This window comes from Sinohyriopsis cumingii, chromosome 7 (genome assembly GCF_028554795.1).
Source record: "Sinohyriopsis cumingii isolate HCF-2022 chromosome 7, ASM2855479v2, whole genome shotgun sequence".
Taxonomy (NCBI): Eukaryota; Metazoa; Mollusca; class Bivalvia; order Unionida; family Unionidae; genus Sinohyriopsis; species Sinohyriopsis cumingii.
Window position 1 is genome coordinate 129,238,087 of NC_142967.1, and position 72,089 is coordinate 129,310,175.

Below are 72,089 nucleotides of genomic sequence, written 5' to 3' on the forward strand. Positions count from 1 at the left end.
TAGTTATGTAGATCCGAATTACATGAGCCATGTCATGGGTTCTCAAGCTTGATTACGCATTTCGAAATTGTGCTCTAATTTCGACTATATTCCAAGTGCAATTACATCCTACTTACTGCACTCGAAATGAAATAAACATTATATTCCATATCGTCTTTTGATCATGGCAATTTAAAATCTTCATATGTTTACCACATTATGATTTTAAAACATAAAATGGCAGAACAGAAAAACACTTGCAGATATCAACAGTACACTGCTCCGTCGCTGCTGAAATCCGGTTTTTTAAAATGCAAAATTGGCTTATAAATCCAGAAAATAATCATGAAATTTCGTAGAAACGACAAAAAAGCCGAAATCTATTAATTCCAGATCAAATGGAAAAGTTGTTGCAATGCGCATTCATTCACAATATGACTCCAAATTTCAATTTAAATAGATCAAAATGATATTTTCTTTTGAAAGTTATGTTTAGCGCGCGACCAAGTTCAGATTTATCTAGGCGGAGCTATGTGTGCATTAACTCTGTTGTTATTGTATAATGATGAACCTGCGTTTTTGTATTTAGTTCAGAATACGGCATACATTGAGTTACTTTGTTGCGTGTAGTGTATTTTTTATATACATAATTAACCCTTAGGTAGAATACAAAAATGAGCATATAATAATAAAAGGTTACTGCATTTGAATGGGAAAATATGAACTCGTTTTGTCGGATTCATATACTGCACTCCCAAGGTCGAAAAAACTCATTCATATTTTCCCATACAAATGCAGTAACCTAAAACTATTGTATAAAATGTTCTTGATGGAGTAAATACTCAAAATAATTATATTTTCTTATAGATCACCCACTTTTATTTCGTAAAATGAGTGTACGCCGATGACGGTACCGAATGTACAAATCAGAAACGACTGAATATAAGCAGGTTTTGTTTTGTTTTGTTTAATCTCGAGATAGCTTCAGTTCATCAAATTTGACTTATTCAACAATTGCTACGAATATTTTTTTGCATACCAATGGAATCGATATAAGCTCTTCTTGCGTGGTATTTATAGCTCTCAGAAAGAGTCAAATTCAACTCTAGAAAACGTATTATTTTATTTCTGTTTGATAGGTTGAATGCAAGATACAAACAACTAAAGTATTATAATTGTCTAAAAGAGTCTGTATATATCAGTATTATGCTTGTCAGCTTCCACAAATTTACTGCGATAGATTCAGGACTGTACAAGAGAATAGCACAGTGAATGGAAAAAGTACTATGCTACCGGAATCAGATATAAATGTACGTGAGGCTATTAACAAAAGGTATCCAGACCGCATTGGAAGTGGTTTCATTTTGTACCAGAATACCCCCACGTTAAGAATCCAAATGACACCCAGCACACAGATACAGGTTTAATATAATAAATTCGATTTTTCTGTGCATCGCTTATTTACTTTCAGTTGATATCAACTCTAAATTTCTAAGATGAGCCACGACGCTAGAAAACATTCACAGATAGTAAAATTCTCATTTTAAGATTTTGCAGAAGCTGCAAATAATGTTTTCATAAAATGCGGCTTATTTCGGATATATATATATATATATATATATATATATATATATATATATATATATATATATATATATATATATATATATATACACACATAGGCATAGAGATAGTCTTCAAAATCATAATTTTTGAGTACTGTTATGAGTATATACTCTTAAAACAAAGAAACAGAAAAGAGTGGAAGAAACAGGCTTTGTAAAAATTAGCAAATAATTTATTTCCCTAGAATACAAAGTGAAAAATGATAAAATGAACTTACGGTATTGCGAATTAAATCAAGTAATAATGCAAGAATTAAAGACACAAGACCTAGTAATAAAATGTCCTGAATAAAATTCAGTTCATGTTCTAAAGAGATTTAAAATTGAAGGCGATGGCGTGTCTGTTATAGTCCGCGTCGTACTGATGTGTCAATAGTCTGTTGTTGAATCACATAAATATTATTCCAGGTTTGAATTCAGTATAAATTCCAGTGAATGTCTTTATCCAAGAATTTTGTTGGAACACTTTTGTATTTCCAGAAAAAATAATCACTTGAATTCAATAATTTGAAGAAAATAAAAATTCAGTCCAAACTGGTCACAACATAACACACCTAATAGTTCTAGATGTTAGTGCATAACTGGCAATATTTTGACAGTCGCAAGATAATATAGTTCTCTGTTTGACAGCAGGTCACAAATTAGTATTATCTAAAAACAACATTACATAATGGAAAATAACTTTCTAGCTTGATTTAATCAGCCTTGTTCATTTAAAACACAATATCCTATAAAATTCTCTTTGGATTCTCCAAAAGCCTGACCCAAATAAACATGTTTGCCTAAATAATAATTTGGTCAATGAACTCATACCCATAGAGGATAATAAAGCTATTTTGGGTCGTTTACATCAATGAAATAAATAAAAAATATAAAAAAGTCAATCAGGTAAAAAAGAACTGATCTCAGGTTTGGACAAGGTCAAGTCCAGTAAACAATGTTACATTACAATAACATGTAATGAAATAAAAATGAAATTAAAACTAACAAACAATTAAATTAAATATACATAGCAGAACAGTATTTATATTACATATAAAAGAATTGCAACTATGTTTGGAGTCGAAAATCAAATTACCAACAGCCCAAAGGAAAAACGTTTTAGCGGTTAAGTTGCCCGCTGTTCTACAGATGCGACCTAGACATATACGTTTTTGCTTTTCTATGCGAACTTCCATTGAAATCACCCCCATGCATTCTGTACTAGATCCAATAGGAGATCTTTTGAAAGGAAACACTTTGTAATTTTTCCAATGTTTTAATGACCACTCCGGTGGCCTAGTGGTTAGAGCGTCTGCCTCGGATGTGGGAGGTCGCGGGTTCGAACTCGGGCCGAGTCATACCAAAGACTTATAAAAATGGAACTTGCAGCTGCCTCGCTTGGTGTTCAGCATTTAGAGGTTAGTATTATGACTGCTCGGCCTGGTGTCAAGATAATGTGACTGGGTGGGACATTCACTGTAAACTGTCACGCTGTAGACATGGTAGCGGTATGAAAACATCGTTAAAGGTACGTTAAAATCCCCCCCCCACCACCACCACATACACACTGTTTCAATGCCATGATATGTCATATTGAACTAGAGTTTTGAGCTATAAAAAGCAGACGGCAATATAACTCTTTCACAGACTTCCACAGATAGTACACTTAATATAAATTAGGTTTAGGTGGATTTATTTATACATACTTCCAAGAAATTCGAGGGGCCACGAGTGGCCGAGTGGTCTAAAGCGCTCTCCGTTACAGATCAGTGCCATCTCACCTGTCTGCGTGGGTTCGAGTCTAGGATCCGGCCAATGTGGGTATGTGAGAAAGCTTGCAAGTAGCTTCTCGTGGGTCGGTGGTTCTTCCCGAGATTTCCCTGGGTTCTTCCTCCACCATTAATACAGGCCGCCATGCATAGCCTATCGTGTGCTGAAAAATGGCCTTAAACCCCACAACAACAACAACAACAGATAGTACAGGATTCATTCCATGTGCATTTAATCCAATTGAGAATAGTGAGTATATTACACCTTACCTTTATAGCAAGAATAGTATACACGGTCATTAATTTTGCATTAAGTGGGAAAGAGTAACTCCTGCATATTTAACTTTATTTTGCTCGAGGGAATATATTGTAATCCCAAAGTAATTTCATTTGTTGAGTACACTTAGTTTTTTTCTACAGAATATCATCCAAATACTCTTGTTAGGATTACATCTCGATTTCCATTTCAGTGCATACTAATAAACATTATTCGCATGCATCTGTAAACCTATCAGCCTAGAATGTATTAGAATAGTGTCGTCTGCTAAACACATGCCTGGTATGTTCATCTGATTCATTGTTAACCCGCAATTAATTATCAATTCAGTCAATGGATCATTTATGCACACGAGAAAAATAAAATCGGACATTACACGCTGCTGACCCACGCCCCTCGTGACGGGAATGTGTTCGATATATGTCCTCCACATGTTACATTAGCTCTTGACTGTATGTAGGATTAATCTCCATATTTTTGCATTAATTCCAAAATATTTTAATTTTGTCAACAGACCACAATACCGCCGTCTATCGAATGCCTTTTATTATGCAGAAAAACAGCATATACATTAGAGTTATGACTAGTATAGTATATCAGACATTCTTGAAGGGTAAATGCGCAGAGATAGCTCCAGCCTCTTTACGAAATCCAGACTGATAAGGATGTGGAAAGTGGTCATCAATACTTTTTCAAACAATTATTCCAGACCAGATGTCAATGATATACCACGATAATTCACGGATCCTTGTGATCGTTACTATTTTGTTTCTATATCGGTAGAATCATTCCAAATCTAGGTAAATACTCAGACTGGAACATGTAATTAGAAATGGCAGTTATATGTCTGGTTAGATATTTTCCAACATATTTAAATGCTTATTAGATACGCAATCAATATCTGGTGATTTTTTTATTTTTAGAGACTTGATATGATGCATTACTTCTTCCTCTATAATAAGATTACATTTTATGCTATCAATCTCTAGTTTGCTTTCCTCATACATATCCTTCATTTTGAAACTATCGCTATAGTCCTTGTCTATTGCAACACTTAATTCAGAAAATATAATTTCCGTAAATTTGCACACTCATCCAAATTATTTGATTCTACTCATTGGAATACAATAATACCATGATCTGATTTATCTTTTCTACATTCCCGTTCGACTGCGTAGAATGGGCCTATTCCTATTTCTTCACTCTTACCTATTGGTTCAAATAAGCACGTTTTATATATTTTTTCTCTAGCCTGTGGTACGTCCTTGTATTTTCTGATTTTGCACACAAGATCTTCAATCGTGATCCCATAATCATGTATATATCTTCAAAACGAATAAATATCATGCACATAAAAAAACATTTTCACGACGTATGTTATATGCATCGTCAGTTTTGCTTGTCGAGGGAAAGTAAGTCGCAATCAATATTATTGGTTTCAATTCTCTCAATATAATTTTCACCGCCACAACATTTGGTAAATCAATTTGGGAGGTCCTTACTTTGCATAGTGATGATTTACCAAATAAGGTCACCCCGCAACTTTCTCGATATCATTGTGGTATGTGTTCAGTAGGAAGCGCTACTATTTTAAAATCGTCATGTAATTTATCTAAACAAGTTAGATTATCTGAACAAAGCCAATGTTCCATGATATTTAACAGAACTGTGTCTGGCAACAATTCAATTAATTTCTGCGTGCTATGCATTACACCACATGCATTCCATGTTGAGACGATGAGCATAATTACAATTATGACGCTTGCAGGTAACTTCTCGTGGGTCGGTGGTTCGCTTTGGGGTTTTAACGGATGATTCCTCCACCATTTATAGTGGCCGCTATGTATAGCCAATCTTGTGCTAAAAAATGGTGTTAAACTCTATAACAACAGCAAAAACAACAATTATGACGCAATTACCAATCATATGACTATGTTAATTATGACTAGGTGTTCTATTTCTCATACGATTCATCAGATGGGTAGTCCTCTCGCCACTTTCTGTTTGATATCCATTCTCTACATTTTATTCCAGAACTCCAAAGTGAAATACTGCTCATCATCAATTCAAAATCTTCATCCAGTACATTTAGTCAAAATGTATATATGAGGCGGACGAACGTGTAAGCTGTCCTTGACATTGGACAGCAGAATGCGTCTTATTTTCGTTCTTACGACTGGTTCAGAAATATCCGAGTCTAGATCAGTTTGATTGGGTCTGGTAATTATAGTCTCAGTATGTCTATACAATGTATTCTTCTTTTTCGGGGGCCCCGAGTGGCCGAGTGGTCTAAAGCGCTCTCCGTTACGGATCACTGCCATCTCACCTCTGTCTGCGCCGGTTCGGTTTCAGCCAATGTGGGTATGTGAGAAAGCTTGCCAGTAGCTTCTCGCGGGTCGGTGGTTCTTTCCGGGTCTTCCCGGGTTCTTTCTCCACCATTAATACTGGCCGCCATGTATAGCCTACCGTGTGCTGAAAAATGGTGTTAAACCCCACAACAACAACAAGAACAAGAAAAATCTTCTTTTTCCGTTTCTCCACGTCATTCGGAAGCATATTTTGATCTTCTGGTGAATTGATACGCACTTCTTATGCTTTATTCATGCTGTTTTGATTTATTTTTATGTTAGTTCTTTCTTCACATTTTAACTTCATTTGCCAATTCTCAGTTGCTTTATTCTCTCTTGCGTTCTTAAATAATACTTCCGTTTGCTAGTTATGAACTCACATTTGTTGTTATGTTAGATCATTCCGTGAACGTGGCGCGAAATCCGTCAATGTAAACATGGCGGGATCATTTCCAGATGAATCTACTGCAAGAGCGTTAGCAGGCTGTTTGTGTATCTTTTTCTGAACAGAAACTACATTCCCTTGATCTATAGTTGGAGAGGTACCATATCTACCCTCCCTGCATGCTGATAATTCATAACTTTTTTTTCAGCTGCAAGTTTACGTTTCTTCCATTTTCTTTATCATATTGTATAAAAGCATGTGTCATCTACAAATTGCGTCTAACTTTTTCAGGACCATATCTGGATGCTGATGTTCATGTGTAGTGATTCCTTTGATCTAGTTTTCCCGGGTGGCCGTTGTTGACATCTGGATATACAATCATCTGTCATTATTTATTAGTTTTTTGATCATTTAGTTTCAGTTGTTCAGTTGGAGCGTTAGCTTCTTGAGGTTTCTTCGTTTTTTCCCCCGATGAAATATGTCTTTAGTCTTTGAATCTCATTCTCTCTGTGTGGTGATATCACCTAGCTGGTTTTCCAAAACAGGACAATTTTTCTGTGTGGTGATATCACCTAGCTGGTTTTCCAATCAGGGCATTTTCTTTGTGTGGTGATGTCATCTAGCTGGTTTTCCAGTCGGGACAATTTTTCTGTGTGGTGATATCACCATGTTGGTTTTCCAATCCGGACAATTTTCTGTGTAGTTATATCACATAGCTGGTTTTCCAATCAGGACAATTTTTCTGTCTGGTGATATCATCTAGCTGGTTTTCCAGTCGGAATATTTTCTTTGTGTGGTGATATCACCATGTTGGTTTTCCAATCAGGACATTTACTTTGTGTGGTGATATCACGATGTTGGTTTTCCAATCGGGACAGTTTCTTTGTGTGATGATATCACCTAGCTGGTTTTCCAATCGAGACAATTTTTCATCATACTTTTCATTCAACGCAGCTATCTGTGCAAATATTGTGCTTGTTTTATCAGCATCTTCGTCTGTTCTTTTTAAAGCGTCATCATTGATTGAAGCTTTAGGAATTTGGTGTATGAAATCGCTGCGAACAGAAATCGAACGCTAGCACTGTTTGTTCGAGGTAACGTTCTACTAATCGACCATCAGGACAATACTATCTTCCTTTTTGCTAGATCAAACAGAGCGTGCATAGTATCTTTGAAACCTTTGACATCAAGTGTTGATTTCATTTTTCTTATGAAGGCACGTTTATTAATAGTTCCTAATTTGGCTTTGATTTGCCTGCGACGTCTGCGAAACGAATAGCTCATCATCATTGCCGTTATCTTCAATGACGGCCTCAGTGACATTTTCAGTTTTTCTCTCATTTCCCTTCGGATTATCCATTTTGTGAATTTAAATCTGGACTTGATATTGTCATCAGCTTCATTATCTAATATGTCTTTAACAACATCGAAGCTATTTTGAAACTTTCTCTCAATGTCCACACCATCCATATAATGAAGTTGAGAGAGCATATTTGTTGTTTTCTCAAGAATCTCTTTAAATACATTCAAATATTTTTTTTTGTTTTGATTTTGTTAGAAGAGTATTTTCATTTCAGTCACATTGACAACTTTTGTCTAACTTATTAACTGTACTATAGATTTCTAATAAGCTCACACTCCTTGGATGAACATGAGGTAACAATTACATGAGGGCAGTTACACTTCCTAAATAGATAAAGTAGTTCCAAAAGTGATATTGCTGCTGTGCCGATCAAAGTGGTATTGCCACTGTGGCGATATACCTTTTCTCCCACTGATATATTTCAATATCTCATCATGATGCATACACTATATATATATATATATATATATATATATATATATATATATATATATATATATATATATATATATATATATATATCTGTGTGTGTGTGTGTGTGTGTGTGTGTGTACTTGCAGATACCATTTTCCATTTGGTGAGGAAGAAGACTAGTGTTTCCAGAGTCACAATGAATCCAGCTTTGATCCGTTTAGGAATACTACTCACGTTTTTTGCACCAGGAACATATTCAGGTATTTATCTGACTTTCTAAAACGTAAACTTAATTCTAAGATTTGATGGGTGCCTTAAAATTTTGGTTTTTAGTTTGTTGTTGAATTGTTCTTCTTTTAAAATTCGTCTGAATATTAACTTAAAACCACGTTTCATGTGTCATGTGTCAGTTTCACCTTCTGGCTCCATCCATTACATAGGCTAAATGACCTTACTCGTCTATAAGGAAGTTATGAACAACGTTATACTGAATCACATATTGAAAGAATGACAACTATTATACTCTTCATCGGGGTGAATTATAAACGACATTATTCCATGATGTAATATTGAATCACATATTGAAAGAATGACAACTATTATAATCTTCATCGGGGAGAATTATAAACGACGTTATTCCAGGATGTAATGCTGAATCACATATTGAAAGAATGAAAACTATTATACTCTACTTCGGGGATAATTGATTATGTGAGAAGCTAAGTGTATATCATTTTCAAGTGATTTCTTTCAGGATGGATACTCTTTAATTCACTTCTTCTGCTCAGGTACCGGAAGGCATGACAATACTGCCTTAACGCCGATGTTTAACTTTCACCATGAATATTAGTCTCTCCCTCCCTCCCCCCCCCCTCTCTCTCTCTCTGTGTGATTTGGACTTTTAAGGTAGCTTTAAAAAAATTCCTGTCATATCGCTACGATATCTGCAGTGTGGAAGTTTATAGTGATGACTAGAACTGGGGCACCATGACGCAGGCATTTAGCATGATGTCCCACCCAGTCACATTACCTTGACAAAAGGACAACCAATCCTAATACTAACCTCTTAATGCTGAGCGCCTAGCGAGGCAATTGCTAGTAAGTCTTTAGTATGACTCGGCCAGGGATCAAACTCTTGACGCCCCGCATCCGAGGCGGACGCTCTAACCACTTAGGCCACCGGAGCTGTCTATGAAGATTAGTAACTTAGTTATTAGAGTTAATAAACTTAGACACTGTACTTAAATTAAGGGATAAATCTTACAAAATATTTTTAGAATAAACATTGATCAAACCGAATATAACACTGTTAGAAGCTTCTGTCTCTGAATAATGTTATTTTCAATGTCAGTTATTTATTGTACAATAACATCCCTTTGAATAGACAGTGTAGAACTTCAAAACCAAAGCAAAAAGTACAAGAACAGTGTGGGCTTATTAACATTATGCACTTACATATTGATAAATAAGCATGTCACGTACGTGATAATAAATCAATAGTATTTCATGAATAATTAAAAAGCAACTTATATCTGTAGAAAGGACTGCATAGCTTTATTTCTGATTTTAGGGCAATCGTATGTGCATTTGCAATTATGTACACCAGGGATGAATATGATTGCTATATCAGTACCTTTTCGTGATTTCCTTTTTATATTTAACATTTTAGTTATGTCTAACAGGTATGGTGCGTCCATTGACTCTGATATGTTCGACATGATAATATAAATGGCACTTCTTTGTTTACGGCATTATTGCATATCTACCTATCTCAGTATCTTACATCATCGACCAAGCCGGCGGTTGCAAATAAGAAACTGGTACGAGTAAACATTTCGTGCATGAAGGCATCTCCATTTCAAATAGCAAGTCACAAATAGATTTGATCTTGACGGCAAAACCATAAATAAATACAGGAAAATGTATTAGCAGGCTATTTGATGCCGAGAGAATTTGAAAAAAAAGCATATTCCCCAAGGACGCAAAACTGGATCCGAACCCTGCTGATTCATTATTCAAATTCAACCCGCACCTCTTTCAGTCACGAGTCCTGAAGTCTAAGAATTTAGGAACCGCAAATCCTAACTCAGTTTGTCTCCTCTTTCGACATGGCGGGCCTATTCTACACCCCTGAACCGACACTAGCAGTATGTATGCATAAACAAATGACGCGTCGTGGTACTTTACTGTACGACGCATGACGCACACGCCGACGGAGATAACTAGTCAAATAACTTTTAGAGGGTAATCGTGGTATTTCTTAAATTGAATATTGCAACTCCTTTATTCCAGGCGCATCTCCTGTAGCGACAATCTCCACCAACAAATCAGTTTATTTTACCGAAGGCGGATCTTTAGAGCTGATTTGTGAGTTAAATCAGGATGTAGGATCTTCGAGTGCCTGGTTTAAAAAAGATGGGCTAAACTGGATTTTGATAACAAACTCATCAACATGCGAGTTCCACAAAGCAGTTCAGTGGGATCCTTACACATACAATATCACATGTATCAGTTCGAGGAGATTCGTGTTGGTAATAGATGGGATGAATGCCAGAGACCACAAGACAACATGGATGTGTGAAATCACATCCTATAATGATGGTCCATGTTTGGGTGCCAGCAATCCATGTATCAGCAAAGGCCTATCTGTCTTTCAAAGAGGTAAGTAATAATCAAACTAAATATATATATATATATATATATATATATATATATATATATATATATATATATATATATATATATATATATATATATATATATATATATAGTATGTACGCTGTATCAATAATATACCATGAGATGAGTACTGACGGAATGAATGAATTCCTCACATCCCTGCGAGTGTGTCCGCTGTTTTTCGTTCGTTGAGTCGACGAGGACCAATCTAGTCATCCGAGGGTTGGAGGGGCTGGTTCTGTTTTGTGCGTGCGCAGGTGGGTGATGAGGCCGACCCTTGCATGTTCGTCTTCGTAAGGGACAATGGATGAGCGGGACATCTCCAGGAGGGTTGATGGCACGCGCTTGTCTGGCTTACCTCTTTAGCTCTGCAGCTGCTGTCCAGCTAGATTCGTACAACTTTGAGCCTTTGTGCACGGAGGAAAGCCAAGTGACTCGATCGCTTGCTATTAGCTTCCAGCAATCAGGGTTTGTGTTGAACGCTTTTGATGCAGCTTTCAGCTTGTCTTTGAAGCGTTTCTTCTGACCTCAGTAGGATCTTTGTCCTTGCTGTAGCTCACCATAGAAGAGTCTCTCAGGTAGCCGTTGGTCTGGCATGCATTCAACATGTCCCGCTCAGCGTAGCTGGGACAGCATCAGGATGACGTGGATGCTGGGGAGATCTGCTGTGTGTCCGCTACAAAATGCAGTTGTACGATTTTCTTGTTGTTTACAATCACAATCACATATGCAAAATTGATAAGTTGGTTGTCTTCTTTTTGAGTTTCTATTTTTATTCACATTTATTAAGTCAATACAAGACACCCTCATGATTTAAATATGAAATATGTTTTTTATGAAGAACGTAGTGCACTACAAACATGGTTAGCTTCTTGTACACTGAACCTTTGCTGTCAGGCATTCACGTACTGGCGTATGGAAATTGGCGTGGAATAGAAACTAAGTGAATTGACGAACCAACAAGAGGTAATTGAATTATATTAATATCTTGACAGTTCATCTAAATCATTATTCTGCTTTATATATATATATATATATATATATATATATATATATATATATATATATATATATATATATATATATATATATATATATATATATATCTGTGTGTGTGTGTGTGTGTGAAGATATTATTCTGGAAGATTTATTTAAATTATTTAGTTGAATCACAAAGTGCTCATTGATATTTTGGACTGAAACTCTACTTTGGGATTATTGAGAATTCGTTCAAAGACATTATTGATATTGATTGTATCATTGTGGTACACATGACACTTAAGACTCGTGGTACATCACTTCATTCAAGACTATCGGTACCCCATGACATTCAATACTATAGGAATTCATTCAGAACATTAGATACTTTTGGACTTGTGATAGAACATTTAATATTTGTTGGGATTTAATTCACAACGCTGTAATTATCTCTTACTATTCCACTTTGGAACTTAAAGAAATAGATTATTTGTTGTGTTTACTAAATTTGTCAGCTTGGCTTTTTTATGTTCCCTTGCTTAAGACATAGAGACATAACAAGTGAAATAAACCTCTTGCATGAAAATGCTCATATAAATCTTAAACCGAACTTCCTTTCAATTTGACAAAATATTTTGCATTAAAATGTCTAGATAAGCTATTAATATTAACATTATTATTATTATTATTATTATTATTATTATTATTATTATAGATATATAAAAGAATCATCATATCGAGTGTTCTAAAGATTGGTGTTCATGCAATCTGTTTAAAATCACAAATATCTTATACTTTGGAAAATCTAAAAATGTAATTTCTGCAGTCCCATAAAGACTACTAAAGCACAATATCTTTGAAATTACAAGTCTTGCACGTTTAAAGCTAATGCCTGTTGATCATATCTTCAGGCTTTTCTTCTTTTCTTTTATTTGGGAAGTTATAAAGTTGTTATCTGGTATCCATCACTACTGGTACTAAGAATAAAAGAGTAGCTCAGATTATGCCTCTAGAAATGATGACCTAGATTTTGTAAAACTTAAAATGAACTTACTGAAGGAGAGTGACGCGAAAGGATTGGGTCAGCTTACATCATAACAAATTGATCTTGAGAAGCAGCCAACCAAGTTTAACAACACTATAGGGCTGCATGGATGTTCTTATCTATGTTTAAATCTATGTTTTACTTCAAGTCAGCAATAATATTGGACACAGCTGGGAGAAGATGAACTACACTTTGTCATATTCAACTCATTAAGACACTAAATGTCATGCATCGAGTTGGATTTTCTTCAAGATATTTTCTTTAGATACGTGTGTTACCCTGGCAACTACATATTAGAGCATCTGAAAATGAAAGTTTGAAATTAAATGGTATAAGGTCATCTTATTATGCATCTCTAATAATCATTTTAACTGAGCCGCTAGATGTTCACGTAAACCAGTCTGCTTTTCCTCTGTGTACGTGGATCACCATAGTATTGTCGAGCTGTAGTATGATGACCTTGAATTCTTAACTTGAAGTGGATCTAAACTCCCAAAATCTGTCAAGATATCAATGTTAGCTTATACATTTTGACAAATACATATGCTGTTTAATTTAGTGAGGTAAACGTAGTTTGTCTTTCCTCCAAGTCCTTATACTCATTTTTAGGAATAATAATGCCATTGTCGATGAAGGCAGATCAAACAGACAAGTAACGCCTTTGTGTTGTAAATGTTTGTATATAGGACGAAATTTAGCCAACATATTTCATAATCTTAGAAGAAAGGAAAATGAAAAAGTGAAATGTACTGACAATATCAAGTATTTTAGGAACATCTGTTTTTTTGTCTTATTGAAGGGAACATTTATTCACAGTAATCAGCGTATTTCAGGCCTACGAACAGAGAATCTCTCCTCGATCGTTCCAGTCTGTGTGAAGTATTGAAAATGTGTGGAACACTTACATTCAAAGTGCTATTGCTGTCGATGACAATAATGAATGCAAAGAGACAATAATAAAAACAAGCGGCTTGTATGTTTCTTACAGTGACTCAAATAATTTATATCTAAATATTTGACATTAACAAAATATGTTATATTTAATTATAATAGGCATCATTTAATCTCGTATTGACACGTGTTAGGTACACATAACAAATTGTGATATAAGTATCTTATGACTCAAATCAGATTAAAATCGATAAGACAGTCTTGAGATTAACATGTTTGACGGTTTGGAATTTGAAGAAGCGAGAGTTAAAGTTGTTAGATGATTGACAGTACTTCCACTTACTCGGACAGTCTCGATCACATAAAAACTTTGTAGGGCGAGTTGTAAAAAGTAGTAGCTGAATAGTTTCTTATATTTAGTAAAAGAGGCCACATTTTATGCTGTTCAGTGTCACTTGCACAAATTTTGAGGTCTTGCGCATAATTTGAGCAAAAAATAGGTAACGTGTGACATGTGTTAGTCAATTGACATTCTTTGCACAGACTAAAAGATACAAAAGTCAAATTCCTTCGATTTAATTTGATTAAAAGAGGTTTAAATTTTTTTGCACAGAAGTAGAGTAAGAAATTTGATATTTTAAAAAAAAGATGGCCATATTTGGCACTTTGTGAAAATATTAGGTTGTCTTAATTCGGTAACGCTCTCTCACAAATTGGCTTCCAGTGGGGTGAAAAATACCGGCCATGATGAATTAGGAAATGCTTATTTAGGAGTAGAAAACACGATGCTTTATAGACTGAAAACCACACAAAATGGATGCACGGCAATATCGAAAGCCAACTTTGCCGAGCAGTCACTAGAACCAAACAAGAATCCTTCACAGAGAATGATGCTCTGGAGGCCGAAAAAATCTATACAAATTCACTAGAAGTCCTAGGGTCAGACCTGCACCATTTTCAGTCGGGACAAAATTACGTACTGTAAGAGGCAATTGATTAAAAGCCTGTGTCGATGTAACCGTATTATTTAGGAGGAATAGTGAAAACAAGACTATTTAGATGGGTACATTTATTGCGATACTTGAGATCAGTTCAGCACAATTTACATTCGACACCTGCTACATAGTGATATTGTGCTTAAGTGAAAAGCCCATGTTGATACAATAATATATTCAGGATAACTAATATATTAGAAGATTTTCAAGATGGCCGGCAAGTTAGTTATTTTTTAGGCTAATCAGCGCAATTGTAATAAAAGACCAGCTACGTATTGCAAAAGTTCTATTAAAACCACATGTCGATGCAATTTTTCTTTTAGGAGTAGTAGTCATAACAAGATCTTGTAAACTCATTAATATATTCATTTACGACCATCTACATGTCATAGAACTCTTTAAAAAAATTGATATACCTTTACGGCTGTTCGTCCAGGATAAGCAGTGTTAACAATATCATAGAAGTCTGAGGAGAACCATTTTCATGTAAGACCACATATTCCCTGGGATGAATGTATATGTAAAGTTTCGTTGCAAAATTCGTCTAGTAGTTTACGAGAAGTAGCATTCGCAAACTTGACATAACTAACGGATGACGGTCGACAGGCCATCAAATAAAATCCTCTTGTCCTTGATTCGCAGAGTTAAACATAGCAAATTGCATATCTTCACTCAGATCGCATGTGTTTTTTTGCGTGATTACTGTTGTAGATGTGTCTTGTCTATATGGATCACTTTACAATTATTTTTGTCATGTCTCTTTCTGTCTGCTAATGTTTGCATTTTGCAGTTCCAGTAACGACCGTCCATCTGGCAGATAATTCTGGAAAACCGTTAGGTGACACAGTAACGGTGGTCGACGGAGCTAGTAAACTTTTTACGTGTGATACGTCCCCTAATGGAAGCAGGCCCTATGCTTTATTTCGCTGGTACAGAAGGAAAGAAAACCAGACTACGATTTTGATTGAAAACCAGTCACATTCCTCTACACCAGATCCGATCCCGGTACCGAATCAACCGGAGACTGACATTTTGATATCTTACAACACTTTGAATCTGACTATCGAGAAGTCATTTCAGAAAATTAACATATTTTGCGCAGCTCAGGACAAGACAAATATCGGAAACTATGTTGAGTCAAAAGAGGTTCAGATAAATGTCGTGTGTATGTTATTCATTTGTCTCATACTATGTGTCGTAAAACTACTAATAGTTATATTTGTGACATTTAACAAAAGGACACACATTTTGAGTAATATTTGTAGTTCAACATTATCTGATTTGCAAACACGAGAAACACCATTCATCTTCCAAGAGAATCACACTATTGTTCACCTCTGTCTCAGTTTTCTTTCAATATTTGCGTTGAAGTTAGGTATTTGATGAATGGTCACATATTTATCATTCTTAATTAACAATCTTCTTGATTTCCTGAAGGTTTTCTCTTAGCATGACATAAGAGCTTTTTCTTCAGTAATTTCATATTTGTGCCACATTAAATTTAAATGTACTGTATTTAACACTGTGCATGACTGGAAGGTCATCTCTTTGCCTTTGCTAGTCGATAAAATGGTGTTATTATTATTATTACTAGTAGTAGTAATAGTAATAGTAGTAGTAGTAGTAGTAGTAGCAGCAGCAGCAGCACTGGTAGTGGTAGAAGTAGAAATTCTCAAAATGATTAAATTATACAAGGGATTTGTGCTTAACAAAACCATTGCAGGCCAATAGTTTATTCTGTAAAATAGAAGTCCCACTGATTTAATTTTCAGATCCTCCAGTAATTGTCCTTTTGCCAAACAGTTCTGTGTACACTCTCAGGGACGGAAGTCACAATTTCGGTCTAACATGTTATGATATTGACGCCAATTCCTGGCAACAACCATACGAATTTACATGGCTCTACAATGGAAAAGTAATACAGGGTCAAACTTCATCATCCTACATAATTCAAAACGTTCAGAAGTCTGATGCTGGCCAGTACCAGTGTAAAGCCAGCAATTCATACGGAACCGGGATATCTGAGATCTTGAAGCTTAATGTACAGTGTAAGTATTTTGTGACTTTCTGAAGAAAGCCATTTTGTAAGCTATATAACGTATTTTCTTCATCACAAAACACGCACAAGCATATGTAAAATAGAAACATACAAATGCGCACACACAAAATTAAAACGAATAAAAAGAATAACGTTTGCAAACATCAAGAAAAAGGAAAAAAAAATACAGCTGGAAGGAACGAGAAATTTAAAAGAAAATTTGCAGAAAGTTTTATAATGCATGTAGACTTTGTCTCGAAAATGATGTTTAATATTTGTCTTTTCCTAAAGTCTAGCGTTCCATCATCGCTTTGGCTAGCATACATTTGCTACATTATGTTTATCTTCTGGTAGTAAACTCTTGAAAGATGAAGTGTCTGTGAGTCTAAAGCAGTCATGAATGCCTGTAGTGCTGTTGCCATATCCAGTACTATATTTAATTATCCCTTATTCATTCCTTTTATTTTGCTGCCTTTTAAACCGGCCATCATCGTCATTTTAACCTTTTTTTTCTGATGTCATTAGATTTTATGTCTACCCTATCTCTGTGTTAAAATGCACCCTATAAATACATTGCGAGATTGATGAAAGATCGCAGAAGTTTCCATTTCTACTTACATTCATTCTCTCATAAAAAGCAGCGGGCAAACGCAATATTTCCAGTGAGCGATACTCTGATGCTAAGAACGCTTCCAATGCCTTTCAGATGGTGCTAAGATAACTGATCTGTCAACGGTGAAGAGTGACACTGTGGACGAGAACGGCACTACAACACTCCGCTGTTTTGTGGACAGCAACCCAGTATCTGACATTACCTGGACGAAAGAAGGATCTGAAGGTCCGTTAAAAACAGACTTTTCCGTACTTCAGAGCTATCTTGTCCTCAATTATATTCAATGCCTGGACGCAACGAATTACAAATGTAAAGCCAGCAATGGTCTGGGCATCCCTGTAGAGAGAAAGATTCCGCTTCGTGTTACATGTAAGTCAAAGTATTGATTTATTATGTAACCCAACTATGATCTTTAATCACCTTTCGTAGGGTCTTCCGTTTTGCTGTTCTTCAGTTGGTATTAATACATATCAGATACGGCAATGATATTTTGATGCAGCAAGTGTATGTATTCTACACATGCAAAAGATATTTCCGCTCTCTTGGGAAAAATGAAACGAACACAACAAAATATGGCAGCATTTCGCTTTTAACAGTAATATTTCTTAAAAGAAACTGCAGCCTATTTAATCTGCACATTCCTAAGACTTTTTCTAATTTGGCACTATATAGAAGACGAGAGGAGTCATTTTCACAGCTTTTGCGGGGTATGGACTATACTTTTTCTGGTCTTTTAAGCAATCAGATTAGCAGTGATTCGTATTATACATGTTTTATTTCGTTTTATTTTGTTTAACATTGTCCAGCAAAGAAACGTTGTATTTAAATTATTGTAAGGTTTAATTTTACTGGCACACCCTTACTGACTTTTTGCTTGAACACAACAAGTTGTTATTGGCAGAACACGATATGTAATGCTTACTTGCAGTTCTGTTCATCGTTTTTTATGCATTATTTGCCACAAGGGTTTGAAGAAGATTTATCAAAGAACATTATATATCATAGACAATACATGGTTTGCATGGCCAAATATTAAGTTCGTGGCATTATTCGTATGGTATGAAGAACGATTACCGTAGACAAAATTACAAATTTGAACTTTTATTGCATGGTTGTGTAATTACAGCAAAAAAGCTACAATGGTGACAAAACATAGAAAATAGACTTTGCTGTGTGAAACGATGATACACCCTAACCCGAATCAATGACATCATACTAAAAGTGTATTTTGCATCAAAAGAAGAGTTGCTGTTTCAGCGGAAAAACAAAATAATCATCACTAGCAGATGATAAGTGATATCAGAGCAGTAAACAGATTGCAGATATTTTGTTTGTAAACAAATGATACGCACGTGATCTTTATATTATTAAGGACTGGGATAATGCTTTATGCCTTGTATCAACTTTTATTTGTACATTATTAGTGATTTTCAGATCGTTTGTTACAGGTCACCCTAGAACCGATTTTAGATCCCCTCCAGTGAATAAGGTTTATGGTAAACGTGGGGGAGATGCAGTTTTGAGGTACGCGGTGATATCCTATCCAGACCCAACATTTGTATGGACATTTATTGGAAATGGCAGTGAAAGGAAAGTTCTACCAGATTCCTCAGTCCAAAATGACTTTGGTCGGCAGTCTACACTAACATTTACAAATCTGGATTTCGAAGACTTTGGATTTTACTCTGTCACCGCTATCAATCAATTTTCGCCATCTGCCACTGAGCTATTTGAACTAATAGTTGCAGGTAAAGTAGTTTTGTTGACGAAGACTGTTGCAAATCTTCACAGTATAAAAAGAGAAGACAAGAAAGAGAATTCTAAGATTGTCTCCTTTAACACCAATTCGTCCTTGAAGAGAACCCTTGCCAATAGAGGGGCAAAATAGAGTGGTAGATAAAACAATATTCCAATAGGTTTATATTGTAAATGTAAAATGACACACTACAACAGTAATGGATTCCTCGCATAAAAATATTTGAACACAAATGCAACCCTCAGGATTACAGCATTTGTTATTTCATGAAGTTAGATTAACTGGATTAATCATATACTTAAATAATTTCTTTTAATTATAATCATCATTGTTAAGCTCTTGTTCGTAGTTTCGTAGTTTGAAGACCACTGATATAGCTTGTACAAAGTATCATCCTGCACGGCAAACTATTCTTGCTAAAAAAAATTAGTTATTGTAAAAAATAATTTCATTCTACTTCTCTTTTCCCCACAGTTTAAATGCAAAGGCATTTTCTATGACTGAAAAAGAAAATGGCGGAGTTTTGGATGTTTCGTATATATATAAATATATTGTTTATCTATCCGCAATTGCATCGGTAGTGAATGGGTAGTTACATTTCTTGTTTCATTTTCAGCAGAGAATGGGGAACACCATTATACAGAGACACTGTTGATTGTAGGATTGGTTGTAGTAGCTGTGTTCATTGTCGTGGCAATAGCTGTTTTCCTCATCAAGAGACTGTGGTGTTCTCAGAGTACATCTCGGAAACAAGGTTAGTGAATTTTGTCGTCACAGACTTGTGTGCAATACATTCTACTGAAAATACGTTTTAAAGACCTTACCTACAACTTGTTATCTTAAAAGTGACAATGTGAATGACACGGAAATATTGGCAATGTGAATGAGACGGAAAACAGCTCAAGGCAAGATCTTTTAGTCAGTAAAACTATATCTCCTGCAACCATAATTCATGCGATGTAGATAGCAAATAATATTTTCTGCCAAACCTAAATAAATACCACGACTCACGTGGAATAGGAATATAAATGTCATTGTAGCAAATAAACGCGGATCTAATTATTGTTTTGCATAGGGTTTTATTTCTGCCGTTAATGAGAAATTTGAAAGGAAATTGTTCCAATAGCATTACTTGCATATCATTCACAATTCATAATGATATTCTTCTTTTCAGACAAACAATCAAACTACAGGAACGAGCCTAGGTAAGATTGATTATGGCAGATATGCTTTGTCTTTCTTTTCTCCATAATATCTTAAAAGAGAATCTAAAAAGTGTCGCACTAACACGACAGAGAGTTACATTATAAATAATAATAATATTAATAATGATAATAATAATGAGGACTTTGTATAGCGCATAATCTTTAGAAGCTCTAAGCGCTTTATAACATTAGACAACACCTATAAGATAAAAAAAACATATAATGATATGATTACAAAAACAAACACCATGAAATTAGAAAACATTAAAAAAACACGCTGAGAATATTTAAGGTAGGAAACATTATTAGGTCTTTAAGTCTTTTCTTACAGTCGAAATAAGTGAGTTTTGAGAGCCCTCTTGAATGTGATCACTGTGTCTTTGTGTCTAAGTTCAGTGGGTAATTCATTCCACGTTGCTGGGCCCTGGTATGCAAAAGAACGCTGTCCATATGACTTTGTTTTCATAGTGAGAATAATGAGTATAAGACCGTCAGAAGAGGAGCGTAAGTGTATTACTGGTGTATACACATGGGTGAGGTCTGATAGGTATGTTGGACTAGAGACCGACAGTGAAACTTAGCACAGAGAACAAATTTTGTGTTTGACTCTGGATCGAATGGATAGCTAGTGTAGGGTACTGAGCAGCGGAGAGGTGTGCTCTGATCGTGGTACTCTGAGTGTGATCCAAGCAGCTGCGTTTTGAACTTTTTGAAGTTTCTGGAGCAGGTATTGAGATGAACCAGACATAATTGAGTTACAATAGTCCAGTCTTGAAAGTACTAATGAACACACAAGTGTTTTAGTGGCATCAACTGAAAGATATTTGCGAATTGAGCTGATGCGTCTCAGCTCAAGATATGCAGCCTTGCATATGTTCATGACATGTTGGTGCAATGTGAGAGTACTGTCCAGAGTAACACCTAGGTTTCGTACTGATGGTGTGAATTTAATGTTGGTGTTGCTGATATTTATTGTTTGAGATAAATGATGTGAATGAGAAAGTATTTGTGTTGTGATCAGAATGGCCTCAGATTTATCATCATTCATCTGCAGCTTGTTACATGTCATCCATGATTTCACATCAGAAATGCACCTCTCTACACCTTGGATAGTAGCATCAACTTCAGTTGGGTGGCTAGATTTGTATATTTGGGTGTCATCAGCGTACAATGGGTGAGACACTGGATGATGATCTATGACAATTGAGAGCGACTGAGTGTACAGAATGAAGAGAACAGGTCCAAGAACAGACCCCTGTGGAACACCACAACATAGATCAACTGGGCTGGAGTGTATTCCATTTGCAGATACATTTTGTGTCCTGTTGACCAAGTAGGACTTGAACCACAGTAAGGTTGTATCATGAATGCCAAATACATGCTGGAGACGGTGAAGTAATATATCATGGTCTATTGTGTCAAATGCTGCAGACAAACCAAGGAGGGTGAGGACTGTAATCTTTCCGCTATCCAACACAGAGAGAATGCCATTAACTACTTTTAGAAGAGTAGTTTCAGTACTGTGGCAAGGGCGAAATGCAGATTGTACATTGCTAAAAAGACTGTTTGAATTTAGATGAGATACAAGCTGGGATAGAACAACCTTTTCTAAGATTTTAGATATGAATGGGAGATTAGAAACTGGGCGGTAGTTCTTTAAATCGTTATGGTCTAGTGTTGGTTTCTTCAGCAGAGGCTTTACAATGGCAGTTTTGAAAAATGATGGGAATTCCCCGGATGAGAGAGAGGTATTAATAACATCAGTTAGTGAAGGCAATACTGGATCTAAGCACTCAAGCAGCAGTGATGTTGGAATTGGATCAAGTTCACATGACTTTGGTGCACTCTTCATCACGATTGTACGTACGAAATCCATAGAGACAGGTTCAAATGCTGCTAATGGTTGCCGCTCAAATTCTGTATCCCAACTGTATGGTGACGACGAGTCAATTGAAATTGTGGTGTCAAGCTTATTTCTAATGGTTTGTACTTTGTCACAGAAGAAATTTGCAAACATGTCCGGAAGGTCTACTGGAGAGAAGGTAGTTGGAAGTGGTGTTGATTTGTTCCTTGACATTAGCTTGTTAGTCATCTCGAAGAGCTCTTTGCAGCTGTAACTTTCCATGATCTTAGTAGTGTAGTGGGCTGATTTCGCTGCATGGACTATATTTGTGACATTCTTCTTAGCGGCTTCATTATGACTTTGACCTGAAATTAGCCGTACCTTGTAACCTTAACACGTCGAAGTCTCCCTCAGATTTATTTTCCTTCTAAGTTTGATTAATATTCAGTTTTCGCTCTCTCATGCCTATGTTAGAGCTTGCTGATACCGCCTATAATTGCACTTTAGAACATCATTTCATTCCAAGGCAGAGACAGACCATCAAAAACAAGCGTTATATTTACAAAGCTAACGGTCCGCTGATCATGAAGCGATGGCTCTGCACAGCAGTTAATCTTTGCCGTAATCTAGAGGTCATCGTAGTAACCCACAAAACATATATGAGCTTTTATAGTGTGAAAGCGATTCCAAGGGCAAAACATTGTCTACGCAGCCGGTAGGCTGCATGACAATGTTTTATTGAAAATACAACCGAATACTGCGGGAGAGGAGGTGCCTGAAATCGCGGAAACGAAACACTTCAGTACTGACTGAACCTGTCAGAATGTGGTTGCCCAGCGCTACTTATGCGCAAAATGTCAGGATCCGCTAGGCAATGACTGAAGCATCGACATTATTGATAACGCCTGCAAGAACAACCAGGACAATTGTAAACGCCGCGAAAATGCAAGAGACCGGATTCTAGCTGAACGAACGCAACGAGGTCGGCTAAACAAGCTATAGAGACAGCGCGATTGAATTTTCCTCCCGCGCCTTTCCGGCTCTATTAAAAACCTAAACATAAACAATAAACAAACAATAAAACAAAATATAAAAAAATAAACAAAATAAAAATGTAAAAAAAAATAACCTAGGAAAAAAATAATAATAAAAAACAAAAAAAGTTTAAAAAAATTAAGATCCACTCCAAAAACGACCCCCTATCTCTGGTATCGGCTGTTTCCAACTTATTCTTCGAAGCATTCTCAAAAGCCGTGACATCCCCGGACATCAAGCATTCAGAAAGACGTGATTTATTGGCGAAATTAGTAAGTGCGACATGGCATGCAGAAAATTGCAGGCGATAGATTGAGTGAAACACGCCCAGGGAATGTTTTACACTTGGCAAACCCTATATGCATCCTTTACGCAGCGAGAATCAAGATTAGATCTGCAAGCGCATGAATAATATACAGAAACACAAAAAGCAGTCGGTTGTTAGCGTTCCACAATGCAACTTCGACACGCACGATAAAACGTGGTGAATGATGTTATAACACTCTGAGGGCGATATATCTGAGCACTGGTACGGCGGGGATCGGACTATTGTCAATAATCGTTCTTATCTCCACCGAGATCGTCCTTGACATCACAACTTTAAGCTGTCGTCTAAGTTTTATTGCTGGAAATTTTATCAACTGAGGCACTATTGATGTTTGCTGAAAAGCACGATGAAATCAGTGTCTTGGCCGACATCAAGTTCAAAACATTCGCTGACCAAATATCTTAGGCGCTGTGCGATAACGCTATCTCCAACGCTGAGTTTAAGTTTATCCTCGATGATGTCGATAAATACATAATGATGAAAAATGAAATATGGTTATTATTTCAACAGGCATACACTTCAGTTGTTATTGATAAATTGGCTAGAAACCAAATAATACATCGCGCAAGAGCCTTGCTAGGAGATAATGAACAAGCTCTCTGCGAATTTATCATAAGCTGTGTTCTACCTTACGAAACAATATATCATGCAGAACGTTTTGGACTCGATGCCTACTTCCAGAGCACCTACAGAATACGACACGCTTTTTTATTAGCAAGCCGACACAAATATGTTTCCTAAGTGGTTTATTTTTGCGTTTAAATATGTTATATAGCTTTTCATTTGTTGTACGATTCCAAATATATTTTTGAACAGATACAACGAGCTCGTACATAGTGATATCAAGGGCTCTCGTCAGGGAGAATTAGCAGTCATCCTCAGAATACTGGCCGACTTCAAGCAGCATCACGAACAACTGAATACGGCCATAGCAACTGAGCTAACTAAGCGAAGTTTCATGCTAGACAACTCTAACTAGGTTTGAATTTCTCAAACTAAGTTGTCGGTTCGTATTGTTCTTACAATACAATGCCAGAAACGAAGAACAACCAGCTGGACAAGATAAACTTGTCAATGCTCTGGTAGAGGGCCATATAGGCCACATCATATGATCTCGCCATGAGTGTGGCGGTGCAGACAATGCCATTTAGGTACAGAGTGCTAGCAGCTGATGATGACTCGGTATCCAAGCAAAACACCTTCAATAATAGGCTTCTATTTTAAGGTGCGGCAGTTTGTAAAAGGTAGTTACAGGCACAAAAGAGAGTGCGTGATCAATACAGTGCTTGGAAAAAAACTTGAATCCTGGAAACGAAAGTAATGTTTGCGACAGCCACCAACATAGAAAAAGAAAATAAAGAAACGGATAGCAATGCCTATTGTAATAATTTAAGAAAAACAATTTTTGTGCCAGTCGAAACCCGTTCGTTTCCATTTTTATTCCCTAAGTCTTCGCGAAAAACATGCGCCACAACGTAACGCTGAACATAAACCCTACTCTCAGAAATTGGATTGATGGTATAGCAACGACTTGTAACATTGATCTTATTAAAAAGGAATCAAATTACGTTTTTAATCATTATAAAATTGGTTCATATACTAGCACGCTAGATTTATGTTTTATATGAATACTCCAAGTATCAGATCGATATTTTGGAGGTTTCAAATTGCTTAGGAAATGTTGAAAATGCCAGTTTCAGTCGTAAACATATGACGCATCATAAAAAAGATACTTGAATTACAAATCAGTGCAGTATAAAAGAAACAAAACATGCCTTTTCAGATTCAGCTTGACGTGTTCATTGAAGACTGACATTGGGCGTTCCTCATACTGAAATAATTTACGTTATTCTGGCATTATTCTTAATGGCTTCCTATTGGTGGAAGGCTTTTAAAGTAACTAAAATGCAGCTATCTTGATCTAGCTAGTAAAAATATACCTAATACATTGTAGTAACTACCGTGTATGCATCCTCAATTGCGTTGCCTACATAGTTGACTGGTGTAGACTTCTTGAATGTGCAAACATCTTACGTACATACGAAGGAAAAACAATCATTCACCAAAGATAAGAAGATAATAAGTGAATGTTAAATTAATGTTAACATGCGATTGCCATATGTTTTCTATGTACAGACAATTGTTTCTTTTGTCTACAGCACAGAAATGAATCAACTCAACACAAAACCGGCTCAAGGAATTGAAGTCACTGGTGAGCAGGACAATCTCCAGGCCGATAAAACTGATGAGAACCCCTATTGCGAAGTTTGTGGTAGGTGACTGTTAACCTGCATACTTGTTCATTATTATTTCTGTTGGAAAAAATATTTAATATGTTCTGTCGATCTCCTTTGTCTGGAATATATAATTTAGAGACGTACATTTTAAAGCATGGTGCAATTTATATGTGTTATGAGCCTTTTCAAACGTTCAAGAAGTTACTTTACAAAATGAGAAGCTGGCGTCAGATTATCCCTCATATCAATATATCGGTAATTATCCAGCTTCCTAAAACTATTCATGCCAGTTTTACTCCAATGAGTTATATGTAGTTGTCGTTATGGAAACATGTTGCACATTGAAACAGAGATTATTTAATGTTTTGTAAAGCATCTGTCAAAAGTCACAAGCCAGAACAAGATCAAAGACAAAATAGCTTGTTTCATATCCCAGTATAACAACGTGTTGCTACTCATTCCAGCATATACAGAATGTTTGGTGGTTTGGCTTTCTATATTTCGATTTATTGAGCAGATTATTTCTTCATTCCTGTAGATATCGTAGAAGATTACAGTGCTAGCGAAAATATGAGGTAACTGAGTCTACAATATTGAGTTAATGTCGGCATATAAACTGATTCAATCGATATACTATGCATAATCGTCTGGTTCTAATTAAAAAGGCCACTGGTTCAATCGATATACTATGCATAATCGTCTGGTTCTAATTAAATAGGCCACTAAGAAAATGGGACAGTCCGAGTAAGATTATTTACTGTTTGTAACTTTTAATTTAACATGAATAAAACGTTTTATTTGTGTAGATTAGAAACGATACACAATATAAAAACTTATATTGCATTTTATGTTGAAACAATGACCTAAACACATGTTAATCATTAAAACATTTTGATACACTCACATACTTATGCGGCAAAAATAATCGAATCTGTCTTACATCACATATTCTGGCTGATGTTCGCAATGGCCTTATAGTAAACGACACAAATCAAGAAAAATACCTTTAGGTTTAATATGATCCGCTTTTTAAAATTTATTTCATTTGCAAGTCGTATGCGTTTATGTATTGTACAGGGCATACTTATGTGCCATTTTTGGTCAACTATGTAGCTTTATTTCCTCCGCCAGGCTTCCAGAAGGTGATGCTTATGAAAAACTACACATTAATGCAAACAGTGAAGATCAGAATTACAGCTCTGTGAAGCGCAAACAACGCTTCAGAGGTAAAGTATTTTTCCTACCAATAATACGTGTGACATAGCCAAGTCATAGAAGTCATTTATTACAGGTGTGACATAGCCAAGTCATAGAAGTCATTTATTACAGCTTGATTTTCTATCAGTTCATCCCGAGTTATTTTGATGCAAATCTATTTGCTCAAATTGTAAAAGGTCGTCCATGAGCAGAACGTTTCTTTTTAAATGTTATGACTTATTTTAAACATTTTAAATATGTTAAAGAAGGAGCATGATATTGCAAAATTACCTATGGAGTGACTGGAGATACAAGCGCATAGCGTCTAAATGAAGTGTGAAGGATATATCAACTTTTGTCTCGCATTACAATGAAAATAATGCACTAAGCATATGGATCCTAAACATTAAAAGTAGTTTGAGTTATTTTGCATATACACTGTGAGGTTATTGCGGATTATATCTTTATGATACAACACAACCATTTCGGACTATTGGCACATCAGCACAACATATTGGACTTTATTCGGAATACCACTGGAACTCATTCGGAATACTCTATGCCTTTGGACTTGGAATATAACTGTCAAGACTATGAAGGATTTCATTCATCATACTGTAATGTATTTGTAATTGGTTCACGTTGTAATTTAGGGAAATCAATAATTTTTGTTCAGTTGTACAAAACTTGATGGTTTTCGATCTTTTCAACTTTTTTCAAGACCTTAGAGTGGTTACATTATACCTATTAGATATATCATACATATGACTAAGAAAGTACCAAGTACTCAGATAACTAGTTTATGCAGTGGTTAACGAGATTAAAAATTACTTAGAGAAACCAAACGTTTTGAAGACAAAGTATCATGCAAAGTTATAAATCTGGTCGAGGCAGGTATGGCATTAGTTTCAGTTGATATATATATATATATATATATATATATATATATATATATATATATATATATATATATATATATATGTATTTTAACACTTGGTTTGGTTTAGTTGTATCATGTACATGAATAGTAGTTCCTTTGTTGCTTTATCCGATGTTAGTACATAACATGTAGGTAATCTGGCAAAATCCATTAAAAAGTGCTTTATTTATAATAAAATTATCCTAAACGATGAAAAAGTTATGTTTGCCATTAGTAGAAATGTGGATGTCGTGATAATCAAAGCGATCACTGATAATGAAATCTTCAATAAAGAGTTTATTTTGATCATCAACTAATCTAGCAGTTACCAATATATATCAATAATGCAATCTGGAATAAATAAAAATCAAAGACATTTAAGACACCCGCTCGTCAGTGAAGGTTGATAAAGGGACATAAATATTTTTTGTTTGTTGAGGAAGTGAAGAAATTGAAGGCGAAATTGATACTAGAGAAACTTAAAGGAAACGATGTGCAACGCACGATACAAATTGAAAGGAGAACTTTTATCTTTCGGTGTTTAAGGTTTCTCACGTAATTGGAGAAATATATTACAATCGCAGATTTTGCGGGAAACGAAATTATCTCAACAATACAATTGGCAACAGTAATGGTAAACTACTGATATCTTCGTTAAGAACAGGTATTCTTGTTGGAAATCGCGATATATATCATGACCTGAAACAAACTATATCGTTTATTACATTAAAAACCAGAATATAACAAGGACTGTTTTAATTCTTGATTGTTTTACAATTTTGAGGTGTACATGAGTAAAGTCAAAGTTGGAGCGCTGATAAAGGAATTATAGATATTTCATGTCGAAAACACGACACGAATGCAAATATTTTGTTGAAACAATACTACTAAGTATTTTACAAGTATAACGCTAAGAGAACTATGAAGAAGGATACTAAGTCTAATATAGCTTTTAAAGTTTTAACTCATTTTTTTATTCAAGTAAAATCTCAACATCAATATAAAATCTTGATTTCTTTAATTATAATTATTTTAATTATATTTCACTATTTTGCATTTTACTGAACTTGAAAATATCAAAGTGAACTGAATTATTTATATTTTACAGATCAGGAACTACTTTAATATATATTGATATTTTCATCTGCATGTATTGTGATCTTTATCTATTTGGTATGTTTTAAACTCGAATTATTACAATATATTCTTTCATTTTTGTGTTCAATTTAGCTGTTCATTTTTCAACATATATTTAATTACTTTAAATGCTTCAATATATATTTAAACATGTTGCGTATGGATTTAATGTAGTTAACCTTAACGTTGTTTATAACAACAACAAAAAATGGTAAACTGGCTCACCGCTGGTAACACTGGACAACAAATTTTTACAAAAGTCATGTTACTGAAATAAAATTAGTCAATTCTTATCAATTTTTATGTGCTGAACACGAATATGACAGTCAAATTGCAAAATTGGCTCTAGTTTTTTTGTAATCTGCAAGAAATTAATGTTTACATAACGAAATGCATTCCAATAGTAAAAGGTCAACTGTAATAGCCTACCTATAAAAAATCAAGTCATTGACTACATCTTAGATTTCTTCGCCTGTCTCTTGTACAGCTGTTCGGGAGCATCTCTGAGGAGTGTCCAGCAGTAGTCAGCCAGCATTGTAGTGGACCATTTTCCCTGGTATCTTTGTTCCATTGTTGCGATATATTGATGAAAACGTTCGCCGTGTTCATCACTAACAATACCACAGTTGCTAGGAAAGAAATCCAAATGGGAATGAAGGAAGTGAATCTTTAGAGACATATTGCAGCCAAGTTTCTTATACTTCATCAACATGTCTTCTACTAGTTCCTTATAGTTTTCTGCCCTAACATTTCCGAGGAAGTTTGTAGAAACTAGGCGAAAAGCATTCCATGCTTGTTTCGCGTCACCTTCCAGCAAGTTGTTGAACCGGTCATCTTTGAAAAGCTCTCGAATCTGAGGACCCACAAAAACTCCCTCTTTAATCTTTGCTTCGCTGAGTCGAGGGAATTTTTCATGCAGGTATCGGAATGCTGGCAAAGTCCGGTCAATGGCTTTCACGAAGTTCTTCATCAAACCTAGTTTGATGTGAAGGGGTGGTAGCAAGATTTTCTGAGCCTCAACCAGAGCTGGGTGTTGGATATTCTTCTCTCCAATGGCTACATTCTGCCTGTGAGTCCATTCCTTCCTCATGTAGTGCATTTCCCTTGCTCGGCTATCCCACTCGCATAAGAAACACATGTATTTTGTATATCCTTGCTGCAGTCCCATTAAAAGGGCAACTACCTTCAAATCACCACAGAGGTGCCAGCTGTACTTGTTATACTCAATGGAATTCAGTAGCTGCCTTAAGTTATCGTATGTCTCTTTCATGTGGACAGCATACGCTACTGGAATAGATGGAAGAATGTTTCCATTGTGCAAAAGCACAGCCTTGAGACTCAGTTTCGAAGAGTCCACAAATAGTCTCCATTCTTGTGGGTCATGAGTGATATTTAAAGCATTCATGAGGCCCTCAATATCGGAACAGAATATCAGATTACTTTCCTTTCTGAAGAAAGGCTCCAATTGCTGGTGGCGCTTTCGATATGCAGTAATTGTGACATCTTCTTCTAGAAGATTCCATTGTTGGAGTCTTGATCCTAGCAATTCTGCCTTGTTCTTTGATAAGTCCAAATCACGAATCAGGTCATTTAGTTCTTCCTGTGTTATTCTGTGTGGGGTTGATGATGCACCACAGTGAAAATCTGGATCACTGCATGCTGATGGACCAGGAGAAGAACAGGTCGACTCACCTTTGTCTTCGTCAGATGAATCAAGAGAATATTCTGCTGGAGGTTCTGGAATAGGAAGTCCCTCACCATGTGGAACTGGTCTCAATGCAGACGGAATGTTTGGGTAGACTATTCTCGACTTCTTTCGCTTCGTTATTCCGCCGGAAAGAGGAGGAATCAAGCAGAAGTAACAGTCATTTAGGTGGTTGCTTGGCTCTCTCCACACCATTGGGACTGCAAACGGCATTGATGACCTTTTGCAATTCAACCACTGTGAAAGCTGTGTTGTACATGTAGCACAGCATATATGCGGAGCCCAAGGCTTGTCTTGGTCACCAACCTTGCATCCGAAGTAAAGATGATATGCCTTCTTCACTTGAGAATTGATACTTTTCTTCTGGTTGGCAAATGTCACTTCCCCACAAATATAGCAAAAATTGTCCGCGGTATTAACACACTTTCGAGGCATTACTGTTCTTTATTGTACGTAAATGGATAAAATAATAAGTTTTATGTAACAGTAGCTTGAACTGTCTCGCACAACGTCTAAAATATTTTAAATGCTGAACCTATCAGATTGGGCTTTATATAGTACACTGCTTACGTCAGCTTCAGCAGCCGCCTGGCATTAGTATAATAGGCCTACACATGTATAGTACACTGCTGACGTCAACTTACTTCAGCAGCCGCATGGCATTAGTATTGCATTGCATCAGAAAATGATGCAATCAACTGTGGATGATGTGAGCATGATGGTATTATGCAATGTTACATCATTATTCCGGATGTTGCTGCAGTCCTACTGGAGAAATTTACACAGTGAAACATAGAAAATGAGGTATATGAATATCTTCAAAACGAGAGCCAATACAAATTTTTCACGGTTATATTCGTGTTCGGCACACCAAAATACTACAGATTAGGGCCTTTTCAAGTCAGTAATGATTTCACTGTTGACCAGTGTAACCAAGGTGTCTTGAGTGAACTAGGCCGCAATCACACATCCATCTCTTATTTCTGTTTTTCTACAAAATGAGAGCCTTGTTGAGTATTCATTTTCTTTTTTCCCATACCTCCGAAAATTAAAAGAATAGCTTTTTATGAATATTTCAGAACCTGTATTGTAAATCTGTGAGCTTATCAATCATATACAGACTTGATATTCAGACTTGATCCGTCGGCTAGATAGGCCAGATTTATAAATAAACATGAAGATTAAGCTACGTGGTACGCATAATATTTACAACATAAACGTGAACCTTTTCATCTTAAATGTCACTGAGACATTCATGTACTATATTGTTTGACATATAAAATGTTATTATACATAATTTAAATTTCTTATTTCTTCGCCATTCTTATGATTTTTACAGAAATAATAATTGAACAATCGCCATTTCATATAAATGCCATACTTCAACAAATGTACCCTTTAGACCAATACAACATACAACATCTATACTAATTAGATTAATACAACGTTAAATATATGTACTAATTAGACCAATACAACACACAACATATGTACCAATTAGACCAATGCAACATACAACATATGTATTAATTAGACCAATACAACACACAGCATATGTACTAATTAGACCAATACAACATACAACATATGTACTAATTAGACCAATACAACATGCAACATATACAACATACAACATATGTACTAATTAAACCAATACAATATACAACATATGTACTAATTAGACCAATACAACATACAACATATATAACATACAACATATGTACTAATTAAACCAATACAACACACAACATATGTACTAATTAGACCAATACAACATACAACATATGTACTAATTAGACCAATACAACATGCAACATATACAACATACAACATATGTACTAATTAAACCAATACAATATACAACATATGTACTAATTAGATCAGTTCAACATACAACATATACAACATACAACATATGTACTAATTAAACCAATACAACATACAACATATGTACCAATTATACCAAAACAACATGCAACATATGTACCAATTAAAACAATACAACATACAACATATGTACTAATTAAACCAATACAACATACAACATATGTACTAATTAGACCAGTTCAACATACAACATATACAACATACAACGTATGTACTAATTAAATGAATACAACATACAACATATGTACCAATTATACCAAAACAACATGCAACATATGTACCAATTAGACCAATACAACACACAACATATGTACTAATTAGACCAATACAACATACAACATATGTATTAGTTAGACCAATACAATATACAACATATGAACTAATTAAACCAGTACAACATATATATTGTACCAGTCAGACCAATGCAACATACAACATAGGTACTAATTAGACCAATACAACATGCAACATATGTACCAATTAGACCAATGCAACATAGAACATATGTACTAACTGTATCAATACAACATACAACATATGTACCAATTGTATCAATACAACTGACTGCTGTACTTCTCTTTTTACAGGTGTGAACATATTGTTTCAGAGACGAAAGGGTCAGAAAATGAACATATCACCGATTAAGAGAAAAGCCTTGCAAAACTAATATTGTTTTAATAATAATACATAATTCCATTGACACTTTTGACGTGATATGGAAATCAAATACTTTGATGATTTCACTCCGTCAGTTAAAATATACAGTAATTTTGTATTATTTCTTCGCAGGGGATGATCCATGCTATGGCATTTAAGTATTTATTACCATCTAAGCCATGAAGTTGATGTCTTGAGATAACACTGGAGAGAGAGAGAGAGAGAGAGAGAGAGAGAGAGAGAGAGGGAGAGCACTTACATTTACAAATTATAGTTGGGACACTTAACAAATTATTGTTGATTTTATTTATTTTCAAGAATGAATGCAACTAATAGTAGAGTACAAAATGGCGTGTATATTAAATTTCACATTCTTTTCCAGTTTTATAGACCGATGAAAAAATATTAACAATCGACCACTCCGGTGGCCTAAGTGGTTAGTGTCCGCCTCGGATGCAGGAGGTCGTAGGGATCGAACCCCGGCCGAGTCACACAAAATACATAAAATGTCATTAGCAGCTGCCTCGGCTGGCGCTCATCATTAGGAGTTTAGTTTACATTAACTTTAGAAGTCGATAATTTGCTGGATTCAGTTGCTGTGAGTGGAAACAAAATAACCCAGATCGCAATAACTTGCAGAAAGCTGTTCATTGTTGTGTTACCTAGCTATTTGTTTCTTTTAAAATCTTTATTACATTTGTTAATATCTATAAATTTATGTTTCATTTCTCCATTACAGATCCAAAACGATCAAAGTCGTTTACAAAAGGTATATGCCTTTGATGGCAACGTGTCAGTCATCTCAAAGGTGTCACTTTCATCGCCAGTTAATTTATATAGAAAATATAGGAAAATAAATTAGATCATTAGATTATATTGTAAAGATACTTAAACAATCTATTTGTCTCCAATTTTTGCACTTTGCCATGGTTTGGAAGCCTTGGACTCACCATTACAACGAAAAATCAACTTGTAATCCTGAATTAAGTGTTGTCGAGCATTACTATTTAAAACAGAATATATACAAATCATGCAAAAAATAAACAACATGGACAATAGCTGATTTTTCGACAATTCGTGTATGAATTTAAACAAAATAAATGGTAGAGAATAGAGAAGTTTTAAAAATATCGAACTTAGTTTGAATATATGCTTAGCAATTACTTCAGTTACATGTACGTAAATTTAAACGTTTTAAATTTATATAGGTTATAGGCATTAGTTTCACTATTTTCATTTCCTGCCCTTATCCTTAAATCCCATTGCATGATGCAATATAAAATATATTTAAGATATACCCCTGTTAGAAACATGTACAATCATAATAGCTATTGATCATTTACCTCTCGATATCACATACAATAATGAACCATGCAATAACTAATAACCATAAACAATGAGACAGTCTTTAAATAAAATCCATATTTTGTCAAAAGCCAGAATATTTTTTTTGGATAAAAGCTGTAACATTTGTACTGTGTTTGTTTGATATATTTAGTGATTCAATAAACATTAGTTTCTATACATATATTGTTTCATGTGCAAAATAAATTAATAAAATCAACCTATGTTTGATTATTGTTCGCAGTAAACTATTTTTTGTTATAAAACTAAAGCTTTTGAACTAATGACACTCACCGTTTATCCAGTCAAGAAAATTGAGACACGAACGTTTGGTTCACACATATCTCAGAAAATATCAAACAGTTTCTTCTGTATTTCTATAAAGGTTACACAAACTGTGTAACGATTCTATGATGTTAACCTAAGTAAGAGAGAACGCAAAACAAACGACTTTAGTAAGATGCAACAAATAATATATTTTCCTAACAGACAAAGTGAACATTTAAAAAACTTACAATAATGTGTAAAATAGACCTAAACGTTCAATCACAAGTCCAAAGGTATTGTATTCCGAATGAATTCCGGTATTGAATGTGTTGATGTGCCAATAGTCTTAACATATCACAACGATATAATCCAAAATGTCCTTGAATGAATTCACAATAGTCCCAAAATAGTGATTTAATCCAAAATATCAATGAGTACTTTGTGATTCCAACGAATGATTTAAAAAAATACGGTTCCTCTCAGTTTACATCAGAATACAACAGCAACTACTTCTCTACAGACTGAAATTAATGGGGCAACTAATAATCATGTTTATGTCAAACTTGTACACATCCCTACTAGACGATATGTCGCAATAGCATTTTCGGAAGAAATAAAACTCAATCATCTTCATGGAAACTTACACTAAACTGTAAACAAATTCGTTTCTAGAAATTTAGTACGTCATTGTCAAGGCTGGGTCTTGAACTAAAACCCAACTTAGCATCTATTGAAAACATACAAACAAGACAAAACATGACCTCTACCTTTAATTACGGACAAAAGTCAGGCATGCCATACAGATATGCATAACACTTCCCTCGTAAAAAAGAAATATTTATACAATAAAGCTTTCTTTTACAAATTAGTCAATTATACATATACTAGTAATAAAACTTACATAGGAAGATGTTTTCTAAATGTCAAAATATGTATAAAATAAGGCAATATCATACTTCTATAGACGTGAAAGTACATACGCAATCAGATTATCTTTTCCTTTCATGTGCCTGATGTTATGTTGTATTCTTGCAACATCAAACTCAACCTCAATAATCTCTGATTTTTGTTTTTCGTTTTGTTACTGAAAGGAAGGGGAATATGATCTCTGAATACAATAATCGGAGAATATGAACTAATATGAACATCAAACTGTTGCAAAGCCAGTATCAAAACCAAATATTCCTTCTGGATTGAGAAACAATTTCTATGAAGACTGTCTAGTCCTTTAGAAAAATAGCACACTGGACGATCCACTGCTTTTGTCTTCATGAATCAATACTCGACCAGCTACCGAATCTATTGCATCAACAACATGTTATATGACTGGCCGAAAACTTGGAGCTAAATAACTGATGCATCTTAAGTAAGGCCTTTAATTTATCAGAAGCCTCCTGACATTTCCTAGACCAAATAAAACTTGGTTTCTCACTAAACATATTGGGCAATGCTTCCGCAATTATGTACACACTGGAACAAACTTTCAAATTGTTTTCAGCCATACCAAAATTTCTACAGTTACTTTTGCTGATAGGCACTGCAAATTCATAAATAGATTTGGTCTTTTTTTCTACAGGTTCAACCTGATAGTGTCCCGTAATATGTCATAAGAATATAACACAATGAAAGAAACAATCAAGTTTACTTAAATTCAATGTCAAATGTGCATTTCTGAGTCGATCAAGGAATTGCAGAATGGTTTCCGAATGAGCTTTCCTGGTGTGGTTTAACAAAGCCGCACTCTTCACTTTGAATAAGAACAATATCACTAGAAGAAGACTTTTCATACAAAGGCAAATTGCCTGATGATAGACTATGAGAAGCTCATGTGTCCGTTATTATTTTAAAAGGGATAGACATGACAGAATCAACGACAAGTGATATAGAACATTTCGAAACGAATAGCTAATAATTCTCCATAGTAAAATTAGTCTTCGGTTTATTTGACACAACCAATGCTCTTTGAAATAAGAACATTTCGATTAGATGTGTCTTTTGCAATCAGAAATTAGGGGCCTTTCTTGTTAGAGGAAGTTTTCGCAAGAAGAGGAAAGGGTTATTTTCAGTCTTATTAGATGTTTTATTCCTAAATGTTGTGACAGATTGAGAATTTGAAGTATTTGTATGAGAATGCGATAATTTATTTTTACCAATACACTGCTGAGAAGAGGAAGAATTAATGACATATGAAATTTTGTGAGTCAGGAAATAGTCGTCAGCTGTAAGCGCATCATTGGTCATAGTTTCTACTTTTTGTTCATCAGGATACTTCTTGACGGCACTACGGATGCAATTCTTGAACACTTCAATTAATGTGATCTGTCCGATGTTACGCAGTCTTGATAAATGAGCAAATTTGACAAAGTGTTGTTCAGTTTCTATTCTACCGTTCCTAAACCTCTATAGATATTTCTCAAGCACCAGTTCATAAACCTGCAAGAGAGATTCCTTAACTGCAGAGAAGTATAGATTCTACGAGCGTTGCCGATAAGTACACTTTATAATATTGAAGTCCAATGCTCTCTTTATCATTTTAAAATTTCAATCATTTTCTAAGAATGGTTGAAGAAATTGATCTATTTTCTTTTCTTTAAAAGGGATATTGACCTAAGATTTCTTGTAACATCAAAACTCGAACTTGTGTACAATGACGGGGAGTGTTCTCCGCCTGAGAGCTATAATTATTTTAAATATCTGCCTTTCTCTTCTCTCTGAATATGTATTTCTCTTTCATCTTTTTTATCGTTTCATCTGCTTTTCTTGTCTATTTTGCATTTTTTCTGAATCTTTTTCTCTGCCTCTCCCTTTTTGTCTCGTCATTTTTATTTATTTCTCATTTTCGTCTTTATCGGAAGCTATCTTAACTCTAATTTCATCTGTTTATTGATTTTTGTAATTCTTTCGATTTCTAATCCCACACGAGTCCCCCGACTTTTATTACGACTCTTTGATCTAAGTAACAGAAAAAGCGAAAATAGTAGTAAAATTTAACAAATGATTCATTTTTAGAAAACAAAGTGAAAATTTAAAAGGGATTTACAATATAAATTAAATCCCCATAAATACTCTACGTTTTATGACAAATCCAAAAGTACCGAGTGTTCCGAATGAATTCCAGTATTGAACTTGGTAATGTGCTAATAGTCTTGAGTGAGGTGATGTGCCTAATGTGTTGTTGTGTCGCAATGATATAATCCAGAATGTTCTTGAATGAATTCAGAATAATCCAAAACTTGTGATATTGTCCAAAAAATCAGTGAGTTTTTCTGTAATTCCAATGAATAATTTAAATAAATCCGCTCAAATCATATCTGCACAAACTACTAATAGTTTTAGAGTTGAACTTAAAGTACGAATGAAATAATTTGATTGACTTCAAGCTAATTTACAGACTGTCATATAACATATGACACAACTAAAGACACTGGAATTAGACCATTCATGAAAGCTAAAGACACTGGAATTAGATCATTCATGAAAGAAATTTCCAGCACATTCGTAAACAAGGTCATGTATCTTTACTTAAGGTTTAACAAATGACATGAAAAAGTCCAGCAGACCACGTTTTGTTCGAAGGGAAAAACAATGTCCTGAACTGAAATCCAAGTGAACATATTGTTTACAAATAATCATTATCTTAAAGTGTAATCTACAAACATAGTTCAAAGTTAGCTATATATCATGCTGTTTACAAATAAGACTTGGAATCTATAATCAAGAACAAAACAGATATCCATATCAATATCAGCAATCCAGCTGAAATACTTCCTTTAGCTTTGAACGTATAAGAAGGATGACAGAGGACAACGTTTGGGATCAAAACAAATATATTTCATTAGATGTGTTTGTAGACATATGTCATATGCAAATATAAATGAATGATGCTTTAGTTTGTGCGTGTGTCTGTCTGTGTGTGTGCTTTAGGATTTTCAAGACTTGTTTATATTCATTTAGAAAGTCTGAGACTCATTTACCAGGTCACAATTCCTGTATGTTACGATGAAATTTGGCTTATACGCCTCGTTGCTTTAAATGACGCCTTAGTTATTATAAAAACAAAGTACACACAAAACACTTCAGATTGTAGACTTGTTAGAAATTCCGGCTTGCAAAGTTTCTTCTACATTTTCATTTCGTCATAACATGAAAGGTGTATTTTTCAATCAATATGTTGGCAGTGACAATAGCTCTGCAGCGGACTCGCAATTGAGGGGTTGCGAGGGTGCGAGTTCGAATCGTACCATTTGTTCGGCTACTGTAGGTTACAGTGATGTATCAAAGGGCAAGACACTTTGCTCCAATTGCCTCGGCACGTTTCATCTACCAATACTGTTTTACCGGATGTTAATTCTTATCGCTAAACTGTACGTCCATTTTATCTTTAAATATTATTGACAAAAAGACTGAACTATGTCCAGACAATTTTGGTCGTATATACCAAGAGTATCAGCAGTTTGGTATGAACAATACCTTATAGAACTTTGAAATTCATTTTCATTTATAAGTTTTCTCTCCTCAATTTTGTAACAGGTTATGTTATAATACAAGACACTTGCATACACTCATGCATGTTTGCACACAGATTAAAGTAGATTAATAGTGTGCTCAACAGGTGCATATATAAACAATATACTTATACACATGTATACACATTTCAGCTTGTCAGAAGTCATAAATACATATATAGAATAATGCATGCACATATTAACTCTCGATACAATGAAAAAGTGTTGTGTTGGGAGACTTTTATCATTCCAGCTGTTCATGATGGAGTTGAAAACGAAGCAATGGAATTTGAATAAAGTATTCTCAGGGCTAATGAGTTATAAAACTTAGATGGTAATATAGTAAAGGAGCTTTCCAAATAGTTGGTTTTTGACCACGGAATCTAAAGTTTGTTGTTTGCTGTTGATCGGAGGTTACGCTCAGTATTATATGATCTGTGTGGTGATTCAAAAAGTTCCCAAGTAGTATTTGACTAAATCACCTCCACCTCCCCACATTAATTATACCCTCAAGACTGGTACCAGAAATGGAAAAAAATGTCCCCAAAACTATGGTTTGGTAGTCGTGAAATAGCCTATCCTCAGCTTCCTAATTCAAGCGTAAAGAAAGATAGGTTGTTGTGTGGAATGACCGACATGATAAGAAATCTCTACTGACCGCTCCGGTGGCCTAGTGGTTAGAGCATCTGCCTCGGATGCGAGAGGTCGTTTGTTCGATCCCACCAAAGACTTAGATGTCTACGCTAAATTTAATAAATATAGTGTGTGTATTTAAAAAAACCTCTAAACTCCTGATAAATAAAACTAAATCCCCATTTACTCCTATGCCGAATAAGGAGTGAAAAGTGAACACATGTTTACAAATTCACACAAACATAAAATCGCTCACTTTCACCTATGCAAAGATGGGGTGAAGGAAATAAAGGTGGGTGTGCTGACACATTCACAAAAACATACCAGCACATACTCACTCTTATATACAATTACCGAAACAGTGGAGAAAAAGGTAGAATGCGTTTAAGTTAAAATAGTGGAAGTGAAAACATAGGCATAGTCAATAGACTTGCATACAAGATGCAAATAAATAATGGCAATGGTTGAGTAATATTTATGTTCCTTCTAGATCTGGGTCGTCTTGGAAGAAGCCTTTGAGTGTTGTTCTGGACTGAATAATATACCGATATACAGGACAACTGAACCTCCTAGACCTTTTTCCATAGGCAGCACACTTTCGGTTTCACCAACCTCAACTACAAGGGTTAATGGATACCGGAGGGGCACTTTCACCAGTCATTCACTTGTATAAAGAGAAGTTAATATTTTCTGCTGTGGTTGCTGTTAACTCTTTTCTTTTCTACTTGTCCATCTAATATTTTCATAACCAGCTGATTTGCCACTATATTTCTCTTTATGAAATTCGTCTTAAAATGTAATTTCATTTTTGTCTAGCTGACCCAGTGGGTACTTCACCCTAACTAACCGAACCAGGACTTCTTGTAATTTTCGCTAATGCTTTGGCTCATTTTATTCTGAGTTAAACTGCTGACGATGGATTGAAGGACTGGCGAAAGCACCACATTAAATTCTTAAAGAGCGGACGTGAAGAGAAACAAAATCATCAGACTTTAGTTATGGGTACTGATCAGCATGTGAGATGTTAAGCAGAATATGTGGGGTGTTAGCTATTGGTTTATGTCAGCAGTTTCAACCAATAGACTTGTTTTTAGCACTGTAATCCCCGTTAAAGGAATTAATTTTGCATGAGGCCATAGCGTGATTTTAACATGGTGACCAAATGTTAAATTCACATTGTATGTTACTTAACATACACATGTGCACCTTTGTGATTCAAACCAGATCTAAGAAAACCAACAGTTTCTCTTCATGTTGCTGTGGAACATTGGTTATATATATATATATATATATATATATATATATATATATATATATATATATATATATATAGAGAGAGAGAGAGAGAGAGAGAGAGAGAGAGAGAGAGTGAGAGAGAGAAATGGTCTGTGTTTCTGAGTATCTGACCGTGTATGTATGTATAACTAGCGGGGATAATTGTTAGTCCTTATAACGTACTGTATTTAATAGTCTTCATTGATTCATCAGGAAATTAAAACTGAAATATGTCAGAATAGATTGTGCAGTTATGAATCATCGGATAAGCAAGGAGACATTTCTATCCAAGTTACAACAAAATTTACTTTTCAAATGCACTCAACGATCACGTTAGAGTAAGTTTAAAGTAGACACTGATAGTGGAACAGGAAGCAGGTTTATTGTCTTTGTTAGGATACAAAGTGCTTCCATGTCCTTACAATTGATTCCTTAGATAACGCAAATAAATTGTCCAGAACGACAATTGTTTTTACAATCAATGCATTTATTATCGTTGTAATAAACAGGGTGATAACTGGAAGCTTCCATTAAACCAGGTGAATATATGTCTCACACAAATGCACCGAGTGTTCATTCTGTACATATTATATCTCAGTATCACAATTGGTTGTAAAAGTGAGCATGTTGATGTCGATTAACAAGGTTTGTAATGAGTAAATAATTTTCAGATTAAGAAAAGAAATATTTTATTTATCCCTGTATCATCATAAGTGAAAATACAACAGAGTCTGTTTTTGCATCGAATTCAAAAGTGAATGGTGAGCAAAATATTCATGTCAACCATGTGAAGCAATGGAAAAGAGAATGATGTCCTCGAATCAGGAACATTGATAACACTTTCACAGTCCTGTAATGTTTCATAATTTCATTGAAGCCATTTGAAGAAGCAGAGATAGAGATTTACTAATTCTGCTTTTCGCTATTCCTTCGTACTACATATACATAGGCAGATATGGTGGTGCCATTGCTTCAGAGAAATATATTAGTACTACATGCTGAGATGAATTTTGATATGCTATGTTTGTCATATTACCAAAATCTAAGAGAAAAATGACTTGATACATTTGGGAAGACTTAACAATCTTTATGATATCAGCAGAGAGGGTGAACCCACCTCAATAAACCGGAGCAAAGAAGTCTACACGGCTTACCCTAACGGAGGAAGCTTCCATTTTGAAAAATGAAGCTTTCAAAAAGGAAGGCTCCTTTGGAGGGGCCGGGCAAAAGAGTCTATACGGTCTACCTTAACGGAGGGTCGCACCCGCTGCTGCTATCCAAAATTTTATCAAGACCTATATGATATCGCGATCGGGGGTCATGTAAGTTTATTTTTATAAATCCATGCGGGGTTGACTGAGCCTGACTAAATAAATTTCTAAGCTTAATTATATCCATATCGCCGCTACATCAAGTCTGGTGAATATTTCGCAGAGTATGTGTATCAACTCCGTTAAATACAACTAAAATATTACAGTTGTCTCTGATCACTTTAGGTATTTGCGTATACCGCTGAGTAACATAAATCACGTCCGTGTTTTTATGCCTGCCTCCAGAAAATATCCGAGCTGGATTTGACTGTTTCTCTAGCATTACATCGTCATATACAACTAAATTGTTAACAAATCCATCAAGGTCATCCACGGATGCGCTTCATTAATATCAGTAATAAAGCCAATAACGTCTTCGTTTAACAACTTTGCATTTTCATTAAAATCTTTAAGTACTTCGTAACATCTCTGATCATCAACTGACGGAGAAACTAAATACAATGTATCCCAGTTGATCCATCTCATTATTAAATTAAGTAACATTTGTGTTTTGCCAGACCCAAATGGGCCAATATTAATCATTCGGACAGAATTTGCTAGCGCTGGATGATGCTTGACTGGTTCTTGCTTTCGTGTCGCTAAAAAAACAATTACATCCATGATGTAGAAATGTAATAAATAATATGGATTTATATTGGGCAAAATGCAAGAGGAGTACCTCCACGAGTGGACTAACAACTATAACCACGAACAATAAACGACAAGCACTTACGGGTAAGTGTGAACGATGCGGTACAAAATAAATTTAAATTTATTTCCGCTGACAAACCAATGGGCAAGACTAAAAAAGAGGAGGTGATATGGCCGCGCAGTTAACAAAGTTACCAGGAACACCATTTACTAAGTACCCAGGAGAAAAACACCTTCCAGGATATAATTACTGCGGTCCGCGTACCAGACTTGATATCAGACTCAATAACCAAAATCAGACAAGGCCTGGTGAGTATCCAGTAAACGTTATTGATAAAGCGTGTCACGCTCATGATGTAACTTATACAAGTAAAGATCTTCAGCAGCGACATATCGCAGATGTAAAATTAATTCATGCTCTAAATTCCATAAAAAATAAATCTTTCAAAGAATCATTAGCTAATTGGTCTGTAAGATCTGCGATGAATGGTAAACTAGCACTTAGAGCTGGTAATTAATCAACCGATTATTATTATAATGGAGTCGATTTGTTATAGTCAGAGAGGATATTGGAGGGGTAGAGCAGCGATTAGTAAACTCGCTAAAGCTGCAAATGTTACACGTGTTGCTGCTGAAAATGGTTAGCACGACAGGCAATATGGCAAATTAACTACCACCGCCTAAACGAATCGAGTATGCGCATTTTGATGTAAGCGTGCCAAATGAAGTTCATAAGGCTGATATTTTATTTTGACCACACGATACTATCAAAATTGCTAGACGTCATTTAAGATACAAATATGCGTTAACTGTCGTTGATGCTGCAAGTGGATATAAAGAAGTAGAGCCATTCTCAGCTAAAACAGCTGCTGAATTTGTATCTGTTTCGAGCGAATTTATCAACCAGGACCCCTTCGATGGCCACAACTATTATAGGTTGATCCTGGCAAAGAATTTCAGGGTGCACTATCATCGTTGGTGAAAAACCATAACCTTGAAATGCGACGAAGACATACTGCAATTCATCGTGAACAGGCAATTGTTGAACGATTTAATCGAACGCTTGCTGAGCGGTTATTTGGATATCAGAATGCGAAGGAAATAATTCAAGATACGAGATCTCGCGAATGGTTTGCAAGATTACCAAGTGTCATAGCTGCATTAAATAATGAAATTACTCGAACAACTTCTATGAAACCCATTAATGCAATTACGAAAAACATATACCCGTAAAACGACAACATTTTTCAAAACAACCAGTATTAGGTAGTGTGACTGTAAAATATTTATATGAACCCGGTGAACTTGAAGGTGGTAAAAAAGAGCTACTAATCCTAACTGGAGTATTACAACGTATAAAATTTCCAGCGTGGTAAGATCCACGGGTAGACCCGCAATCTACAGATTAGATTCAACTGCTCCTGAACGTGGAATTTTACGTGAAGTAATTCCTGAAGACACAGTTACCACAGCTATCACTTTTATAAGCTAACGCCGTTACGTCGATTACACTCAAGACAGGTCAGCATCACATTTTCGCGTGTATAACCACGACTACTATCTTTTCTATCTACCGTAAATTATCTTGGATGTTTGTCCGGGTACTGCCACATCATTACTGTATTACAGCTCGCACAATGATTATTCTGCTGTTGTCTCAACGTCATGATAATTCCAAGATCTAGATCAAAGTCGCATTTTTTGTCACATTATTTTATAACCAGCTAATGTTTGTTCTTAATATATCGCTGTCAATAACATCATTGTTAGTTTCTGTGCCGTTCTTGACAATTCGCCGCAGCTGAGATATTTTCTGACTCGAGACACTGCGAGATAAACTAAGTTTAACCATTCGATATGATAACAACTGTATCAGAGATGGTTCACCCCTGAGATGAATGAATTGTCAGTGCTTATCCCAGTGTCCATGGAGTCTTATCCTCGCTCAGCGCATCATCAACTACCACAACATCATTTAATAGGAGATTCTGTTTTTCCGTTGAACCGGGAATTTCAACTTCGATATTCTGTTGTCGTGTATCAACTGGTCTATAACACAATGGTACACGTAGATATGAAAAGTTTTCTTTATGCAAGTGAAGTAACCGCTTTTGAAGTGTATCACGAACTATCTTTCTACTTGCCACTATCAAATCATTTGGTCTCCACACTTGCTGAAATCGTTCATAGACGTTTCTGAAATTATTTTACACATTATTTCACACTGAATTTTATGCGGTTGTAGTCTGATCAATTTGTTAAACTCCCTTAATTCTGGATCAGGAGATCTATGATCATCAGTTACTTCTTCATAATAATCTTCAAATTTCTTTGCCCATTCGTGTGGAGATAACCCAACAAACGGCGATGGTTGACCATGATCGCCGCACATGATCACAGCTGTTTTTTTTCAATAACAGCCAATCGAGAAACATTTGTAATGTATCTTTAGATACTGTGCATACTTCATCCCAAATGATGATCCTTGGAAGGTATTTCTTGCCCATTCGGTCAGGATGCCATGTGTCACCCTTCTATCGGAAGAAACTATGATAAGTATAGGATCCCACTCCTCGTTGTTTCATTTCTCTCTTGTATGTAGTTGTTAAAACAACCATATCATCTGAACTCTGCTGAAATAATTCAATAAATGGCCTTATTTTACCAGAACATCCCAGTCCGTTTAGATAAACAGTCATGTGTCGGGATACTGGATTATACACGGACGGTGCAGATGATAAATCTGATATCTGACATTTTTGTAATAATTATCTTTAACCCCAACATCTGCGGATTCAGAATAATTATATAACATTTTTTGTTTTATTCTCCATTCACCCCACGATGCATCGTAAGTGGTACTTGTAAACTGAGTCAGCAATTGTAAATATTTTCTTTCAATATAGAATGAATCCGTAGCAACTATGACCGCGATGTCAGGAAATCTGTTTATCATCGATAACAAATGTATAGAAACATAAGCAAGCATTGAAGATCTTAAATGAGTAAACTGAGGCGACTTCCCATCAATATAACCAACAATTGTACCTAATTGTGTTCCGTTAGACAAGTAAGCGTTTTCTCAACTTACAAACATATTTCTCTTCGTTGCATTAGCAATTATAAAATCATATTCAACATCGTCTATAATCAATCGTGCACAATGTCGTTTATGATCATATGCTCCGCCTTGAGTAAATTTACCGACTATTCTTCTGCCAAGATCTTTTGCGGTTTTATTTTCATCAGTTGGTGGTAACCAAACTTCTTTCTGAGTACGGTATGATATAAATGCCTCACTTACAATCAACGGTGTTAGTATTTTACAATCAAGCATATATCGTAACAGCACTATTGGTGTCCACATTTTTTCTGAAAAGTGCCTACCGAACCAAACATAACAGATCGAATGAAGACCTTTAGCTAACTCGAATGACTCGATACGGGCGAATCCAGTTAGATCAAAATCAGGTAGGGGTCCGTTTATTGATACCCTAGACATTTCGTGTGTGGGGTGTCCAAATCTTTTAAAATATCAAGAACACTCTCCGTAACCAAGAAATCTCCCCGGATAACACGCGACCATATCAACCGAGATAACATCGTTGTGGTCATACTCGGTATTCCACAATCCGCCATGACCATACTCGCAGAAACTTAATTTCACATCGTCAAGAAATTCAAATCGTGTTGGCTTCCACGAATTGTTTTATCTTGCAAACTGAGCTGCAACAGATAGAACTGTAAAACAATTATTCAACAATTGTTCAGTATTCACTGTTGAAAATTTCTGCTCAAGATTTTTGATTTCTTCATGAAGAGATTCATTACGATATAATTGGCCTTTAGGTCGTACAAATTGATCATACTTTCCATCATCGGAACTCTGAAATAGCCATAGAGACCACAGGATCGTTTTTACTTAATTCGTGAATAAAATCAAATATGTTTCCCCCAGAGTCTTGAGGGTAAAATTTTACGGTTCGGTCTCGTGGAAATATTGTCACTGTGCTGGTCCACGCGTGCGCATTATGATGAACGATATTTATTGGAGCTCACCCCCCTTTCTATAATGTTTTGAATGTTGTAAAATCTCTCCTATTATCGTTGTTATTATTATTGGGAATTTTAATGTTTTTTTCTAACTTAGCGACATCATTTATTGTAGCTCCGGTATCCTTGACCGATTCATCCCATTTGTTTATTTTTTTTCAAGTCCCTGATCCGTTAACCCATTTCCACGTATTGCGTTTGCAAAATGTTCGATTACTCATTCGGCTACACAATTTAGTCTTGACAATCTCTTTGGCGCAAGATCATCCGACGTTGGGTTTATCATTTAGTGAATAAATTACATAAATAACCGCTGTTATAGGATACACTTGATCGTAATATGGTTTATCAATACCAGTAAACATTCCTGGTTTGGAATTTTTACTTAGTTCAGCGGTTTTCCCACTAGCAAGGACATGGTCACGTTTTTTACGGAATATCCACTCAGCGCTGGGATCGTCTGTTTCTGATCATACAACAAATTGTATTCTGAAAATAATATTTTTGATCGTTGAAATAATCGAGAATCTTTTTCTCCCGCTCACCGTTCATTGTGGCATCAATGACTTCGTCGACACCATTGTTATCGCGTATAATTTTGAATGTTAACCATACGTGAGATGCACCATCGTCGCGAAATTCCTTTTTAGCATCTCGGATATTATTAATCCGATTATTTGTCGATTCAGCCAAAGCTCGCCTCCGCAAATAAGTTCTTCTGTCAAGATCGAATCTGGATCCAGGAAACGATGTTTTCCAAGACTTGATTGTGGATAATCTTTCAAACTCTTCCATATTATATTTGAGACAAGTATTTAAATTAAGATATTATATATACAATGACTCAAACAAAGAACCAATATAAGTGGTTGATGATGCGTTCTGCAACTCCTTGTAACAAACATTGTGTAAATGAATTCTGTGGACAACATTTGCAAAGCGTACGCGGAGAAAGTTTTGGTCCAAAACCGTGCTTACGTTGTGGTGTTGGAGTTAGAGGGAAAATGCAGTTGTGTGTGCAATGTGGTGGTAAAAAATACTGAGAACTAAAATCATATTGTGATTAAAAAATAACAACCCTGACGTTGTCAAGGACGATGATAAATATCTACATGATAAGGTTATAAGAAACCCTGAAGAGTATATAGCAAAGTTCTTTACAATAATAATTTAAACAAATTATAATTTAGAAAAATAATTTTATATATAAAATGGAGCAAAAAGAATGTGTCAACATCCAGACATCAAGAATTATGAAGCATCTCCTGTAAGCAGACACTGTCAGCTGAGAAAACCAGTTGGTGTTGTTAAAAATCATGGTTAGATTTACTGCTGGGGGAAAAAGTATCTCTCATAAATTTATATACGAATGTTACTTTGGGGTGATCAAAAGAGGGTCTTGTGCTCGATCATATTAACGGACAAAAACTCAATAACTCTTTGGATATCTGAAAAGCTATCATACAGAGCGAGAATTGCAAGTTCGATAGTACCGGAAAGTATAAAATGATTCAAAGAGTCGTTAGATCCGTAAAGAATGAGACTGATGAAGAAATACTATTTCAATCAATAAATGCAGATGGCAAGCATTTCGGTATTTACGCATGTTCAGTACAAGTCGCAAAAAATAAACAAATCAGCATATTCTAAAAGGTTCAAACAAAATTATGTTTGATTATCTCCGGTTTGTGTTGGATTCAGACAACGTCCTTGATAGGCAAGGGAGATAACTTTCTTGCGGATATGTAACGCTGTTAATAGAGTTATCGTTGTCTTTGACTCTCAAGGAAATAGATCTTAGATAATTATTGACTTTTGGTGGCTAATTCTTTCTCTCGGAGTGTAGTCCCTCTTGGGGGTCAGGTATTCCTAAAAGTCAGAACTAACGGTTGGAAATATGAAGGATTCGGTGAAACGAAAGACACGCCTGACAGACCGAAATTGAGCGAGTAAGTAAATTACTGTGCTCTTAGGAGAGCGGCTTATCGCAAACATCAGCCTGTGTTACAATAACATCATTATATTTCAAGGAAGTACAAACAATATTATCTACTTCAAGCGCTGATAGTTGTCTCCGTTGTTTTATAACATCCCCCCCTTGATTTTATCAAGCACTGTCTGCGACGATACGTGTAATCGTTTATTTAAGATAATGGAGTTTGTTTTAAGAAACAATATTCTCGTTTTACTGAATCCTTCCACTTTCCAGGTTTATTCTGTATTTTTTTCTGCGATCATAATTAAGAAAACATAAAAAACAGCCATTATGTCACGCCCATCGCGTAAGCTATTTTCGAAGTTCCAAGTATTGGTTTCCTTAAATACTATAAGACCCGTTCTATCGGTGGGGGTCCTCCATATATGCTCGATCTTCAATAGAAAAACACACCCTCTCAACATGTCACCACGTGGTGGTTGCTCTTTTGCACTCTCCGGGGGTTGATTTTGTGAAGGGTGTGCACAAATCTATTGAACGTAGAGAATGGCTCCCGTGTATGTTGTGCCGTCCTTAAATTGTAAATACTATATGTACTGTGCCGTCCTTAAAATCAAATTAGATAAGATTTATGTACTGTGCCGTCCTTACTGTAAATATATCTTCCGGGACTTGCTAGAATATCATATGGCAATCAAGGTGTTCACATGGAGGTTATGCCTGTTCTTAAAGTAAGTTAGATATGATTTATGTACTGTGCCGTCCTTACTGTAAATATATCCCCTGAGCCTGCTAGGCAATAAAATGGCAATCTAGGACTCACAAGGTTATTGTGCTGTCCTTAGAATTAAGATTTATTTATTGTGCTCTCCTCTACTAAACACGCCCTCCTGAGCCTGCTAGACTGTTGTTTAACTATCTAGAGATTCAGATGGGTGGTTGTGTTTCGTGCGCCCTTGAGACAGCTAGAATGTAATATGGCAATCTAGGATCTCACATAGGTCTGTGTCGTCCTTAGTGTAAAACACCCTACTGGACTTACTAGAATGTCAATTGGCAATCTAGGATTTCACATGAGTGTGTACAATATTTTTTATTTTAAACGTATATTTAGTATATAATGAATTACTAAAATATCATTTTTGCTATTAAAAAATTAAAACATGAAAGCATTAAATCATAATCAAAAGTTTTCCGTGGATAATCTTTTCGATATTCTGGAATAGTTATATATTTTTTCGTTAGTAGAAAAATCATCTCGTTGCGGCTCCGGTAGTCCTTGATATTCAGGTGCAACTTCTGGCCATCCTAACTCTGATGTGATTGACGACTGATATATATCAATGACGTAATCTGACGAATTTATTTCTATCACGGCTGATAATGGCTGTTATGGCTATCTTGGATTCTTGTAACCGGTGAAATTCATCCTTGATTTGTTCGATGTGATAATCTCCCGTGGGTATTCCAACAACTTGCCAGTCAGGTGTTTCTCCCCTGACAGAGTCAAGGCCATCGGTACCGGGTTTATTTTTATTTGCAAATATCAACGAATTATTTGACTGCAGGATACCAAATGACCTTGACTTGATATTAGGCCAACTGTAGTATACTCGTAACTGAGCAAAAACTATTTCCTTTACTGGAATCACGGTTGGAAAATTAATACTGGATTCAGGGTTAGAGGAGTTCACTGATATCATTGTGGATTTGTATTTGGGGCTATCTGCTGAAGTAGTTCTGTCATTATTTAAAGTCCTATTTTTCAAATGGTGATTTAAATTATAGTTTTCTAAATCAATTACTTCGTTGTATGTCTTAAGCATTGCGTCAAATTCAGAATCTGATATCCTTTCATCGTTAAGGCTTGATATCAACGACGACAGTTTAGAATACACGTGTGTGGCAATATGTAATTTTACAACATAGTCGTGCAATTCTGTGCTCGTGCACGTGGATCCTTTTTCGCGATAATATTAAAACCCCAGCGATGGCTGCCGATGATGAAACACATATTGTCACTGCTACTGCTGCTGTCACTGGTGTTGGCGCTGATGATAATACGCCGGTACCAGCAATGAACGCAGACACCGAGTATACAGCATCATGTTTTAGCGCTGAACACAGACAACCTGTACACACCACTGACTTCCGCTGTATGTTGGATAGTATTATTCTGCTTTGACTATGTTGCGAATCCTGATGATACTGTGTATACCACGTTGAAAAACTGTTGGTGAAGAAGTTTAATCAGATTACTTTTGTTAACGATATCAGGAATTACACCTATGACATATTCTATTGCTTTTTTAACTGTTTCAATATTTGTCTTGACATCAGAGGGTTTCACGTCAGCAGTCAACGGGGTGCCAAAGATTTTATTGAGTTTTTGAAAATTTCTCCGGGTGTTCATAAACATATTGAAGTGAACATTATACTCGGCCCGCAACGTGGATAATTTAGTGTCTACGGTGCTGTAGTTAACGTCTGCATATTTTTTGGTGCGGCTTCTTCGTCGGATGTTGGATCTCTTAACACGTCTATTTTATTTCCGTTCATGATGCGTTCACCTGTCATTGTGTCGCCGGTATTCTTCAAACGATTAGCAATGCTTCCTGCAATTTCATTTCTGATTTGCGGTATAGGTATACTTGAGTCTCTGATCTTACCGTCGCTGGTAAGCACAGGGATGTTATCTGTGGTAGCACCAAAAACTCTAAGAACTATGTCATTCCACTTGACATTTCTCGTTTTTAAAACGCCCAATTTATCCTGAAAAAAAAACTTCATCTCGGTCAACTCCAGAGAGGTTCATAATATCAGCGAGTTCGTCTTTAGTCGCGTAAATGACAAATCTATTTCGTCGAACATTTTTTTTTACTCTTACTAGTATCGCTGCGAAATCTTCGGTAAATATCTACCTTTATTGTTTAAATGTTTTGATTTTAAAATATCATCGAGTACAGCAATTGCTTCACGACCGCATATTGGAGTATTGGTTAGTGTTTGTGTTGGTAGCTTTGGGTACCAAACTGGGATTTTGTCCGGCGTAACATACTTGATAAATGCCTGCGGTGGAGCCAACCCATACGAATCGAAATAAACAATTCCACGGGGATCAATCGCATATGCTACTAAACGAGTTCCTGCACCGGTACTATTATCGAGATTAATAATACCTGTCTCAGTGTTGGTTGGTCGTTGCGGTAACTGATCGCGTATAAGAACACCTCTAAAGTTTTTGATATTTAGTTGCTTTGCAGCATCAAGGAAGTCAAAATGTGACAACGGTGAAATCAACGAAGTGTTACTGGAAGTCTCAGACCTTTTCCCCGTGCATAAGTTCCTGGAAGCCTTAAGCCCTTTCCCGTTGCATTTTTTTGAAAAAAGCCATCGCAGCAGCGGTTCCAACAGCACCTATCGCGACCACTTTTTCAACGGCTAAAGTTTCACTGGCTATCAGCGCTAATATTTCCACGAGTAGTGGAAATATTCTTCCGGTTTTAACGGTATCTTTAATGGCTCAGGCGGAAAGTTCAAGTCGCTCTGTAATTAACACCACCTGGATTTACGTAAGCTCTGAAGTGTATAAATCTAAAATGTTCCAGTGAAAAGTAATATATCGGATACAGTGTTGTAAAATCCAACTGTGAGATTTGTAAACCGGTATCTATATTTTGATCACGTACCATATAAGACAACAATCGATGATCAATGCGCGCAACACTATTGTTTTCAAAACTTAAAATTATGTCCTCGGATGGTTCTTGGTGTCAATTTATTCGTAAAGAAACTTCACTGACTCTATGGTTGTCAAATATCATGTGACTATGTTGTTGATTTTTTAACCGATCAACATTTTGCAGCGCAACATATATATGTCTTGGTGGAGAAACTTCCTGCTGAGTCGCTATTTGACATGTAAATACCCCGATAAAATTGTTCTGAAAGCTATCTAACGACTTACCACCTGTATTCATGAAAGAAAGTAATCGCTGTTCTTCAGCAATCGATGGAGTCATTACTGGCATCCACAGTGAAAGTTTAAACAGGTTTATTTTACCGTCAGCAGCTCCGGTTGATCTCCAAATATCATCATTATCGTTACCCTTTCGTACAAGCAAAACTGTGAGTTTCGCTCCAAAGATAACCTTTCTGACATTTCTGCAAATTCCAAAGATATTTGACAGTGGAATCGCGCATGAAAATCTTCTACGGAAATCTTTCAGCATTAATTTACGTGTAAAAAATCCATAATTGTAATTGTTCTTGTAGCTCTGTAACAATTAAAAATCAGCAGTATGAGTAGTGAAAGGGGTTACCGTAGCCTCAATGGGAATTAACATTACAGACCCCCCGGGAACATATAGCCTCAATGGAAATTTAACATGGAGAAAAATCGTGGGAACATATAGCCTCAAGGGAAATTAACATGGAGAAAAATCGTGGGACTGTTGAGCCTCAAGAGGAATTGAACATGGGAATAGGGGACTGTATAGCGACAAAGGAATTTAAACACGGTGGGACTGTATAGCGTCAAGAGAAATTGAACAAGGGATTTTTAAAAAAAAAAATTTAAAAAAAAGGGGTAGGCAATCGAAAGTCATTCTCTTTTCGAGACCTATGAGTGGCCCTGAAAAGGGCCTTTGGGTTTATGTTAATATTAACATAGATGGCATCTGTCACATCTTCTTCTTCTTCTTAAACTCCTTCTAACTGCAGGTCCATACACAAGTACCCTCTTGAGGCATCCTTGTCTTTCTATGTAAACTCTTTTCATCCATAGACTAGTATCTGTCCTATCAACAACAGTCCACTTGGACCGGACATACATGAGCATGTCCGTCCTAAACATCATTGAAGACACAAGGGTGGATGATTCAACTGTGGTCCACATCTTGAGGCGACGAGAACAGGTGAATCAATGCAGTGAACTGCGCTTATTTATAGGTAGAGGAAGGATTGAAACGGATTGAGTTCATTCACCAATCCGAACACGCGTTACAAAATTCAGTCAGCCCGCATCCAATCCGAAGAGAGCAGTCTGTGACGTCACGTGGTCTATATAGATTCGCTAGCGCCTGTGTGCAGTCAATTTATGCGACAGTGATTCAACATGACGGAACCTCAGAAAACGATTCATTGGGGTGCACCAGCAGTGGAGACCGCCCAAGGGAACCCGGACTTACTTTCAGAAGAGGTGAATTGGGATTTTGTGGATTTTCTCTCCTCGCAAGAATTTGTTCCGGAACCTTCGTTACCTTCTTCATTACCGCAAGTGGAGAATTTTAGACAGAGACAGAAAGAAGAATTGGAGAAATTTATACAACGACAAAAGGAAGCGGAACAAGCTTTTCTCCTACAGCAGCAAGAAGAAGAGGTAAGAAAAAAACAACAGCAACAAAAGCAAGAAGAAGAAGAAGAAGAAGTAGCAGCAAAGAAACAAGAGGGTGAAAATCAAACGGTCACGGTACTGTTGGACATTTTAGCGGAGTTAAGAAGTCTGAAACAAATGTATCAGACTTCTTTATTACGACCGAAGAGAATACGACCTTCCCGAGCTAAACACGTTAACCCTGTGACTAAGCCTACCGTACCACCCTTAGTGATTTCAACCCAATCATCATCATTATCAACATTACGCAGTCCAGAAGTAGGCCTTGGCCGTGGCAAAGGCTTAAGGCAGTTAAAGTTGATTGCTTAAACTCACCCCTACACCAAAAAAGGCCCTTTTCAGGGCCACCCACGTTTCTCGAAAAGAGATAGCCTTTCAATTTGCCAATAACTCAAAAAAAACAAAAAAAACATTTTACCCCTATAGTACGGGTCTGTGTATGAGTGCGTGAGTGTACGTTCTTATTTTAAAATCAAAATTCAAAGACACTTACCTTATATAATTAATTTATTCTTTTATCCATAGTTACAATCCAATTCACAATTCACAACAGAGCACTTTTAAAAGTTCATAGACTTCTTCTGTCTCCTTGTTTAGTCTCTCTGTTTTTTAAATTACTTCACCGTCACAGGCTTTTCCTCTTCTTCCTCCTCACTTTCTTCCCTTCTTCTTTTCTTCTCCTGTTTCTTTTTCTTCACCTGGCTGCTTTCTTCCTCTGAAGAATCCCTCTCTTCTTCTGAAGAATCCCTCTTTTCATCTGACTCCTCTTGTTTCGTTTTCGGGCAATCTGGAGACCAATGTCTTTTTCTTGACAATAATAACAGGTATCTTGACTTTTGTCTTTTCTAGCCCCTTTTTTCTTTTTTGACGGTCTGGACACTCTGAAGACCAATGCCCTTTCTTCTGACAGATATAGCAAGTATCTTGACTTTTATCTCGAAAGGAAGGAGAGTAGTCCGTCGGCTGGTCTGAAGAGAATTTTCTAATGACCCCTCGCAAAGCTCTGATGAAACTTTCCATCTCGGTAGGCTCTTCCATCGTTGTGCTCGGTTTGAGAGTGAAATGAATAGTGAAAGGACAAGACACACACCCTTTTATATACGCTGGTCTGCCATGACTATAAATTAGTCTATGGTGTTTAAACTTGAGTCATTTGACTTTTTTCACTCAAGATGAAACGATCCTATTCATTCGAGAAAAAAGAAGAAGAAAGTAAGAGGCAGAAACGTGATCTATCGCCTCGTACCAGAGCTGAAGTTTTGGCACAAATTCATGCCAGTGATTTTGAAGAGGACATGAGTGAACCAGAATCCGAACCCTCTAAACCAAGTTCGCCACCCTTAGTCAACCCTGAAAAATACTATTCCATTCGAGAGACGGACAATTTAGAACCACGGCTTACAAATACACGGTGAAGTTCAAAGATTTCAAGGCTGAAGTACCGTTAGAGAAAGCAGAAGGGTTCATCACCGGAGTGTGGGATTCTTTGCTCACCACACTCAAGCGACAATGTCAACCCAAAGAAGACGATCGCTTGAGACTTTCCATACAACACTACGGTTTGAAATCCCCTGTTTGGATCGAGTTTGGCACACCTGCAGAATTGACCACTTCCAAAGTCATGGACAAAATTCAACACGTGCAACAATCTAATGATCAGTTTGACTTCACCGATGGAAAAGCCACACTGGACATGACCCACGTCTCTCCTCCTCAAGGGACTGGACGCAAAAAGATGTTATTGGCGAACGAGCTTCGCAGCAATAAACGTAGTCTCGTCCAAATTCACAATTCTCAAGACCAGATGTGTTTAGCCCGAGCCATCGTGGTGGGACGAACCTATGCCGATAAGAACGACACGACATAATGGAAAAGAGCCTGGAAAACTATTCGACAATCGGACCGAGCCAAACAACGAAACGAAGCAGAACCCCTGTTGCAACAAGCCGACTTGCCCAAAGACAAACCCTGTGGCATTCCTGAGATGCAAAAATTGCAAGATGTCCTAGCTCCACGATACACCTTGAAAGTGTACCATCAAGAAATCCGTGGGCCTCTGTTGTTTCGAGGCCAAGATTTTAAGGACGGAAAATACATTCATGTCTATTATCACGATGACCATTTCGATACCATTACCAGTATCAATGCATTCCTGGGATACGGTTATTACTGTGAGAAATGTGACTATGGTTATAATAATCGAGAGCAACACAAGCATTGTGGATTGAAATGCTCAGGATGTTTGGCCTCTCCACCCTGTCTGAGCGAAGGACCAGTGCCTTGTTCAACTTGTCTGCGCACGTTTGTCAGCCCTACCTGTTACCAACAAGATCTGAAGACGATAGGTTCACACCAGAAATGTGCTTGTCAACTGCTGAGAATGTGACCTACATGGGGATAAGGCCTACGTACCAATAATGTCAAGGCACACGTATGTTCAGGAAAGAAAAAATGTCACATTTGTCACCACATCGTCGACTTGGAACACCAATGCTACGTGCAAAAATACCAACCCCCACCAGAGAAAGAGGACGGTCACAAGAAGAAAGGCAATTTCATCTTTTTCGATTTCGAATGCATGCAAGAGACCGGTATTCACATTCCTAATTTCTGCGTGGCTCATCGAGCGTGCGAGAAGTGCATTCAGGAACCTATCTTCAGTCATTGCCCTCACTGCAGCAAGATTCCCGGAGAGCGTGAAAAAATCTTTCGGGGACCGAACACGTTAGCCGATTTTGCCCAATGGGTTTTAGACCCCATCCATAAGACGTGGAGCAAAGAGGACATGGAACGTTGCGGAGATTGTCGTCGTCATGCCACGGTGATGGCTCACAATTTCTCCGGATACGATGGACAGTTTCTTTTGAGATACTATTCGGAACATGGCACCGAGCGTCCTAAAGTGACTTTGAACGGAGCCAAAATCATTTTCATGCAAGTGGGACAAGTACAGTTTAAAGATTCGATGAGTTACTTGCCCATGCCTTTAAGCCGAATGCCTAAAACGTTTGGAATGACAGAAATGGCTAAAGGGTACTTTCCACACTTTTTCAATACGGAAGCCAATCAACACGCCGTTCTACCCCATTTACCTGAGGCTCACTATTACGACCACGACAACATGCGTACCGAACAATGAGCTTTCTACGCTTGGTACCAGGCTCACGCCTCGGACCCTTTCGACTTTCAGGAAGAAATGCTAAAGTATTGTCGTTCCGACGTGGACATTTTACGACGTTGCTGTGGAAAATTTCGAGAACTGTTCATGGAACACGGAGGGGTCGATCCTTTGAAAGAAGCTTGCACCATTGCCAAAGCGTGTTCCTTAGTGTACAGACAACGATTCATGCCTGAAAACACCGTGGCTGTCATCAGCCCTCAAACGACCAACTATGTCAAACGTCAATACTCGGTCAAAGCCCTACGCTGGTTACATTACTTGTGCGACAAGGAAGACAAATCGATTCAGCATGCCCGCAACGGAGGGGGCGAAAAGACCATCGGAACGCATTCGGTCGATGGCTGGGACTTAGAAAACCCCAAGATCGTGTACGAGTTTAACGGTTGCTTATTTCACGGATGTCCCGTCTGTTACCCTGATCGTAGCACTAACAATCAGTTTTTACAGCGAACCATGGAAGACTTGTACCACGCTACTTGTCAGCGACGCCTAAAGTTAGAACAGGAAGGATACCAAGTAGTGGAAATGTGGGAACACGAATACGATCACCGTTTGAAAACCGATCCCGAATTTAAACGCCTCGTGGAAAGTTACAAGCTGATGGACCCCCTGAACCCGAGGGATAGTTTGTACGGAGGAAGGACCAATGCCACCTGTTTGCTGTACCAAGCCGACGAAGAGAAAGGAGAAGAAATCAAATACTTGGACGTGTGTTCGCTGTATCCCTACGTGTGCAAATATTGTCGCTTTCGTGTAGGGCACCCGCAATTGTTCACGGAACACATCGACCTGAAAAACATTCGACAATACGAAGGTCTGATCAAGTGTAAAGTTTTGCCTCCCACGGACTTGTACCATCCCGTGTTACCTCACCATTGCCAAGGCAAACTGATGTTTCCATTGTGCCGTACTTGTGCCAAAACTTGCAATCAAGATCAGCCTTGTCAGCACACCCAGGAAGAACGGGCTTTGACGGGAACCTGGGTCAGCGTAGAATTGTTCAAAGCTCTGGACATGGGACACCAACTGTTAGAAGTGTACGAAATTTACCACTTTCCCAAGACACAACAATACCACAAGGGTGACCCCACGCAGAAAGGCATTTTCGCCGACTACGTGGATGCCTTTTTGAAACTGAAGCAAGAAGCCAGCGGTTATCCGTCCTGGTGTCACACTCCCGAAGACCAAATACAATTCAAAGAGAAATACTATGAACAAGAAGGCATCTCTTTAGACCACATCGAGAAAAACGAAGGCAGGCGATCGTTTGCCAAAGTGATGTTAAATTGCTTGTGGGGTAAAATGGCACAACGACCGTGTTTACCCAAGACGGAATATTTGACAGAACCTTCCCGCTACTTCCAGATGATTCACGACATAACCAAATACATGAAACACGTGGACGTCGTTCGCGAAGATTTGATCTTGGTCAATTACGAAGAAGATCTGGACTTTGTACAAGACGACCCTTTTGGAAATGTCATCATTGCGGCTTACGTGACAGCTCATGCTCGCTTAAAATTGTACGAAGCTTTAGAACTGTTAGGGGAACGCGTCCTGTACTTTGACACGGACAGTTGCATTTACATCCATCACCCGAGTCAACAGCACCCTGACATCGAAGGAGACCGTTTAGGAGCCTGGACAGACGAGCATCCCGACGACAAGATTCTAAGTTTCGTCAGTGGCGGACCCAAAAATTACGGCTACGAATACCGTGACAAACAAGGAGAAGTGCACACGGCGTGCAAAGTGAAAGGACTGACTCTGAATTATCGTACCAGTCGTGTGGTCAACTTTGGGGTATTGAAAGAAGCCTTGCAATCGGGAGAGGATGGAAACTTTAAAGTGACCACCTATCAACCGAACAAGATTGTACGTTTACCCACTCACCACATCGTCAGTCGACCCTTGGAAAAAGTCTATCAAATCGTGTACCAGAAGCGAGTTCGACTTCCCAATCATTTCACCTTACCGTATGGACACGTCGGTATTGGTCTGTATATAAAAGGAACCCTAGGCAAGATCGATAGTTCATTGTGACTACCAAGACCGAGCGAACAAGATGAATACTTTCAGAGAAACACAAAACAAGTTCAGACAGGCACAATTCATGTGTGGGGCTTGGGAAGTGGAATGCGATTGTGAGCCTTGCGATGGGTACGATGCTGTACGTTGTGACCTTAGCGATGCCGTAAAGCATCATGATAACTTTAGTGTCACTACCCCTATCATGGAAAGTGATGCTGTACGTGTCAAACCTGAGGGATGCGAAAGCGATGCCGCTCGTCCTCTTGGAGATTTTACTGGGTTTCGTTTTAAAGGGGAATGTTCACCTTCACGTCCACCCCCCTACGGATGTCATCCAGCCCTGAGCAAACTCCTGTTCATGTCACCCAACCCTCATCGAAACGAACCTGTGAAAGACGAATATTCATTTCCTGTGCGTTTTTCGGAATACTGTGACTTTGAAAATCGTTCAAAGGAAAATGGCCTAAGTATCTGGGAGGACCGACCCCCGAAGAATTAGCCAGAGCCGGATTTTTCTACTTGGGCGAAGGAGATAAAGTCAAGTGCTTCAGTTGCGGTGTGTCACTTCACCACTGGGAACCGCAAGATTCGGCCTACGTAGAACATGCTCGATGGTCACCGAATTGTCATTACTTACCCTTAGTGGGACCGAGACATTGAAGTAACTTACCATAATCTGTTCATGGATACTTTACACGAGAACATTCGTGCTTTGCCTGTGGAGTTGAGAGAACGCATTTACCGAGAGCTGGTCAAAATACAAGTGAAACGTAAAGAACAATTGCATCCGTTACGTCACCGGTGTTTGAACCACTGGTACCTGAATGCTATACAAGGACTGATTCAGTTGAAAGTGTTCCATTGGACAGACATTGATCAACGATCCCCTAGTTTTAAAAAGGATCGGTTTGCTATGGATGATTCTATCTACTACATTGTAAACTTACTGCATCGAATTCCAGAGGAAGAGTTAACGAATTACCAACATCTTGAACACAATGTCAACTTAGTGAAAGAGGAAACTTCTGAACGAATTGTATCGTGTAAATTAGTAACTAAACAATTTAAATTCGGCACTGAAGTAAAACCATGTCTGTGCAAACGGTACATTTCTTGTGTCAGACAAAAGAGGATTTAGTATGACCTATTCATAGATACTTTGCTAGAGAACATTCGTGCCTTGCCTGTGGAGTTGAGAGAACGCATTTACCGAGAACTGATCAAAATACAAGCGAAACGCAAACGCAAAGTTATTCAACCGTTTTTAAATTATGCTCTGTTTCAAAGTATAAGAAGACTGATTATGAGTGGATATTACATCAGGCACAAAGGTAAACGTGGCTATTGGCCACCACCCAAGGATTCCAAAAACAGTGTATATACTTATGGATACTTTACAAGAGAACATTCGTGCTTTGCCTGTGGAGTTGAGAGAAAGGATTTACTGAGAGCTGGTGAAAATACAAGTCAAACGTAAAGAACAATTGCATCCGATACGTCACCAGATCTTTAACCACTGGTACCTGAATGGTATAAGAGGACTGATTCGTCAGAAATTCTTTCAGTGGTCAGACCTTGTTGAACACTTTCAGTTTGTGAATGATGAACTAGACGTTCGTAATTTTGGTTACTTCGAAATTCACCTACTGCAACGTATTGAGGAAGACGAGTTAAAGGATTACCAACATTTCTTATGTGGAATCTGCTTAGCGAAAGACGAAACATCTAGACAAACTCTGACGTTTCGGCTACACTATGTAACATTTAAATTCCCTACTGGAGAACGAACATGTCTAGTTAGAAATTACCTTTATTGCTTCCGAAACAAAGAGACTATAAAGTCAGGCTGCCATGCCACGGATTATGTCACATATTATTGAACAGATTCCGTGGAAGGAACTCAATGACCATATTCAAACCGTGGATCATTACCATCGATTATTACAAGAACTGTATCCATTCAATTTGGGTCGACAAGTGGTGTGTGTCTTAGTGACTTGTTTTCTGGGATTTTGTTTACCAGCCGATTCTTTGTGGACTCTTTACGATCAGTACTTACCACCTCAATGGCCTTAAATGGTCACGAAAAACTCCTTTTGCTCAAAGCCTTGCGTTTTCATCTGGATACTTCTCGACCTCTACGGGAAAAAAAAGATTCCTCAACTTTTAGCTACCCAAGACGTGTATGACGATGTGTGTGTAGCTTGTGACTTACACCCCCATTGGACAGATGTCCTTGCCTGGAAAGAATGGGATTTTGAGGCTTGGACCCAAGAAGTGGCCCAGTATGCACGAGAGTTGTTCAAGGAAAAAAGTTACATTTCAACCCGTGTTAGTGACGGTGCCAGAAGAACCCGTCACCCAGGACGGGACTGTCGTGGACAGACCTGAAAGACCCTTTCGGGAGGACACTTGTGTGACCTTACCCCCTACTATAGAACTGGTCAGAACATTACCCAAAACATGTTGTACAGACACTTGTGTTTATTCCACGTTAATGGTTATCATGTGCCTTTTATCCTTGTACTTAAGCTTTTGGCTTTTATGTATTTTTGTCTTTCGTATTCATGTTTAAAACATTCAATAAACGTGTTCTGAAAAAAGCATATAAACTCTCGTCTTGTTTGTTTTTCGTGTCACAAGTGACATTCCTCACACTATGGCTACCTCTGCTGTCTCTGCTCCCTCTTCCTCTACTGTCAAAATCATCGACGAACACTTAGATCGTGCCAGTTGGGAGGCTTTGTATCTTCGTCATCCCTTTAACATGCTCATTGCTGGACCTAGCGGTTCAGGCAAAACCGAATTCGTCAAACGTTTGATCGAACATAAACATCATTTGATCGATCGACCCCCTCAGCGGATCGTGTGGTGTTACAAAGAGTGGCAATCGGCGTACAGCCTCTTGTGAGAAAGTCAAGGCGATTCCATCGTGTTTGTGGAAGGCATTCCTAAAGAAGGCGACGGCATCGTCTGTGACTCCCGTCAAACCCATTTGGTCATTTTTGACGACATGTTAGGAGAAGACGAAGAAGAAATTAAACTGTGGTTCACGCGCAAAGGGCATCACCGTAATGCCAGTGTCGTTTACATCACCCAAAATTTGTTTCAACAAAGTAAAGTCCATCGCACCATCAGTCTCAATGCGCATTACGTGGTCTTGTTTAAAAGCCCTCGAGATAAATCGCAAGTGCAAGTCTTAGCCAAACAGTTAGGAACGCCTTGGCTGACTCATGCGTACGACGATGCCACTCAAACTCCACACGCCTATTTACTCGTCGATTTGAAGACTACGACCCCCGAGGATTTGCGATTTCTTACCCACTTGTTTCACCACTGGTGCCAAGACGGAGGACCTGTCCTGTACACGTCTCCGTCCTCGACATAATTTCACTTCACAAAAAAATCTATAAAAACCTCAGACCCTTTTCGTCTGTCTCACACAACGTCAACATGACGTCTCTTCAGTCGCATCTTCCCGTCAAATTGGTTCGTGCCTTGTATGGCATCAGTCGAGAAAAAAATCCACAAATACGAGCTCGTGTCTTAGAAGCTAGTCTCAAAGAAGTCTTACGATGGTTCACGGTGACGACACGTCAATTACTCTAAGGGATCATTCAGATTCCTCATCAAACCAAACGATTTTTCGATCGAAACAAAGTCGCTTTCGTCCAACTGGCCGATCCCCGCATTGACACTCAAACCAAAAAACAAATCATTTTGAAACCTGGAGGGAGCGGTACTCTAGGAGGGGTCATCATTCGTTCTCTCTTAAGATGGGATCCTAATGCCCCCAAACTTCTCTACAAGAAAAAAGTCAAACGAAGCTCCAAGAAGAAGAAAAAAAGACCAGGTCCCCAAGAAGAAGAACTTCTCCATTGGCGGGACCCTCCTCTTACCAGACACCAGCCCGGAAAAAGAAAAGAAGCCCCCAGAAAAAGAAAAGTCCACAGAAGAAAACTAGTCGCAAGAGAGGCACTTCGGCCAGGACGCAACCTTACACTCGCAAACCACGACCTGCCACGGCGGTGACTGCGTCTCCGGCAGCCTCACGTTCATCCACTTCTCCGTTGATGACACCAAGAACTGAAGAGTACTTGGAGACGTTGATCACACCAAGAACTTCTCCGTTGATGACCCCAAAAAGAACTTCCCCAGTGGCAGGACCCTCCAATTTAGTGGCAGTGGCTGCTGCTCACAAAGTACCTTCTTCCAAAATCAAAGTTCAAGAAAAATCGGGCATGTTACAAAGTTTACTGGATTTGTCCAAGCAGGAACTGGCTCGATTTAGTCCGTTGCGTACAACTCCACGACGTGTCATGCCTGTCCTCAAATTGATACGACGTAAAGACAATCAGTGGCGATCCGTTCCAGTATAAAAAAGGCCTGTGACCAAGTCGGGGGTAACAGTGTTTTTGGTGCTCCTGAAGACTCAAAGATGTCACCCTCCAGAAAACCGCAAAGAAAGAAAATGAAAGGACTACCACCACGTTTAGTCAAACATGGGGACATGTTATCTGTCCTGTCCAAAGCTTCTCCACCTCTACGAAAAAAACTCATTCAATCGGCCTCCAAAGAGGTCATCGATACCGTGTGCGAATGTTGTTTGAACGTCTTGAAAGGCACGATCCCTTTGTCCAAACACCAGAAACAATGCTTAGGCAAACATCGTCACGTTCTTCGCCAAATGGTTCAAAAGAAAATCCCCATTCGTCAAAAGAAGAAGATGTTGGTCCAACGTGGAGGCATTTTGCCCCTCTTGTTAGGTCCCTTGCTGAAAGGAGTCTTGGGAACCATGTTGGGAGGACTGGTGGGAGCAAGATAAAAAGGTTCTCGGAAGTCCCAAGATCTCAGAATCGACCCTTGACAACCACATGGAAGGACGAAAACTAGCTTTAGTGCCTTACAAACGATGGATGGAATACCATCGGTGGCAAGAACAACGCACCCCGCATTTACCTCCCAATCCCCATTTGAGCGAGATGTCCCAGTTACAACACGAATTGCAGTCCTTGATGGATCGCCAAGATTTGTCCGAAACAGAAAAATCGCAAAAGTACGGTCAACTCTTGCAACGACTGCAACTCTTTCACCAGAAAGCTTTAGACGAAACAGCCCTACTCACTCTGAAAGATTTTAAGACCTTGATGAAAAGTCCAGCACCATCATCACTACCACCGCCACCACCACCACCACCAACATCACTACTACCATCCCCAGGGGTCACCAGAGATGCTACCCCACGAAGACCTGAGGAAGAAGAAGAGATGCGAGAAGTGTTTCAAACACCGTCAGCAGCTCCCATTTCGAGTAAGATTGCAGCATCCTTGTTGACCCATTCCCCTACACCCCAACGAGAAGAAATGAAAGCATGGGTTAAAAAGATGATGTCCTCTCCTCCTTCGACAGAAGTGAAAAAGAAAGAAGGGAAACCAGAAGTAAAAGAAGAAAAGAAGACCAAAGCCATTCCATTACCACCTTCACCACCAGTACCTTCGACTTCTACTCCCGTAGCCCATCGGACACGTAAATCCGTTTCCAAACCACCCTTTCGACCCACCCAAAGTAGCATCACCGAAGAGTGGGTGATTTATTAACACCCAACCAACACAAAAAAATGGAAAAAGTCTTAGCCAGCATTTACTACGATCCCTCGCATCCTGCAGGTTACGCAGGAGTTCAAAAATTGTATCGTGCTGCCAAAACTCGACTGTAAAGTCTCCGTTTACCTCAAGTGCAACGATGGTTACAAGAACAAGCTACCTACACTTTACACAAACCCATTCGACGCAAGTTTGCCAGAAGTCGCACCCGAGTGGAAGGCATCGATCATCAATGGCAAGCCGATTTAGCCGATGTCTCTCATTTGGCTAGCTACAATCGGGTCTACAAATATTTGTTTTGTGTCATCGGCGTCTTTTCCAAATTTGCCTTGGTCGTGCCCTTGACTTCCAAATCGAGCAGCGAGTTAGTGCGAGCCCTGCAACGGGTGTTGAAACAAAGTGGTCGTCACCCTCTTCGATGGCAAACGGACAAAGGTACCGAATTTCTGAACCAAGCTTTCCAAAAAGAATTAAAGAAACGTGACATTCATTTTTTTACCACCGAGAATCCCGAAACCACAGCCAGCATCGTGGAACGTTTACAACGCACTTTGAAAGAACGCATGTGGAAATATTTTACGCATCACCACACTCTGAAGTACATCGACATCTTACCGCACCTGGTGCAAGCGTACAACCAATCTTACCATCGAAGCATCGGACGTGCCCCGCAAGAAGTGACTCCCGACAACGAAGTGTTGGTGTTTGAGCGCCTGTTTAGTACGTCCCCGACGAGGGCTGTCCCCAAGAAAAGTGGAGAGTTGGCCGTAGGAGATTGGGTGCGCATTGGCAAAACCAAACGCACTTTCGACAAAGGTTACTTACCTAACTGGACGACCGAATTGTTTCGCGTCACTGGACGAGTGCATGGCCGTCATCCTACCGCCTATAAACTGGAAGACATGAACGGAGAAGTGCTCAAAGGAACGTTTTATTTGCCCGAGTTACAACGTGTCACCAAAAAAGAAGACGACGTGTACGACATCGAAAGCATTCTCGAACGCAGAACCCGTAAAGTGGGTAAACGACGTGTCAGAGAAGTCAAAGTACGTTGGAAAGGATATCCACCCAGTTTTGATTCTTGGATCGACGCTTCGCAAGTCATCGACTATAAAAAGAAGTGACCATCATGCCCTTTCACACAGACGCAGCTACGTCGACCACTCCTTCACCCAGTTCTTCTGTGCAAGATTTACAAAAACAACCTTTGTGGGTGTGGTGTGGAGAACGTGTGCCTAAAACGCAAATCGTCTTTTTCTGCCAAATCTTCGTGGTGTATTGTGTCATCGGGGCAGCCATTGCCAATTTGAGTTTGCAACAAGGAGACAAACAATTGTGGACCATTTTATTGAGCAGTTGCTTCCCAATCCCTCCCTGAAATTCTCTTCCAACTGGAACCACGGGAACCTTGTGTCCAGTGCCAGTGCCAGTGCCAGTCACCACTCCAACAACAACCACAACCAGAACCCCATTCTGACGTCCAGTAACCCCTCGGACAGCCACAGAACTCTGGAATTATGAGTCACCAAAACCAATTTTACTTAACCTTACCCAGTGACAGTTCCATGGAGGTGTTTCCCCACAACACGTTGTGCTGTTACACGGCCAAATTACCTCAGGTCATCCCCTTAGGTCACGAACCCCATTGGGAAGTGGCTTTGGTAGAAATGATTCACCCAATACAAATCAAAAACATCACTGAAACTCAAAACACTTTTGACGTCGAAATTCTGGACCAACAGTGCAGCAAACCATGACGGCCACTTCTCAACATAAATCACTTGCGAAGACCCCAATACACCGCAGCAGCAGTGACCCTTCTCCTCCTCTTTACGTTTATCACTTTAAAATTAACTCAGGCCATTATTTTAGTGGTCAACATCTGGTGGAGGCCATCGCTGACAAATTCTATGCAGTATTTGACAAAGTTCTGACCGGACTAAAAAAACGTGTCACCATTGAGTACCACAAACTGTCTCATCGTCTACTCGTCAAATTTGAAAGTGAGGAAAAAAGTATACGTATTAAATTTTGCCCTGAATTGTATGACATTTTGGGTGGAGACCTCAATATGGTCACGGATAAGCAGACCAAAAAGATAGAGAAAGCAGAGATTGACAACAACGTGCATTTTGCAAGGTACTTTCGTTTCCCGGTAGAACTGAACCAAGGACTGAATTTGATCTTCGTGTACTCCGATGTGGTGGAGTACAACGTGGTGGGACACACCTCCGTGCCGTTACTGCGTGTTATTCCTTTCAAAGTAAATTCTGCCACGGCCACTGACGAGGAAAGTGGAAACACTTATCACGTCCACCGCGAATTTGTACATCCTCATTATTTGCCTGTCAGCAAGTCGTATTTGGACACGGTCAACATTGCTATAAAAGGAGATTTGGGACAAAATATTCCATTCACCAAAGGAAAAGTCACGGTGAAACTCCATTTTCGAAAACGGTTCTCTCACGACTCGTAAGTCATGTATCCAGTGTACCGAGGGGTTGCACGACAGCGAGGACACGGTTTAGGAGATATGTTAAAATCGGCTTTTCGTTCGGTGGCTCCGGTGTTGAAACCGATGGTGACACGCGGATTCCACGCCTTGAAAGATGCGGCACTGACACAAGGCAAAGAATTTCTCCAAAATGTCATCATCGACAAACAAAACCCCAAAGAAGCCTTCATGAGGGCAGGCAAAAATGTCTTGCTGCAAACGGGCAAAGACCTTTTGGGCCAACGCGAAACACCTATAAATGCCCGGCACGCTACCGAGTCAGGCATTCAGCAAGGACAAGGCAGAAAGAGACGACGAAGAAAATACCCTTTCACCAGACTTCACACGTCTAAAGCTAGAAAGACCAAGAAAAGAAGAACCGTTCGAGACTTAGACGTTTTCGATTATTGAGACACATCAATAAAAAAATGATGCACCGAGAGTCTTGCGCCTGTTCCAAGTCGGAACTGGATCTGTTTGCCATGCCCCCCCCCCCATGATGACGATGCAAGAATCCCAATGGGTGGAATTTCACCCCGTCTCCTCATTGACCGATTCCGCTCCCATCGAGTTTGACATCAAGGGACAGCCCGAAGATTACATCGATCTGAATAGCAGTTACTTGTACTTGAAAGTCAAAGTTCTAGATAAGGGAGGAGATTCTATAAGCGGCGAAGAGAAAGTAGCTCCCGTCAACAATTTCATGCATTCCTTGTTCAGCTCAGTGGACTTGTACTTGAATAACAAACTGGTCAGTAGCAGCATGGATACTTACCCTTACCGTGCCTACCTGGAAAATCTTTTGACGTACGGAATAGATGCCAAGAACACCCATCTCAATGCCTGCGTGCTATGGGAACCTGACGAAGCGGACGAATTTGATAAAACAGATATTGATGTTGACCCCAAATCAAAAACAAGCGTCAATGAGGGATTTGTAGAACGAAGAAACAAAATCAAAGATGGAAATATTTTAGAACTTATGGATCGTTTGCATTTGGACATGTGGCTGCAAGAAAAGTATTTGCTGAACGGGGTAAATGTCCGCTTCAGACTGAATCGTAGCAGTGCCGCTTTCCATTTGTTGGCTGATGCTGATGTTACTACTGGTGGCAATCCCAAAAGCAAAATCGAGGAGGCCAAACTGTACGTACGACGCGTGGAAGTGTTACCTAAAGTGGGAAACGACATCAGTCAAACGTTGAGCAGAACGACCGCCAAGCATCCCATACGACGCGTGGAAGTGAAAACGTTCACCATTCCCGCTAACCATCATTCCATGATCGAAGATCATCTGTTTCAAGGACAGTTACCCAAGCGTTTAATCCTTGGTATGGTCGAGAATTCAGCCTTCAACGGAGCCTTCCATCAAAATCCTTTCAACTTTCGTCACTTCAACGTGAAGAAAATCGAAGTCAGTCGCGATGGCAAGACCTTGTGTACCCGACCTTTCGAACCTGAGTTTACCAACAAAAATTACTTGAGATCGTACTTGTCCCTGTACGAAGCTACCGGACAGTTAGGAACCAACACCAGTCACGGCATTACGTACGACGATTACGCAGGAGGCTATGCTTTGTGGGTTTTCGATTTCACTCCAGACCAAGGCAGCGACGAGGGACATTTCCACCCTATAAAATCAGGTCAGATTCGTGTGGAACTTCAGTTTGCAAAGCCACTGGACGAGACAGTGAACGTCATCCTGTATGCAGAATTCGATAATACGATAGAAATCAACAGTTTGAGAGAAGTCATTCTAGATTACTAGAAGCCATGGAAGACTGTTATCCCTCTTTACCTAGTGGAGAAACTTTGGAGATGGAATGTGAGGAGTCCGTGGAAAAAGAATCTCAAGACAAAGACGACGAAGTTGTCATGATGAAGTCGAGATGGCCAGAACAAGAAGCGCATTTAGTCTCCTGTTTTGCCAAACACTTGGTGGAAAAAGTGACGGAATTGATCAAGAAAGATTGTTATGGATGTCAAAACGATCATCCCAGTAAAATTCAACACGATAAATGCCTGATGCTGAGTCAAGAAGAAAAATTGGACGAGTATCTGGACGAAGCTTGGAGTCTCATCTCGGACGAAGTCGTGTTGCACCAGTGGTATAAAGACTTGCGTGAACATTCTTGTCCACCATTAACCACTCAAGAGATCGATCGTATAGAAGCTCTCCTGAATCAGAGTGAGGAGACGAAACGAAGAAACGGTTATTTGTCAGACATTTTCAAGCAAAAAGTCAGGATCGAATTGAAGACTTATTATTACCTGTGAAGAAGAAGAAGAAAAAAACCACACAAAACATGGATACTTGGGAACTTTATTACCTTTCGAACCATAGTTCGTGCACGTCTTCTTGGAATCCTGTCGTCTGTGCTAAAGATGAACTCCCTCATCGCAAACCTCAAGACCATCTAGCTTATGTGATCAACACGGACGACAGTCATCTCCCAGGAACCCACTGGGTAGCCGTCTACTTTCCTCAAGAAGGATGTGTGGAATATTTCGATTCGTACGGATTGCCCCCTTTGGAAGACGATATCATTGACTTTATGAGAAGAAATGTTCAGACCACCCGATTCACTAATGTGAAATTACAAGGCACAGATTCCTTGGTGTGTGGACAATATTGTGTGTATTTTCTGCATCATCGCAGCCTGGGCTATTCCTTAGAACATTTAGTGACTCATTTTGATCCTCGTTCTTCTTCTAGAAACGACGTGAAAGTAGATCGATGGTTTTGTGACGATTATGCTTATCTTTTGTCTCAAGCTAGGAAACGTAGTGTCCATCAATGGCCTAATGATTTCCAACAGTGGAAATCACAATTTCATTCACAACGTTGTCAGCCCTGTTTAAAGTAGAGTATGAATTGAAAAAAATATTTGTGATTTAAAAAAAATGTTTGATGTTATATGGTTGGATTATTGTTAAAAAAATGTTAGAGTTGTTTGTTAGTGTTAAGTGATTTTTGAATAAAAAAATGTTGTGTTTTGAAAAAAAATGCCTTCGTGTTTTGTTTGGCTATAGGAATCTTGTTTCATGCTCTTTGACTTCTCTCTATCCCTCTCATGACACTCATTGAACGTTGCGGCTCGAAATCCGTGTGGGGATGTTTTCCTTCACGTCCGCGCTTTGACTTTAAGAACCGGGTTGTTTCCAGTCTAACCATCCATTGTCGACTCATCCTCCTACGAAGATGTGCTCCAAACTAGCTAAGCTAAACGAAGCCTACGTGAATTTGCATAGGGTCAGACACAGTTTGATACCGAAGCCAGAAGAGATAGAGAATGTGAGAATGTTAAAAGTCACTGAAGACCTGATAGAAGAGCTCTTCAGAGAAGAAGTGAACAGGGAGAAAGAAGAATGGACAGAAACGTACAGACTTCAGAGACAGCAGCAGCAACAGCAGCAGCAACAACAACAGCAGCAGCAGCAACCTGAAGCTGACAGAGGCTTTGTCGATTGCCGTATCGACACCAAAGAGTTCTTCTTCTCTTTCCGAAGAAGCAGACCTATCGCCAGAAAGTCTATCCTCAGAGGACATCGCATTCTTAGAAGCTGAAAGATTGCCATAGCAAACAAAAAAAAAACAAAAAAAAAAAAAAAAAAAAAACCCCAGCCCTTTTCAGGGCTACCCCAATACTCTAGAAAAGAAATAACAATCGATTTGCCAATGTGTGTAGGTAGAGTAGTGTGAATATAAACACTAACTCTTTTTTATAGTGTGAGGGTATGTGTTTGTGTATAGGATTGTGTGTTTGTAAGTGCTCACGTACGTTGGTGTGGATAGTAGATTAAGATCATGTCTTTTTTTGGTGTTTGAGGTGTGGGGAGAGTAGATTTGGGGTTCGATTACTTTGCGTATGTGGATAGTATATTGAAGTGATTAATGAAAATTTTTTAGAATAGTGATGAGCAGTATAAAAAAGTGAGTGAGTGTTTCTTTTAGGTCCGCGCGTTGTTTGGTAATGATCTAGGTAAGATCAATTTTATGTTTTTAGGGGGATGTTTTCCTTCACGTCCGCGCTTTCACTATAAATTGAAACTCGCTGATCAGTCTAGCTACCCTGTTCATTCGTTGACAAAACAATGAATACCAGAATTGTGAAACTGCTAGA

The 72,089-nt window shown here is 37.9% G+C and overlaps 1 protein-coding gene across 1 annotated transcript; it reads left to right on the plus strand.

Moving 5' to 3' along the window:
• Nucleotides 1-8,297: 8,297 nt before the first annotated feature.
• LOC149796110 (titin-like) lies at nucleotides 8,298-34,828 on the plus strand. The gene is made up of 12 exons (XM_089964193.1): nucleotides 8,298-8,402; nucleotides 10,435-10,803; nucleotides 15,521-15,895; nucleotides 16,503-16,778; nucleotides 17,475-17,750; nucleotides 18,830-19,129; nucleotides 19,754-19,891; nucleotides 20,312-20,342; nucleotides 25,708-25,820; nucleotides 26,324-26,360; nucleotides 26,917-27,011; nucleotides 33,218-34,828. Exons 1-12 carry the CDS (start codon nucleotides 8,339-8,341, stop codon nucleotides 33,295-33,297), a joined length of 2,154 nt encoding a protein of 717 aa, XP_089820319.1. The 5' UTR covers nucleotides 8,298-8,338; the 3' UTR covers nucleotides 33,298-34,828.
• The last annotated feature ends 37,261 nt before the right edge of the window (nucleotides 34,829-72,089 follow it).

Excerpts from the sequence above, each read along its gene's own strand:
- LOC149796110 (XM_089964193.1), top strand. The coding sequence starts at position 8,339 with ATGAATCCAGCTTTGATCCGTTTAGGAATACTACTCACGTTTTTTGCA. Across the intron at positions 10,804-15,520 it reads CCTATCTGTCTTTCAAAGAG|TTCCAGTAACGACCGTCCAT; the intron begins GTAAGTAATAAT and ends TGCATTTTGCAG. Across the intron at positions 25,821-26,323 it reads CCCCTATTGCGAAGTTTGTG|ATATCGTAGAAGATTACAGT; the intron begins GTAGGTGACTGT and ends TCATTCCTGTAG.